At 44.7% G+C, this 60,948-nt stretch overlaps 2 protein-coding genes and 1 pseudogene across 2 annotated transcripts; 1 reads left to right on the top strand and 2 right to left on the bottom strand.

Moving 5' to 3' along the window:
* Positions 1 to 2,162: 2,162 nt before the first annotated feature.
* On the bottom strand, positions 2,163 to 4,181 carry LOC115146838 (claudin-4-like). The gene has a single exon (XM_029688855.2). It carries the CDS (start codon positions 4,112 to 4,114, stop codon positions 3,365 to 3,367), a length of 750 nt encoding a protein of 249 aa, XP_029544715.2. The 5' UTR covers positions 4,115 to 4,181; the 3' UTR covers positions 2,163 to 3,364.
* Positions 4,182 to 19,630: 15,449 nt separating this feature from the next.
* LOC115147084 (claudin-4-like) lies at positions 19,631 to 27,212 on the bottom strand. The gene has a single exon (XM_065004922.1). It carries the CDS (start codon positions 22,850 to 22,852, stop codon positions 21,914 to 21,916), a length of 939 nt encoding a protein of 312 aa, XP_064860994.1. The 5' UTR covers positions 22,853 to 27,212; the 3' UTR covers positions 19,631 to 21,913.
* An 8,410-nt stretch (positions 27,213 to 35,622) lies between these two features.
* LOC135562549 (claudin-4-like) lies at positions 35,623 to 43,724 on the top strand (annotated as a pseudogene).
* Positions 43,725 to 60,948: the final 17,224 nt, after the last annotated feature.

Below are 60,948 nucleotides of genomic sequence, written 5' to 3'. Positions count from 1 at the left end.
AATCTTACAGTACGAACTTTACTGTAGCTTTCTTTCATGCCTGCTACATTCCTGCAGACTCGGTCATCTGAGCAATCTGATTGGCCAGTGGTAGACTTAGAGTACACTTGATTTCCTCCCCGGGCCCACCGGGGAGGCAGAGTTTGTTCCAGCAGACACGTGAAATGGCAACAGTTTGCCTATCCGGCGCGCAGGGCAGCTGCATTGGCTGCATCTACTACCAACAGCCCGAGTCTAATAAGAAAAATAAATAAAAATAGGAACACAAGGCTTTATCCTTGGGTTTTTTACAGAAATGTTTGGCGATTGACAAGTCGATCGTGATCGACGGGTTGGTGACCACTGCACTAGAATATTTCACCTTTATTTATTTCATTAATTATATATATATATATATTTATATAATATAATGGAGAGACCGTTCAGATAATTAGAGATCAATGAAAGAAAGCCATGCAAATACACTCATTTTCAGCACCAATTGGTCGATTTAAAAATACTCTGATCTTGTATATTCTTTAGGTTAGGAAAGTAATTTTGAATTATAATTTTAAAAAATGGGTTTGTAGAGCTTTTATGTACAACATATTTTGATGGATCAATTGAAGTTGCCAAATTGAATTGTTCAATCCATGAAATATTGGAAGGTGAGAAAAGTGTACAATAGTGGTTAAACAGCAGTCCTATAAATCTATCCTAATAATCTTCACTAATCATGTGATGAAAACAGTCCAGTGGTTTTAAACTGTGGGCCAGGCTCCAGGTTTAAAACAGCTAATTATGGGTTCCATAATGATTCAAATAGGCTGCATGTCCCAAATTGTTGCACAACTTCTAATACGTTAGCCTGATATGATCCACTATTGCTAGCGATCCTGAGGAACAATCAGAAGAACGAGACAGAGCAAAGAAAGGTAAACTAATGATGTAATGGAGTGATACAAAATGTAAGGAAACTAACACTAAAGTGACAGTTATAAATGTAAGGAAACTAACACTAAAGTGACAGTTATACATGTCAGGAAACTAACACTAAAGTGAGTTAACAATGTAAGGAAACTAATACTTAAGTGGCAGTTATAAATGACTGTGTAATGGCAGGTAGCCTACTGGTTAGAGCATTGGACTAGAAACCGAAAGGTTGCTAGATCGAAATCCTGAGCTGACAAGGAAAAAAATATTTAATTCTACCCATGAACAAGGCAGTTAACCCACTGTTCCTAGGCTGACATTGTAAATAAGAATTGGTTCTTAACTGACTTGCCTAGTTAAATAAAATAAAAACTGATGGTGGCTACCAATATATATTTTTATATACAGTGAAAAGTCAGGGCATATAAATAATTAAAACATTCTAGAAATCATAAACCAACTCGGCAGGTTTGGCGCTGTACTGTCATTGCTACAGAAGCCTATAGCTCGGGTCTTCAAATGTCATCCCTTCAAGTTATAAGGCCAGCATTTCATAAACTTCACTGTGGAAAAGGTGATATGTTGATATGCTTCAGTTTGCTGCCATATGACAGGTTTCACATTGGTCTCCAGTGATCACAAGGTCAAATATATCTAAAACAATTGATTTCTCATTTACCTAGCTCTCATCAATAGCTCTTATCAAAAGCTCTTAACAATAGCTCTTATCAATAGCACTTATCAATAGCTCTTATCAATTTGTAAATTACAGTGCATGTAGAATGGTGTTACCTCTATCAGAAATAAATAAAGTAGATGTCGTTCCACTTGGAACCGTCAGGTTGCTCGACCTTATTCATCGTTTCATCGCACGTAAAGGTGGTGGAATTAAGTCAAGGTCAGAATATCTGTATACACACCGCCGCCAGACCTTCATTTATTTGATCTCCACGCCAAACGAATAGCGGGTGAATGGCGTGCTATTTTCATGCTTAAGTTGTTTTTGAACCCAACTTTGAACCTAAATCTAATGACGTAGTGAAATGACTTGTTGTTGATTTCACATTGAATTCACGGTAGTTGACAACTCAACCAAATGTAAATCAAAACTAGATGTGTTGAACTGATGTCTATGCCCAGTGGGACGTTCAATTTACAAGTGCTCAACTCAAATCTAATTGTATTTATCACTTGCACCGAATACAACATGAAAGTAATACAGTGAAATGCTTACTTACAAACCCTTAACCAACAATGCAGTTCAAGAAATAGAGTTAAGAAAATATTTACTAAATATACTAAAGGAAAAAAAATGTAATTATTAAAAGAACAACAATAAAATAACAATAACGAGGCTATATACAGTGGGTACCAGTACCGAGTCAATGTGCAGGGGTACAGGTTAGTAGTGGTAATTGAGGTAATATGTACATGTAAAACAATTGTGACTATGTATAGATAATTAACAGTGAGTAGCAGCAGGGTCCATGCAAACAGTCTGGGTGGTCATTTGATTAATTGTTCAGCAGTCTTATGGCTTGGGGGTAGAAGCTGTTAAGTAGCCTTTTGGTCCTAGACTTGGCACTCCGGTACCGCTTGCTGTGCGGTAGCAGAGAGAACAGTCTGAATAGGGTAGGAATTCCCCCCTTAGATAGTACAACTGCAGGGAAAAATACCTGAGAAAGATTTTGTTTTATGGACATAGTTTAATATTTACTTGCTATTTAGTTGAATTAAAGTTATTGCATCTGATAGAAGTAAAGTGCTGAAATACTTCTCATCTTGAATATGGTGTTGATGAAATGCCATCAAAACATAAATTCAAATACATAGGGAAGATATTTATTTACAGTTTCAGAACTATCTACGTTAACTCATACACTTTAAGAAAAGCTACACATGACAATATTAACAATAACATGTACGCACGCACGCACGCACGCACACACACACACACACACACACACACACACACACACACACACACACACACACACACACACACACACACACACACACACACACACACACACAGCCAAACCAGCCCAGGACAATGTTGCAGACTGCATGGGGTTGTTTTTAAGGAATTCAGTTCCTTCTTCAGGTTTAAGTCGAGAATATACAGGTTCAGACAATATTTATGCAAAGACTTATGGGATAGAATCCTCTTGTTCTAAAGTATATTTTATACCTAGCTTCAGCTGTGGTTCACTTTCAACTGTAACTTCCGTGGACTCTTTAGTCACTGTGGTCCTCCTCTTTGCTCATCACCTTCAAATATCCTCATTATCAATCCTTCCTAATACAGCAGCATCATAGTGCCAGAATAGAGTCAATTTATACACAGCTGGATCTCAGCTACAGACAGACAGTCTCCCATGGCAGACAGACCTCGCTCTCTTCTCTTCCACTCTTGCTCTTCCATTCTTCTCTCTCTCCCTCTCTTCCTTTCTCAGACGTAGTCTTTTCCAGAGGCTGGCCCCAAGGTTTCAGAGCGAGGGGACTTGTTGTACCTGGCGGTGTAGGATCCCTCGTCCTTCTCGGGGCAGTTGAAGCAGAGCAGGCCTCCTCCAATCAACAGCAGGGCAGCTGCCCCCCAACCCATATAGAGCGCGCCCCCCAGCTCCCTCTTCTTAGCGCTTACCAGGTTCGGGTTGTAGAAGTCCTGGATGATGCTGTGGGCCGTCCAGCAAACAGGGATCAGACACAGAACCCCGGCAATGATGAACACCACCCCAGACGCCACGCCCACTTTAGCCTTGGATGCCTCGTCCTCCACGCAGTTGGTACACTTTCCCCCGGCTACAGCCAATAGGATGGCGATGATGCCGGAGAGGATGGCGATGACAGTCATGGCTCTGGCAGCCTGAAGGTCCTGGGATAAGGCCAACATGGAGTCATAGATCTTACACTGCATCTGGCCCGTGCTCTGAACCACGCAGCTCATCCAGATACCCTCCCAGATGACCTGAGAGATGATGATGTTGCTGTCAATGAAGGTGGAGACCCTCCACATGGGCATGGCGCATTCAATGATAGTCCCGATCCAGCCAATGACCCCCAGGGCCGTGCCCAGCATCTGTAACCCAGCTGACACCATATTGGATCCGGTAGGCGTTGGTTTCTCTGTTTGTCTGCGTGTCTGAGTGAAACTGTATGGCCTTTTGTCTTTGTCTGTGTCTCCTCTCTCTCTATGTGGCATAGAGGTTCTTTGTCTTCTCTCTGTGTAATCTGAATACAGTGGGTGGTCGTCTCCATGTGCTGCTCTAGGTCTGAGTCCGAATGGGGGAGGACTACCAAGAGTACAGGTACTTATAACCTCCACCTCAGGATGGAGGGAGGGAGGGAGGAGAGAAGGGGCCATGCTTGAGATCACCTAACAGCGAACCTGCTCTATTGTCTCGCTCTCTCTCTCTCTCCAAATTTCCTCCTTCCCCTCTCCTAGTTCAATCTCTTTCCTCCTCTCTCTCTCTGACAACAATAGCATGTACAACTTAATCTATAATTCAATTCCTAGAGCATCATAAGACAATATAGTCAACAGTATCCCCTGACAAAAAAAAAACACATGTCAAATTTGCAGTTTCACATGTGAAATATCTGTTTTCACATGTTGAGTTTAAATTTCACACGTGAAACCATATTTTCCCATCTATTAAATTTAGAGTTCACATGTTAACATCACATTTTGTAATGACTCTCGTGGGTTGAAGAAGGAGACCAAGGTGCATCGTGGTTTTTAATAAACTGAACACCGCAACAAAATAACAAAGTAGAAAAATGAAAGCGCACAGTTCTGTCAGGCAACAAAACAGCTAAACAGAAAATAACTCCCCACAAAACCCAAACGGAAAATCACAACTTATATATGATCCCCAATCAGAGACAACGATAGACAGCTGCCTCTGATTGGGAACTACACTCGGCAAAAACAACAAAGAAATAGAAAACATAGATTCTCCCACTCGAGTCACACCCTAACCTAACCAAACAAGGTCATGGCGTGAGACATTTTCACAAGTGAGGAGAATAACATGTTTTCACCTTACGTGAATATCTCACTTTCACATGTGGAATTGCAAGTTCACGTAAAAAAATTATTTACATGTGAAAATCAATCACATGTGAAAATCAAACTTGCAGGTTCACATGTAAGAAAACACATGATTGTTTTTCACATGTGAATTTGCAATTCCAAATGTGAAAGTGAGTTTTTCAAATGTGACAGTTTTTCACATATGAAACTGCAAATGTAATTATTTCATGTGATTGCTTTTCACATGTGAACTTGCAATTCCACGCCACTCCCACTTTAGCCAAGGATGCCTCATTTAAACACCTCGTCTAAATCTGATTTACAGTTTCACTTTCAAGAAAACTCCACATGGGGTTTATTTAATGTTATTCTCCTCACATGTGAAAAGAGGGTGGTAACATGTTGCAGTAGAAATGTTTCCACCAGTGGAATTAGGTTGACCACATCTAAAAAGCCCAAATGCAGGACAAGGGAGTGCTTTTACGGGACATTCGTGGAGCACAGTGGACAGAAAACATTTTTGGGGGGCAGGTTAGTGATCACGTTCAAATGGTGAAATAGTTCTGCTGTATGAAGGTCACTGCCTGTTAAGGGGCAGTCCTTGATACTATGTACCCATGGATTTTTTTAAAGAACGTAAGGTCAAATGTGTCATGACCTTAGTTCAACTGTTGTCAGAACTCAAAACATAAGATTGCTTTACGCCAATGTTTCTAGGGCCGCCAGAGAACATGTGGTGAGACCGCATATGCCCCAGTAGTTTTCAACCCACTTTCAAAGCAGCAGCACCGACTAGGACAGTTACTTCTCAGCGCATTTTTGCGTTCCAATTCAACATTTACCTGCTCGCAGTCTACCATTGAATTCCATTGAAGACTACAACGCAGAAAAGTTGCGCTATTTGTATTTGAGCAATATGATTTGTCGTTAATTCAAGCTCCACTATGCTCCCACGATACACCACTTCTCGAGCACAAGAGCAGAAGTTGATAGCTATGTGTATGTGAGTATCACTGTAAATGTAACAGTTTTGAAATTGTAATAAGAATGTTGTACTGCAGGAAATCAGTAGGAATGAGGATTCTTTGACAAATTCAAAGTTTGCTCACACAACAGTAAATCAGTGACTGTTAGAGAGAGAGAGAGGGGGGGGGGTTCTTTCTAGATAGTGGAGGGCTTTAAGACTTCCCAAATGTGCCTAATTTGTTTATTAATAACTTTTCATGTTCAAAATTGTGCACTCTCCTCAAACAATAACATGGTATTATTTCACTGTAATAGCTACTGTAAATTGGACAGTGCAGTTAGATTAACAAAAATTTAAGCATTCTGCCAATATCAAATATATCCTGGGAAATTGTCTTGTTACTTACAACCTCATGCTATTTACATTAACCTACGTTAGCTCAACCTCATGCTATTTACATTAGCCTACGTTAGCTCAACCTCATGCTATTTACATTAGCCTACGTTAGCTCAACCGTCCGGTGGAAGAGACACTAACACAGTCGAACACAATCTAAATTGCACCTGGGCTGGAATAATACATTGTGGCCTTTCTTTTGCATTTCAAAGATGATGGTACAAAAAAAAATCCATAAACTTCCAAGTGTTTCTTTTCAAATGGTGCCAAGAATATGCATATCCTTTCATTGGGGCCTGAGCTACAGGCAGTTAGATTTGGGTATGTTAATTTTAGGTGAAAATTGAGAGAGAGAGATTAGTATAACCTTCCAAATAAATGACTGCCTTTCTCTGCCTCTCTGTCTGTCTACACACACAGAAGGTCAGTAGAAATAGAACAGTTGTTTACTCTCTATGGGGAGGTCTGTAAAGGGCAGATCAACACACAGAGAGTCAGTGTATAGCCAAATACATTTCCTTAAACCCCATGGATCCTGCTGAGGAATATGAGACACCAACACCATGGATCCTGCTGAGGAATATGAGACACCAACACCATGGATCCTGCTGAGGAATATGAGACACCAACACCATGGATCCTGCTGAGGAATATGAGACACCAACACCATGGATCCTGCTGAGGAATATGAGACACCAACACCATGGATCCTGCTGAGGAATATGAGACACCAACACCATGGATCCTGCTGAGGAATATGAGACACCAACACCATGGATCCTGCTGAGGAATATGAGACCCAACACCATGTATCCTGCTGAGGAATATGAGACACCAACACCATGGATCCTGCTGAGGAATATGAGACACCAACACCATGGATCCTGCTGAGGAATATGAGACACAAACACCATGTATCCTGCTGAGGAATATGAGACCCAACACCATGGATCCTGCTGAGGAATATGAGACACCAACACCATGGATCCTGCTGAGGAATATGAGACACCAACACCATGGATCCTTCTGAGGAATATGAGACACCAACACCATGGATCCTGCTGAGGAATATGAGACCCAACACCATGGATCCTGCTGAGGAATATGAGACACCAACACCATGGATCCTGATGAGGAATATGAGACCCAACACCATGGATCCTGCTGAGGAATATGAGACCCAACACTAACTATACTGAACAAAAATATAAACGCAACCTGTAAAGTGTTTCCCTTTTGCCAAGACAATCCCAAAAACCTGACAGGTGTGGCATATCAAGGAGATAATTAAACAGCATGATCATTACACAGGTGCACCTTGTGCTGGGGGACAATAAAAGGCCACTCTAAAATGTGCAATTTTGTCACACAATGACACAGATGTCTCAAGTTGTGAAGGCACTTGCAATTGGACGGCAGGAACGTCGACCAGCGCCGTTTACAGAGAATTTAATGTTAATTTCTCTACAATAATTCTCCTCTAACTTCGTTTTAGAGAATTTGGTAGTACGTCCAACCGGCCTCACAAACGCAGACCACGTGTAACCACGCCAGACCAGGACCTCCACATCTTCACCTGCGGGATCGTCAGAGGGGGGAGGGCAAGGGTGCTGAGGAGTATTTATGTCTGTAATAAAGCACTTTTTGGGGAAAGACTCATTCTGATTGGCTGGGCCTGGCTATGCCCTCCCAGGCACCCCTTGGCTGATATCCTTATATAAACTGTAACTGAGCAAGATATTTGAAATTGTTGCATTTTGCTTTTATATTTTTGTTCAGTATATTTCATAAGATCCCTGGGTGACCCGACTGTAAAAAAAAAGGTGCTTAGAGAAACTTACTAACTTACTAATTTCTACTGAAATTGACTTCACTAACCAAACCAGAACAAAAGTCATTCCTCACTACTCAGACACAGACACTAACGAGGAACTAGGTGGAAATGAGGAGCCTGAGGAGATCAACCCAATGTTAGAACTACCATCAAATATGAGGAAGAGGTCATAGTTATGTCTGCAGCTGTGACCAAATGGGGGGGGGGGGGGGGGGCAGACCAAGTTATTTTGCCCTAGTTATATATGAATGAAGCAGAAGTGAAGTTGACATTTTATGGTAAATATGTCAGACTGGTGTCTGCATTCGATAAGAGATGTCAGGTGTAAACTAGACCTAGGGTTTGCAGGACAGACACGAAGAGGAAGTGAAGGGTATGAAAACAAGAAGTAACTGGCATGCAGCTGTCCAGGGGCCCTTACCGACTGTTTCTGACTGTTGTTTTTACCCAAATGTGTTGGCCAAAGCTTTATAGGGCATTTATATATTTCATAATTGCCTGAAAAAAAATATTTAAACATAAAACAAAGATGTATTTTAATTGTGTGATGTTAATAATAATTATATCAGTTAATTTACAGGTGAAATGTCAGTTTTGGAGTGTAGGGATTCCCCTCGAAGACATTTTGAAATGGGCTCCCCAATCTCTAAATCCACCCAGCTTACATGGGTGATGATAGAATCTTATATTTGACCCACTAACATCTGGTTATAAACTCAGACAATCTACCTACTACTTACACCATGATAAGACCTTGGCCCTGTCCAGAAACAACCCCGGGGTGGGAAGAAGAACGAGGTTCCACCAAATGAAGTTAGGAGACAGCACAAGAGTTGCAATTTAATAAGAGTTGCATTTTATTGTAAATAATAATGGAAAAGCAGTTTACCTATAAAAACATCCCACTTCAACCCCAGGCCTTAGACAGCATGCCTACATCTCTCTCTCAAGTGGGAGTCTATTCTGTGCATCACTGAGTCACCACATGGCAATACTTTTTGTATGGCCATTTTGAGTAAGTCTTACTGATTCAAAGAACAACATCAGTCCTGAAAAGCACCAGTGTGGATGTAGGCTTTTATTCCAGCCAGGCAGTAACACACCTGATTCAACTGATTTCTAAGTGTAGCTATTATATATCATCATATTCCTTATGACTATACTGCATGTATTGCTTACAACCTATTGCTTACAGTGGTAGAATGGCTAAGATAAATTCAGGTTGTGTAAGACATGACTTAGGGAATCAGAGTCAGTTTTCAACTCAGGTTTTTGTTTCATGAAGCAGCAACAGCAGCAGAGTATAGTTCCTCCTATCAGAAGCAGTGAAGCAGCCCATCTGTTAAATTCAGCTGAGAACGTAAGGTTATTACTCCGCAGGAAGTTCTCAGGGTCCGAGTTTTGTGTCAAGTCAAGGACAACCAAGAAGATCAAGATCAGGTGGATGAGACCGGCCAGGATGAATAGAATAATGGAGAAGTAGGTGATGATCTGAACCAGATTGACCTCTCTGTACTGTGGAAAGTCCATCACTCCCGATGTAAACAAAGCACAGGGCACTATAGAGACAATCCATCCTATGACTCCCATAGTGATGCCCATGATCTCCATGCCCTTCAACATGCTGGCTCCCTGCGAGCGTCTCAAGTGTGAGTGTGAAACAAATCATTTTAAGGTTCGATCCATGGACTGAAATGAACTATACAATAGAATAATGACAACCGTTTCATAAAAATGGTTGAAATAATTATACACTATGATATATGTTTCAGTCAGAAGGTCCCAGTGACTGACTGTAGGCTTGTGGTTAACGTGGTGAACATAAACAGGAAATGCACAGCAGCAACCAGGAAACACTTTGCTGTCAGATATGTTTTTAATTTGAACATCTTTAACAGGATTAAACAATCAACCTCTGATTCAATTCTTCTTAAATTCAACCCATTTTAAAGAAGCATAAAGAGAAGTGTCAATACTGGTATATGACATCAGAGAGGAAACAGTGAGAATATGTCCCTTCATTGCATTCTCCTCAGGAACTCCCAGTCTAAATTAACTGAATATTTGAACACAATATGTCATAAACTCCTCTTTGACGTGTTAAAGACAAGGTGGAACAATGACAATGTTGCTTTCACACCTATCTGGTCCTTTCCGACTTTTTAACATTGAACAGAAAGGATAGAGGCCGTTTTATCATAGAATTACATATAGAATCACAATTATATTCTCTCCATTGTTTTCATTAAAAGAAAGTACAGCCTCTCTGTTAAAGCAGTAGCAGCAGCAGCTGCACCAGACTATGATCCCAACACAACATGACATAAACTCCTATATGACCTGTTGAAGACAGAGCTGTTAGCGGGAGGTTGATTGAGTCGTCGTTGAGTCTGACTGGTTCCTCTTGTATATGCAGCAGCAGAGTATAGTTCCTCCTATCAGGAGCATGGAGGCGGACCACCTACAGACTTCAGCTAAAATAACCAGGTCATGCTGGGTAAACAGGACGAATGGGTAGTGAGCTGCAGGATACCAGCCAGGATGAAGAATGTTCCAACGATGAACCTGGCCTTGACCCTGTTACTCTTGATGCAGTTACAGCACCTGGTCCCAAAGATGGAGCCCATCACTCCTAGAGCTCCCAGGATGGTGGAGATGGAGGTGATCAGAACCTTCCAAATGTTCCTATATTGGGGTTCCGGATAATAACTGAATGAGAGCAATATAGAGAGAGCACAGGGTGCTAGGGAGACTATCCATCCAAAGATTCCCATCATCCATCCAAACACTCCCACAGTGACGCCCAGTATGACCCCTCCAATCAGGAGCAGGGCAGCCGCCACCCAGCCGAAGTACAGCGAGGCCCCCATCTCAGGCTTTCCTTCGATCCGCATGCGGAAGTCGATGATGATAAATCTACCTGGCCGACCACTCCAACAGCCATTACGACCAGGTCCACCTCTGCACGTCAGATATCACAACTTTTACAAGGACCCTAAAGGACGTCACCCTCAACCGTCGCCCCAGCACCTCACAATGGATCCCCGCCCAGACTAGCTAGACACCCTCTCAGACCTGCAAGACCCCCTCCCGAAGGACCTGCCCTGAGAGAATCCACGCCAAAAGGACACCAAGACCACAGCATTACCAGCCACACTCCAACCAGCTAAGACCACCCCAAGCAAACCCTGGCCACACCATATATAGGCCCCCCATATCAGACCTATCAAATCAAATTTATTTATATAGCCCTTCGTACATCAGCTGATATCTCAAAGTGCTGTACAGAAACCCAGCCTAAAACCCCAAACAGCAAGCAATGCAGGTGTAGAAGCACGGTGGCTAGGAAAAACTCCCTAGAAAGGCCAACACCTAGGAAGAAACCTAGAGAGGAACCAGGCTATGTGGGGTGGCCAGTCCTCTTCTGGCTGTGCCGGGTGGAGATTATAACAGAACATGGCCAAGATGTTCAAATGACCTATGCCCCTTCTGCCCACCCCATGCCCCCTGCCTCGGCGGCAAGGATCTCAACATGACAGCAGGACATATGCTCAGGCCGTGAAAAAAGCAACAGGCCCAACCCCTGCTATTACACCCGCCCAAAGCCCATCCTGCGACCCCTTAGGTCGCAGGATGTATCAGATGCTCAACATGTTCTGCTCACACCTACTGTGATGGTCCAGGCCTATACCACACAAAAACAACACTAGACACTATGGAACACAAAGCTTTTACTATCTCATCCTGGAATATACAAGGTCTGAGGTCATCTGCCTTTGGCCTAGAGGAACCAGGAACCAGGAACCCAGACCTCATCAAATAAATTGGAAATACAGACAAAAGAAACATGGTACAACATGGTAATACAGACAACATGGTAATACAGACAACATGGTAATACAGACAACATGGTAATACAGACAACATGGTAATACAGACAAAAGAATCATGGTACAAAGGAGACAGACCCACTGGTTGCCCTCTAGGTTGCAGAGGGCTGGTAGTCCCATCCACTCGATTAACATTTGTTAAAACAGGAACTAAAGACTACCAGAAGCCACTGGATTCTCCAATTACACTGAATTAACTACAGGACAAATTCAAACCCTCAATCCCCAAAACACCTGTGGTGTTGATGGTATCCTAAATGAAAGGATAAAATATACAGAGCACAAATTATAATTGGCTATACTTAAACTCATTCACATCATCCTCAGCTCTGGCATCTTCCCCAATATTTGTAACCAAGGGCTGATCACCCCAATCCACAAAAGTGGAGAAAAATTTGACCCCAATAAGTATGCAGGATACGAGTCAACAGCAACCTTGGGAAAAACCTCTGTCATCTTTAATGGGTTGGCAGGTAGCCTAGTGGTTAGAGCGGTGGGCCAGCAACCGGAAGGTCAGCGCAATACCCTGCGCTGACAAAGTAAAAAAAAAGAAGTTCTTCCCTTGAACAAGGCAATTGACCCCTGGTAGGCTGTCATTGTAAATAAGAGTTTGTTCTTAACTGGCCTAGTTAAATGAAGTAGAAAAATGACAGCAGACATAACAGTACATTTCCTCAGTGAAAACAATGTACTGAGCAAATGTCAAATGACCATATGACAGAACACGTATAAACCATGCACACCCTAATTGACAAACCAAAGGCAAAGCCTTCTCAAGCTTAGTTGATTTCAAAAATGTTTTTGACTCAGTTTGGCATGAGGGTCTGCTATTCAAATGGATGGAAAGTGATGTTGGGTTAAAAACACAGGACATTATAAAATCCATGTACAAACAACAAGTATGTGGTTAAAATGAACAAAAACACACACATTTCTTTCCACATGGTTGGAGGTTGAGACATTGATGTAGCTTAAGCCCCACCCTCTTCAACATATATATCAACGAATTGGTGAGGGCAGTATAACAGTCTGCAGCACCTGGCCTCACCCTACTAGAATCTGAAGTCAAATGTCTACAGTTTGCTGATAATCTGGTGCTTCTGTCCACAGGAGGGCCTACAGCAGCACCTAGATCTTATGCACAGATTCTGTCAAACCTGGGCCCTGACAGTAAATCTCTGTGAGACAAAAAAAGTGTGTTCCAAAAAAGGTCTAGTTGCAGGACTACAAATATAAAATCCATCTAGACACCGTTGCCTTAGAGCACACAAAAACATTATACTTACCTCGGCCTAAATATCAGCGCCACGTGTTACTTCCAGGTCTACTGACCTGGTCAGTAGTAATGACATGGAGAGAGTTCAGTAATGACTCAGTTTACAGCAGAATCCAGTAGACACAGGGACATGGAGAGAGTTCAGTAATGACTCAGTTCACAGCAGCATCCAGTAGACACAGGGACATGGAGAGAGTTCAGTAATGACTCAGTTCACAGCAGCATCCAGTAGACACAGGGACATGGAGAGACTTCAGTAATGACTCAGTTCACAGCAGCATCCAGTATACACAGGGACCTGGAGAGAGTTCAGTAATGACTCAGTTCACAGCAGCATCCAGTAGAAGAGTTCATATTCTTCTTGAAGGAATGGCTCTCAAATTTCATGCACACATTTGTTTACATCCCTGTTAGTGAGCATGTCTCATTTGCCAAGACAATTCAAAAAACCTAACAGGTGTGGCATATCAAGGAGCTAATTAAACAACATGATCCTTACAAAGGCCACTCTAAAATGTGCAGTTGTCACAGATGTCTCAAGTTGAGGGAGGGTGCAATTAGCATGCTAACTGCAAGAATGTTCACCAGAGCTGTTTCCAGAGAACTGAATGGTCATTTCTCTACCCCTGCCCAGTCATGTGAAATCCATAGATTAGGACCTCATGAATGTATTTAAATTGACTGATATCCTTATATGAACTGTCATTCAGAAAAATATTTGAAATGGTTGCGTTTCTATCTGTTCAGTATATTTCATAAGATCCCTGGGTGACCCTACTGTAATAAAGGTCCCTGGGTGACCCTACTGTAATAAAGGTCCCTGGGTGACCCTACTGTAAAAAAAGGTCCCTGGGTGACCCTACTGTAAAAAAGGTCCCTGGGTGACCCTACTGTAAAAAAGGTCCCTGGGTGACCCTACTGTAAAAAAGGTGCTCTAGAAAAATAAAACACTTCATGTCGTTCGTCCCTGACTATTTCATTTCTACTGAAATTGGCTTTACTAACAAAAGCAGAGCAAAACTGTCCTTGTCATTCCTCACTACTCAGACACCAAATAGGAACTAGGTAGAAATGGGGAGCCTGGGGAGATCAACCCAACGTCAGAATTACCATCAAATATGAGGAAGAGGTCATAGGTATGTCTGCAAATGTGGACAAAAACAGTTAGGTTTAAATCTAAATAAGTTGGTATAAACAGAGATGAATTTATTTTGCCCTTTCACAGGAAACCAGCATTCTAAGTGAATGAAGCAGAAGTTGACATATGGTAAATCATTCAGGCTGGTGTCTGCATTCGATAAGAGATGTAAGGTGTAAACTACGCCTAGGGAAGCATGACAGACACAAAGAGGAAATGAAGGGTGTGAAAACAACAAGTTTTTTTGCACGCAGTTGTCAAGCAGTGTAACAGCTGTTGGAAGGAGAGGACCAGGGTGCAGCGTGGTACGTGTTCATGATATCTATTAACTGAACACTGAAATAACAAAAATAACAAAGAGAATGAACAAAATCCGAAACAATCCTGTCAGGTGCAGAAAGACAAAACAGAAAACAACTACCCACAAAACCCATGTGGGAAAAGCTACCTAAGCATGGGTTCTCAATCAGAGACAATGATAGACAGCTGCCTCTGATTGAGAACCACACCCGGCCAAACAAAGAAATACAAAACATAGAAAATGAACATAGAATGGCCACCCTAGTCACACCCTGGCCTAACCAAAATATAGAATAAAAGCCTCTATGGCTAGGGAGTGACAGTCTGGCAGCGCCGGACAGGACGGCGACTCTGGCAGCGCCGGACAGGACGGCGACTCTGGCAGCGCCGGACAGGACTCACCAGGCTGTGGAGACCTACTGGAGGCCTGGTCCATGGAGGAGGCACAGGATAAACCGGGCTGTGGGGGAGCACTGGAGATCTGGTGTGTAGCCTTGGCACCACTCTTCCAGGCTGAATGCCCACTCTAGCCCGGCACGTGCAGGGAGCTGGAACAGGCCGCACTGGGTCCTCCTGGCGAACTGGGGAAACCGTGCCTAGAGCCGGCACAGGACTCACCGGGCTGTGGAGACGCACTGGAGGTCTGGAGCGCCAAGCTGGCACAAGACGTGCAGGGCTGGGGAGGCACACAGGAGGCCTGGTGCGTGGGGCTGGCACAGTCTTCACCAGATGGCTAGCATGCACCTCTGGACGAGTATGGAGAGCTGACTCAGGTGACATCAAATCGAGGACACGCTCCGTCGGGTAGATGTCGTGCCTCATGCACCAACACAGCAACTCTCTCATTACTCTCTCCTCCAATCTCCCCATCAACTCCTTCACTGTCTCTGCTTCGCTCACCTCCAATTTCACCCCGACTGGCTCTGGTTCCATCCTCGGTTCCTTACGGTAAGCACGGGGAGTTGGCTCAGGTCTGAATCCTGACTCTGCCACACTCCCCGTGTGCCCCACCCGGGGGGCTGCCTCTCGTGTCTGCTTCGTTGCCGTGACACCTGGTAGCGAAGTTGTTCCTCCCTCGTTACTTCAGCCTGTTTCCATGGCAGGGTCTTGTCCCCTGCCATCACCTCCTCCCATGTCCACGATGTCCTCCATTCTGTCTTCTCCCGGGCTCAGGATCCCTGCTCCTCCTGGCCACGCTGCTTGGTCCTTTGGTGGTGGGTAGTTCTGTAACGGCTGTTTGAAGAAGAGGACCAAGGTGCAGCGTGGTACGTGTTCATTAATAAAACTGAACACTAGAACAAAAAAATAACAAAGCGGCACAAACGAAACAGTTCTGTCTGGTGCAGGCACACAAAACAGAAAATAACTACCTACAAAATACAGTTGGGAAAAGGCTACCTAAGTATGGTTCTGATTGAGAACCACACCCGGCCAAACACACAGAAATAGAAAACATAGAACACAAAACATAGAATGCCCACCCCAACTCATGCCCTAAGCGAACCAACATAGAGACATAAAAAGGATCTCTAAGCTCAGGGCGTGACAAGTAGCCCTTACCGACTGATTCCGACTGTTGTTTTAATCAAAATGTCTTACCAAAATCTTTATAGGGTGTTAACATTTCATAATTGCTCGAAATAAAATAAAATAAAAACGCACATGAGAGACGTATTTCAAATTATGGGCCGATGACTATTATAGCAGTTCATTTACAGGGGAAATGTCTGTTTTGGAGTGTAGGGAATACCCTCGAAGGCATTTTAAAATGGGCTCCCCAATTGCTAAATCCACCCCAGGATACATGGGTGATGATAGAATCTAACATTTGACCCACTAACATCTGGTTGTCAACTCAAATAACCTGTGTACTACTTACACCATGATAAGACATTGGCCCTGTCCAGAAACAACCCCGGGGTGGGAAGAAGAACGAGGTTCCACCAAATGAAGTTAGGAGACAGCACAAGAGTTGCAATTTAATAAGAGTTGCATTTTATTGTAAATAATAATGGAAAAGCAGTTTACCTATAAAAACATCCCACTTCAACCCCAGGCCTTAGACAGCATGCCTACATCTCTCTCTCAAGTGGGAGTCTATTCTGTGCATCACTGAGTCACCACATGGCAATACTTTTTGTATGGCCATTTTGAGTAAGTCTTACTGATTCAAAGAACAACATCAGTCCTGAAAAGCACCCGTGTGGATGTAGGCTTTTATTCCAGCCATGCAGTAACACACCTGATTCAACTGATTTCTAAGTGTAGCTATTATATATCATCATATTCCTTATGACTATACTGCATGTATTGCTTACAACCTATTGCTTACAGTGGTAGAATGGCTAAGATAAATTCAGGTTGTGTAAGACATGACTTAGGGAATCAGAGTCAGTTTTCAACTCAGGTTTTTGTTTCATGAAGCAGCAACAGCAGCAGAGTATAGTTCCTCCTATCAGAAGCAGTGAAGCAGCCCATCTGTTAAATTCAGCTGAGAACGTAAGGTTATTACTCCGTAGGAAGTTCTCAGGGTCCGAGTTTTGTGTCAAGTCAAGGACAACCAAGAAGATCAAGATCAGGTGGATGAGACCGGCCAGGATGAAGAATATTCCTCCAAAGATAATCACTTCAGCTATAGACTTATTCATATTCCTCTGGGTACAGTTGGTGCACTTTGTTCCTGAGATGGAGAATATCATCCCTAGCAACCCTAGAATAATGGAGAAGTAGGTGATGATCTGAACCAGACTGACCTCTCTGTACTGTGGAAAGTCCATCACTCCAATGTAAACAAAGCACAGGGCACTATAGAGACAATCCATCCTATGACTCCCATAGTGATTCCCATGATCTCCATGCCCTTCAACATGCTGGCTCCCTGCGAGCGTCTCTCTCTCCTACACCTGCACTTCCTGGAAGAACGAGGATGTGACTCAGCAAAGTGAATCCAGAACAGTGGAGATCTTATACTTCCAGAGAAGATCCTGGATTCTACAGGCCTACAGCTTCAGTCTTTGCAACTTTAGTTCAACAACAGCAGATTGTTTAATGTTCTTTTGTCACAGACGATTGTTGCAGAGTTCTTCTGTGAGTCTAGAGAGGCCGGCCAATCAGAAGCCCTCTAAGGGGTGCTTGGCATAATCTGCTGCCATGGAAACACAACCTGTACAGATGTGGTGAAGTCTGTGGTTGTTAGTTTCTAGTCGAGCCTGTTTCTACCCCAGCTGTTTTATTGTTGCCCTGGCAGAACTATGCAATATGGCAATATTGCACAAGATCCCCTGAAATCTTTTGAAGACTATGAAGTTTAATTCAATTCTGTGCATTTATATCGAAAAAACACTGGTCTATGGTAACACAATATCAAATAAGATACTAGTGATGGAATTTAAAGGAGTTGTTAATTTGGGAATGTCTCTCTTAAAGTAGCAGCAGCACCTGCACCATACTATGGTCCCACCACAATGTGACATAACTCCTCTATGACCCTCAGGTTGACTGAGTCATTGTTGAGTCTGGCTGGTTCCTCTTGAAGATGCAGAAGCATAGTATAGTCCCTCCTATCAGGAGCATGGAGGCAGACCACCTACTGAATTCAGCCAAGTAACCTAAAACACCCAAAATGATCCAGCAGGTATGGGATATTCTGTATCATGTAATGGTACACAAAGAAGAGAGTGGAGAGCTGGAGGATACCAGCCAGGATAAAGAATGTTCCACTGATAAACTTGACTTTGATCCTGGTCCTTTTACTCTTGATGCAGTTACAGCACCTGGTCCCAAAGATGGACCTCATCACTCCTAGAGTTCCCAGGATGTAGGAGAAGAAGGTGATCGTGATCAGAGCCCATATGACCCCACTGGTGGGTCCATAAGAAACTATTAAATAGACAACACAGGGCACTTGGGAGACCATCCATCCAAAGGCTCCCAGAAACATGGCTCAATCTCACTAGGTGGGCAGGAGCTGCACAGTACGACCCCCATAACCAGGAGCAGGGCCGCTGCCTCCCAGCAGATGTAGAGCGAGACCCCCAACTCCCCCAAATGGTGCTGGCCGTCCAGGAGACAGGAGCGAGCACCAGGATTACAGCCAGGATGAAGATCATTCTGGAAATGATCATTGCTTTTTGTTATTTATGTAATTGGTGCACTTGGCCCTGACTATGGAGACTCCCAAAACACAGACGATGATGGCGATGATGGTCATGGCTCAGTCAGCCTGCAGGTTCTGGGTTAAGGCCAGCATGGAGTTGTAGACCTTACACTGCATCAGGTCCCAGGTCAGGTCCCTGGTCCCAGGTCCCAGGTTACATGAGAGGTGACAATGTTGTAAGGCCTACTACACCTGTTGTATTCAGCACATGTGACAAATGACATTTTTAATTGATTTGAAGGTAGCCAGACTGCACACTGGCTCAATTAAATTCCATCACTAGTATATTATATGATCTTATGTTAACATAACCCAGTGTTTTGCAATATAAATGCACAGAACTGAATTAAGCTTCATAGTCTTCAAAAAGTCTTAGGGGATCTTGTGCAATATTGCCATATTGCTAACTTCTGCAAAGGAAACAACGTATCCGTTCAGATGTGGGGCGGTATGTGGTTGACACTTAGCAGAGATGCTAGTGGCATTCAGTTAGATTTAAACTACATGCTGAAAAACCCTTGAGTGTGAAAGAAATAATTTAAGTTTCGATCCATGGACTGAAATGAACTATACAATAGACTAAATTGACGAATGATAACAGTTTCATAAACATGGTTGAAATAATTACACACTATGATTTTGTTCAGAAGGTCCCTGTAACTGACTGTAGGTGTGTGATTAACGTGGTTAACATGAACAGGAAATGCACAGCAGCAACCAGGAAACACTTTGCTATCAGATACGTTTTTAATTTGAACATCTTTAACAGGATTAAACAATCAACCTCTGATTCAATTCATCTCCACTTAAATTCATCCCATTTTAAAGAAGCATAAAGAGAAGTGTCAATACTGGTATATGACATCAGAGAGGAAACAGTCAGAATATGTCCCTTCATTGCAGAGTCTCATCAGTAACTTCTCATCAGGGTCTAAATTAACTGAATATTTGATCACAATATGTCATAAACTCCTCTTTGACCTGTTAAAGACAAGGTGGAACAATAACTATGTTGCTTTAACACCTGTCTGGTCCCTTACAATATTATAACATTGAACACAGTGGAGGCTCTTCAGATTAGGAAGGGGAGGACCATCCTCCTCAGTGAAATGTCATAAAAATGGAAATAGTGAAACATTAAGAAAGTTATCCTTTTTAGATACAGCTGTTTAAATATATTTATATGTCACCAAATCATTTATTAAAAAATACACTGTTTTGCAATGAAGGTCTACAGTAATTTCATCTGCTCTGTCTGGGGTAGCACCATGGTGTATCCGGAGGACAGCTAGCTTCCATCCTCCTCTGGCTACATTGACTTCAGTACAAAACCTAGGAGGCTCGTAGGCCTCACACGGTTCCATAGACATAAATGGTCATTATGACCACTTCCGGAGGAATTCATCCATTCAATCAAAAACTTTTGCTGTGTGAATAGACATGTTTTCCATCCAATCATAGAATTAGTATCAGAGAATGAACCTTGTGAGTTGTATTGGGATTGTGCCACAGAGCATTATGGGGGTTCTGTGTTGAGAGTCTTGGTGACATTGTTGGATAGAGATTAAGAGTGAAAAGTGATAGTCGAGCATTTATTACATATTATTCAATTCAAAAGATTTTTTTCAATTTACAGGAGAGAGGAAGTATATTATAAAATAATTTTCTTGGTTTTATAACTTATAACTTATAACTATTTTTGTGTCCAGTTTGTGAAATGTATTAAAATTTGCCTTGTTAACTTCAATAGCTAGCTAGCTACCAGCACGAGTGTGCAGTTTTCTCCGCCAGAATGGTCAACTCTGGTCGAAAGGTGAGTACAGAGACCCGAAGAACATTGATCGTTCAGCAGGCAGCATGTAAATGCCCACATCAGGCTCAAACTTCTGAGAAAAACCTACATCGATCAAGACGAAGGTCTGTGTATTCAGACTGTGCGACACATCGAGAAAGTAACAGGGATGTTCTCAAGCAGTGTCACGTTCGTCGTATTGATGAGACAAAGGCGCAGCGTGATATGAAGACATACTTCCTTTAATAAAGAAAGAACACTAAATAACAACACGAATATAAACCGAGTGCTGACAGGAAACTACACATAGACAATAACCCACAAAACCAACATGTAAAATGGCAACCTAAATAGGATCCCCAATCAGAGACAACGATAAACAGCTGCCTCTGATTGGGAACCAATTCAGGCCACCATAGACCTATATTTACCTAGACAAACCAAAACCCCATAGATGTACAAAAACCCTAGACAAAAACACATACAGTGCCTTGCGAAAGTATTCGGCCCCCTTGAACTTTGCGACCTTTTGCCACATTTCAGGCTTCAAACATAAAGATATAAAACTGTATCTTTTTGTGAAGAATCAACAACAAGTGGGACACACTTGAGTTTTCCTGGTTAGGTTAACAGATAAGGGAAAAGTCCAGGCCCCAGAAGGTAAAAATTGCCCCCCTGCTCTTGGACCTATGGTGCCACCAGTCTACTTGCAGTTGTCAGTTATCATCAGGTATGCGGAGTAGAGGTCTACCGATTAATCGGATGGGCCAATTAATTAGGGCCGATTTCAAGTTTTCATAACAATCAGTAATCAGCATTTTTGAACTTCGATTATGGCCGATTACATTGCACCCCACAAGGAGACTGCGTGGCAGGCTGACCACCTGTTACGCGAGTGCAGCAAGTAGCCAAGGTGAGTTGCTAGCAAGCATTACATTTATCTTATAAAAAACAATCAATCTTCACATAATCACTAGTTAACTACACATGGTTGATGATATTACTAGTTTAACTAGCTTGTCCTGCATTGCAAATAATCAATGCGGTGCCTGTTAATTTATCATCGAATCACAGCCTACTTCGCCAAACTGGTGATGATTTAACAAGCGCATTCACGTTGCACCAATGTACCTAACCATAAACATCAATGCCTTTCTTAAAATCAATACACAAGTATATATTTTAAACCTGCATATTTAGTTAAAATAAATTAATGTTAGCAGGCAATATTAACTAGGGAAATTGTGTCTCTAAACAGGACGAATGGGTTGAGCTGCAGGTGGACATCCGTTCTTAAGTAATGGTCAACCAAAAACACAGTGGTGAGCTGCAGGATACCAGCCAGGATGAAGAATGTTCCAACGATGAACCTGGCCTTGACCCTGTTACTCTTGATGCAGTTACAGCACCTGGTCCCAAAGATGGAGCCCATCACTCCTAGAGCTCCCAGGATGGAGGAGATGGAGGTTGTCATCAGAACCATCCATATGTCCCTATAGGGGGGCTCAGGAGAAAAACTGAATGGGAGCAATATAGAGAGAGCACAGGGCACTAGGGAGACTATCCATCCAAAGATTCCCATCATCCACCCAAACACTCCCACAGTGATGCCCAGTATGACCCCTCCAATCAGGAGCAGGGCAGCCGCCACCCAGCCGAAGTACAGCGAGGCCCCCAGCTCAGGCTTTCCTTCGATCCACATGGGGAAGTCGATGATGATAAATATTGCTACCAAGGAAACAGTGATGAGGATAAGACTTCCGGCACCAATGAAAAGTATTCCAGCAATAATTATCAACTTGGCCTGAGATGTTTTGTCTTTGATGCAGTTGGTGCACTTGGCTCCGACCATGAAGAATATGGCCCCCAGAACCCCCAGGATGATGGCACTGAGGATCATGGCTCTGGCAGGCTGCAGAAAGTGGTGCAAATACCTCATGGAGTTGAACACCTCACACTGTGTCTTTCCCGTGCTTTGGGTCACACAGCTCATCCACAGGCCGTACAAGACCACCTCTGTGTTGGCAACATTAGCCTGTATGATGGTTGTCACTATCCCGGTAGGGAGAGTACAGACCGCGATGGTTGGTATTAATCCTATGACTCCCAGGGCGATGCCCACGACCTCCACCATTTCTATGATATCCATGCCCATCAAAATGCTGTCTCCTTGACTTCGTCTCGCTCAGCAGATTTGTTCACTCTGAAGCTCGTTGCTGAGGTCTTATGTAAGATTGGAGAGCTGAGCCATTCAGAAGACCTCTATAACTGCTCAATGTTGTGATGTCACTTAAATATGTTGTCATGGAAACATAAATCCTATTAACACAGATGTGGGGCAGGATGTGGTTTCGACCCAAATGTGTTAAAAACTCTGATAAGTTAAAACTCATCAAACAGCATTGTGTAACAATGTGGAATGTTGAGATCCAACCTACAATAAACCAATAATTACCAAATAGGGATAATTATAATATAATAACTATCCAAAAATGTTGTAGGGAAGTGATGAAAATTGAAAATTCTCATTTTGAGTTGGGCTAAAGATATAGTAAAACCTGTTTTAGTCTTCCCTCAACCCAATCCTAACCTTAACCATTAGTGGGGAAAATGCTAAACTGACCCAAGATCAGCACTCAAGACGTGCTCCTCCAAACTATTCAGTCCTTCTGTAATGCCATATCTACGGCAGATGTTTTTGAGAATGTGTCTCGCACATAGGCCACAATACAACTGACAGGAGCCTAGTATTTTGTACAGAAGTGTAAATGTTATGTGTAAAGACCTGTAGGCCCACGTGAGCACCAGTGCCATGGAACAAGAGATGACATTTATTAAATTTAGCTTGTGACCCCATCCTATTTAGAAATATTATTTTGGTTTTAAAAATCAGATTGCTTATTTTTCATTTCATTTGATTAAACACCAAGCATAGCCGCCACTCCCATCAATGAAAGCTTTTTTTGTCCTGCCCAATGCAGTCACATAATGTACCATTGTGTTAGATTTGTTAAAATAGAACCCTAGGATATGTGAAGTCCTTTGAGGTGAAGAGTAGTGCTTTACAAATGCAGATGTTTGTCTTATGGTTTAGCAAAAATTACGAATAAAATCTCCTGCAAAGACAGATGAACAGAGAGCAGAAAGGGGTAGTTATAGACAGGGTAAAAGACAGGGGAGTAACAGACAGGAGAGTAACAGACAGGAGAGTAACAGACAGAAGAGTAACAGACAGAGGAGTAACAGACAGGGGATTAATTGACAGGAGAGTAACAGACAGAGGAGTAACAGACAGAGGAGTAACAGGCAGGAATTGACAGGAGAGTAACAGACAGAGGAGTAACAGACAGAGGAGTAACAGACAGAGGAGTAACAGACAGGAGAGTTACAGACAGAGGAATAACAGACAGGGGAGTTACAGACAGAGCAGTTCTAGGGATTACCTTTTTACTGATGAACCAAACTGAACCCAAAGGCACACAGTGTGTATGTGATCACATGATCACCATGATACCTGCACATGGACTCAGCACTGGTACCCTGTGTAAATAGCCACGTTATCATTGTGTATTTATTCCTCGTGTTATTATTTTTCAATTTTTCTACTAAACCATTTCTCTCCGCATTGTTGTTTGTGAAGCATGTGACAAATAATATTGTACTTGATTTGACTGTGCTGGATGACACGCCCTGTATCTACATTCCAAATGGCACCCTATTCCCTACATAGTGCACTCCATCCAGAGCCTTGGTCGAAAGTAGTGCACTATATAGGAAATAGGGTAGCATTTGGTACACAGCTACAGCATCTCTCTTCTCTTCACTATCTGTCTGCATTCCAGCCATGCTGTAAAACAGGTTCCACACACATCATATTTACACAGTCCAGAGATGAGGAAAGAACAGTTCACTGTTGTTATAGAGGGTTAACAGAAGTGTCTTACATGTCTGCAGTCATGGATATATAGCTTTGTTATATGTTCTTAAAATACAAATATAAATGTTTTTAAAAACACTGAATTATGTTGCTGGTTCAATTCTAAACACTAAGTTAATTGAAGTACGAAGGCAGCAAATTTGAAAAAGAACAGCAATTATATTGGAATATGGTTGAAATGTAATGGAGTGTGGAGGGCTGCATGTCGTCAGGGAAGAAGAGGGAGGTACAGCACCTGTGTACACCTGAACCAGTATGACCTGTTCCTTGAACTTCATCTGTGTGGGTTTATATGTTCATTCACATTTCTAAACAGATGAAAGGATTCAAACAGCACCAATACTTACTTAGTCATTTACCACCTGACAACAGACGGATTGGTGAACGAAACCGCTGCAGGGGTTGTTTTTCAAATGTATTTCATTTTTAAAAATTTAACCAGCTAGGCTAGCTGAGAACACCTTTATTTAACCAGGTAGGCTAGCTGAGAACACCTTTATTTAACCAGGTAGGCTAGCTGAGAACACCTTTATTTAACCAGGTAGGCTAGCTGAGAACACCTTTATTTAACCAGGTAGGCTAGCTGAGAACACCTTTATTTAACCAGGTAGGCTAGCTGAGAACACCTTTATTTAACCAGGTAGGCTACCTGAGAACGAGTTCTCATATACAACTGCGACCTGGCCAAGAGAAAGCGAAGCAGTGCGACACAAAACACAACACAGAGTTAATAGAAAATATAATGTCTATATACAGTGTGTGCAAATGGCGTGAGGAGGTAAGGCAATAAATAGGCCATAGTAGGTTTAAAGATATTAGGCCTTCTTCACCACACTGTCTGTGTGGGTGGACTTTTTTAGATTGTCAGTGATGTGTACGCCGAGGAACTTGAAGCTTTTCACCTTCTCCACTGCAGTCCCATCGATGTGGATGGGGGCATGCTCCCTCTGCTGTCTCCTGAAGTCCACAATCAGCTCCTTCGTTTTGTTGACGTTGAGTGAGAGGTTGTTTTCCTGACACCACACTGAGTTCCCTCACTTCCTCCCTGTAGGCTGTGTTGTCATTGTTGGTATTCAGGCCAACTACTGTTGTGTTGTCTGCAAAGTTGATGATTGAGTTGGAGGTGTGCATGGCTACACAGTCATGGGTGAACAGGAAGTACAGGAGTGGGCTGAGCACGGGGCCCCTGTGTTGAGGATCACCATAATAGAGGTGTTGTTTCCTATCTTCACCACCTGGGGGCAGCCCATCAGGAAGTCCAGTACCCAGTTGCACAGGGCGGGGTTCAGAACCAGGGCCCCGAGCTTAATGATGAGCTTTGAGGGTACTATGGTGTTTTAGGCTGAGCTGTAGTCAATGAACAGCATTCTTACATAGTTATTCCTCTTGTCCAGATTGAGTAGGGCAGTGTGCAGTGTGCAGTGTGCAGTGCGATGGTGATTGCGTCGTCTGTGGATCTATTTGGGCGGTATGCAAATTGAAGTGGGTCTATGCTGTCAGGTAAGATAGAGGTCATATGATCTTCATGATGACAGAAGTGAGTGCTACGGGATGATGGTCATTTAGTTCAATTAGCTTTGCTTCCTTGGGTACAGGAACAATGGTGGAAATCATGAAGAAAGTGGGGACAGCAGAATGGGATAAGGAGAGATTGAATATGTCCGTAAACACTCCAGCTAGTTGGCCTGCGCATGCCCTGAGGATGCGGCCATGCGAGGGTTAACATGCTTAAATGTCTTACTCACGTTGGCCACGGACAACGAGAGCCCACAGTCCTCGGGAGCAGGCTACGTTGGTGGCACTGTGTTATCTTCAAAGCTGGTGAAGAAGGTTTAGCTTGTCCGAGAACAAGACGTCGGTGTCTGCGACGTGGCTGGTTTTCCCTTTGTAATCCGTGATTGTCTGTAGTCCCTGCCACGTAAGTCTTGTGTCTGAGCTGTTGAATTGCGACACCACTTTGTCTCTGTACTGACGTTTGCCTGTTTGATTGCCTTACAGACGACATAAATGCAATGTTTGTATTCAACCTTATTCCCAGTCACCTTGCCGTGGTTAAATGCAGTGGTTTTGCTTTCAGTTTTGCGCGAATGCTGCCATTTATCCATAGTTTTCTGTTTGGGTAGGTTTTCATAGTCACAGTGTGCACAACATCCACTATACACTTCCTGATGAACTCAGTCACTGTGTCCGTGTATATGTTAATGCTATTCACCGAGGCTGAACCAGACTGGCCTCTGTACTGTGGAAAGTCCATCACTCCCGATGTAAACAAAGCACAGGGCACTATGGAGACAATCCATCCATCTCCATGCCCATCAAGATGATGGCTCCTTGGGTGCATCTCTCTCTACTGCACCTGCATTTCCTGGAAGAACGAGGATGTGACTTAACAAAGAGATTCCAGAACAGTGGAGATGTTATACTTCCAGAGAAGATCCTGGATTCTACAGGCCTAGAGCTTCAGTCTTTGCAACTTTAGTTCAACAACAGCAGATTGTTCAACGTTCTTTTGTCACAGACGATTGTTGCAGAGTTCTTCTGTGAGACTAGAGAGGCCGGCCAGTCAGAAGCAAGCTAAGGGGTGCTTGACGTCATCTGCTGCCATGGAAACACAATCTGTACAGATGTGGTGAAATCTGTGGTTGTTAGTTTCTAGAGGACTAGTGAGTTTCTAGTCCAGCCTATTTCTACCCCAACTGTTTTGTTGCTGACCTGGCAGTTGTAAGCATTATGGCAATGTTGCATATGCTGACTTATGACTTTTTTAAGACTATGAAGCTCATTTCAATTCTGTGCACTTATGTTGAGAAACACTGGGCTATGGCAACATGATATCGTAAAAAGATACTAGTGATGGAATTTAAGTGTGTTAAGTTGGGAATGTCTTTCTTAAAGCAGTAGCAGCAGCACCTGCACCATACTATGGTCCCACCACAATGTGACATAACTCCTCTATGACCTGTTGAAGACAGGGCTGTTAGCGGGAGGTTGATTGAGTCGTCGTTGAGTCTGGCTGGTTCCTCTTGAAGATGCAGCAGCAGAGTATAGTCCCTCCTATCAGGAGCATGGAGGAGGACCACCTACTGAATTCAGCCAAGTAACCCAAAACACCCAAAATGATCCAGCAGGTATGGGATATTCTGTATCATGTAATGGTCAACCAAGAAGAGAGTGGAGAGCTGGAGGATACCAGCCAGGATAAAGAATGTTCCACTGATAAACTTGACTTTGATCCTGGGCCTTTTACTCTTAATGCAGTTACAGCACCTAGAGTTCCTAGGATGTAGGAGATGGAAGTGATCATCATAGGAGCCCATTTGACCCCACTGGGGGGGGGGGGGGGGGGTACATAAAAAACTACTATATAGACAACACAGGGCACTAGGGAGACTATCTATCCAAACGCTCCCAGAAACCTGACTTCAATATCACTAGAGGGTAGGAGCTCCACAGTATGACCCCCATTATCAGGAGCAGGGCCGCAGCCTCCCAGCAGATGTAGAGCGAGACCCCCAACTCCCCCAAATGGTGCTGGCCGTCCAGGAGACAGGAACGAGCACCAGGATTACAGCCAGGATGAAGATCATTCTGGAGATGATCATTACTTTGGCCTTGGACTTTTTGTTCTTGATACTGTTGGTGCACTTGGCACCGAATATGGATACTCCCAGTACCCAGAAGATGATGGCCATGGCTCTGACGGCGGCTGATCCTGGGTTAAGGCCAGCATGTAGTCGTAGACCTGACACTGCAACAGGTCCCAGGTCAGGTCCCAGGTTACATGACAGGTGGCGATGTTGTAAATTTGTAAGGTCTACCTGTCCACCTGTTGCATTCGGCACGTGACAAATTGAATTTGATTTGAAGGTAGCCAGTCTGCACACTGGCTCAATTAAATTCCATCACTAGTATATTTTATTATCTTATGTTACCATAACCCAGTGTTTTTCAAAATAAATGCAGAGAACTGAATTAAGCTTCATAGTCTTCAAAAAGTCTTAGGGGACCTTGTGCAATATAGCAATATTGTTAACTTTTGCCAGTGAAACAACCTATTCATTGAGATGTGGGTCAGTATGTGGTTGAGACAAACTTGAGGGAGACGCTAGTGACATTCAGTGAGATTGAAACTACATGCTGAAAAACATTTAAGTTTGAAATAAGTAATTGTAAGGTTGGATTCATGGACTGAAAGTAACTATACAATAGACTATATTTACTAATGATAACAGTTTCTTGGACATGGCTTGAAATAATTCTACATTATGATATATGGTTCAGTCAGAAGTTCCCAGTCACTGACTGTAGGCTTGTGGTTAATGTGGTGAACATAAACAGGAAATGCACAGCAGCAACCAGGAAACACTTTGCAGTCAGATATGTTTTTTATTTGAACATCTTTAACAGGGTTAAGCAATCAACCTCTGATTCAATTAATCTCCACTTAAATTCATCCCATTTTAAAGAAACATAAAGAGAAGTATTAATACAGGTATAGAACATCAGAGAGGAAACAGTCAGAAAATGTCCCTTCATTGCAGAGTCTCATCAGTAACTTCTCATCAGGGTCTAAATTAACTGAATATTTGAACACAATGTTTCATAATCTCCTCTTTGACCTGTTAAAGACAAGGTGGAACAATAACTATGTTGCTTTCACACCTATCTGGTCCTTTCCAATATTCTAACATTGAACAGATAGGATTGAGACCATTTTTCATCATAGAATTAAATATAAATTCACAATTATTGGATCCCCATTATGTTTGTAACAAGAAAGTACAGCTTCTGGCCCAGATGTTCGTGGGAGGTTAATATACAGTGGGGAGAACAAGTATTTGTTAACCTGCAAAATCGGCAGTGTTTCCTACTTACAGAGCATGTAGAGGCCTGTAATTTTTATCATAGGTACTTTTCAACTGTGAGAGATGGAATCTAAAACAAAATTCCATAAAATCACATTGTATGATTTATAAGTAATTAATTTGCATTTTATTGCATGCAATAAGTATTTGATCACCTACCAACCAGTAAGAATTCCGGCTCTCACAGACCTGTTAGTTTTTCTTTAAGAATCCCTCCTGTTCTCCACTCATTACCTGTATTAACTGCACGTGTTTGAACTCGTTACCTGTATAAAAGACACCTGTCCACACACTCAATCAAACATACTCCAACCTCTCCACAATGGACAAGACCAGACAGCTGTGTAAGGACATCAGGGATACAATTGTAGACCTGCACAAGGCTGGGATGGGCTACAGGACAATAGGCAAGCAGCTTGGTGAGAAGGCAACAACTGTTGGCACAATTATTAGAAAATGGAAGAAGTTCAAGATGACGGTCAATCACCCTCAGTCTGAGGCTCCATGCAAGATCTCACCTCGTGGGGCATCAATGATCATGAGGAAGGTAAGGGATCAGCCCAGAACTACACGGCAGGACCTGGTCAATGACCAGATTTTCAGAACGGATGGAGGGTAAAGTTGCCCCTAGTTGCTGATCTTGGGTCAGTTTAGCATTTTCCCCACTCACGCTTACAGTTAGGATTTGGTTGAGGGAAGACTCGACAATGTCTAAATCAACCTCCCGCTAACATCTCTGTCAAGAAGCTGAACTTTCTTGTTATAAAAACCATTGGGATCCGGTAATTGTGATTCTATATTTAATTCTAGGATGAAAAATGGCCTCTATCCTATCTGTTCAATGTTAGAATATTGGAAGGGACCAAATAGGTGTGAAACAACATAGTTATTGTTCCACCTTGTCTTTAAAACTTGGTTCCTGCGGGACGGTTGCGCTAACGTAGGCTAATGAGATTAGCATGAGGTTGTAAGTAACAAGAATATTTTCCAGGACATAGACATATCTGATATTGACAAAAAGCTTAAAATCTTGTTAATCTAACTGAACTGTCCAATTTACAGTAGCTATTACAGTGAAATAATTCCATGCTATTGTTTGAGGAGACTGCACAGGTTTGACCATGAAAATATATTAATAAACAAATTAGGCACATTTAGTTAATTGGATCAGTCTAGAACTTTGCACATACACTGCTGCCATCTAGTAGCCATAATGTAAATTGCACCTGGGCTGGAATAATACATTATGGCTTTTCTCTTGCATTTCAAAGATTATGTTACAAAAAAAAGCTGTACCATCTTTTACCAGATCTAATGTGTTACATTCTCCTACAGTGGCTCCTCCGTTAAGTTGCGAGCACTGCGGGACGTAGAGCTACCCACCGTCGTAGCTTCATTGCTCCAGAACACCACAAAGGGGAGTTAGAGCACTCATTATGCATTTGGTTCCCAAGGTTTTTATATGAGTGGTTCCAACGATGAATTTTGATGCGAGCCAACCTTGCCTGGTGGCGTTCTTCAAAGAAGATGGCTGACAAAACATTACAGTGAAACCAAATGTAAGTCGTTATAACGAGTCAAGCAAAACATGTAAAATTGAGAGGAATATGTTAATGTAGAGACAAACGTTTGTGCATATTTTTTCGTCAAAGTATATTTAGCAAGTATTTAGCAAGTTATGACTAATTCCCCGAGCTGACAAGGTACAAATCTGTCGTTCTGCCCCTGAACAGGCAGTTAACCCACTGTTCCTAGGCCGTCATTGAAAATAAGAATTTGTTCTTAACTGACTTGCCTAGTAAAATAAAGGTAAAAAAATAAAAAATAAATGATAATAAAAAATAAAAAAATGACGGTTCACCCAAACAGCTGATATAACCTAGAGGATTTAGGGAGAAGGGGGAGAGGGATGAAGTGAAGAAGAGAGACTGTCACGATCGTCGTAAGAAGTGGACCAAAATGCAGCGTGGTATGTGTTCATGATGATACTTTAATAATAGAATGCACTGAACACTGAAATACAAACTATACAAAACAATAAACAAATAACAACCGTGAAGCTATTAAGAGCACTGTGCTGACACAAGCAACTGACATAGACAATCACCCACAAAGTGCCCACAGAATATGGCTGCCTAAATATGGTTACCAATCAGAGACAACGATAGACAGCTGCCTCTAATTGAGAACCAATCTAGGCAACCATAGACATACACATTACCTAGAAAGGTATTAGCCCCATAAACATACAAAACCCCTAGACAAGACGAAAAACAACATACATCACCCATGTCACACTCTGACATAACCACAATAACAAGGAAAACAAAGCACACTAAGGTCAGGGTGTGACAGTACCCCCCCCCCAAAGGTGCGGACTCCCGGCCGCACACCTAAACCCATACGGTGGCGGGACGTGGACCCCACTCCACCATAGTCTTAGTCCGTTTTTGTGGCCTCCTAGGAACGGCGACCCTCCTAAAGGGCCCCACTGGACTGAGAGGCAGCTCCGGACTGAGGGGCGGATCCTGGCTGACTGGTGGCTCTGGTGGATCCTGGCTGACTGGCGGCTCTGGCGGATCCTGGCTGACTGGCGGCTCTGGCGGATCCTGGCTGACTGGCGGCTCTGGCGGATCCTGGCTGACTGGCGGCTCTGGCGGATCCTGGCTGACTGGCGGCTCTGGCGGATCCTGGCTGACTGGCTCTGGCGGATCCTGGCGGCTCTGGCGGATCCTGGCTGACTGGTGGCTCTTGCGGATCCTGGCTGACTGGCGGCTCCTGGCTGACTGGTGGCTCTGGCGGCTCCTGGCAGACTGGCGGCTCTGGCGGCTCCTGGCAGACTGGCGGCTCTGGCGGCTCCTGGCAGACTGGCGGCTCAGGACAGACGGGACACTCTGGCGGCTCAGGACAGACGGGAGACTCTGGCGGCTCAGGACAGACGGGAGACTCTGGCGGCTCAGGACAGACGGGAGACTCTGGCGGCTCAGGACAGACGGGAGACTCTGGCGGCTCAGGACAGACGGGAGACTCTGGCGGCGCTGGGCAGGAAGAAGGCTCTGGCAGCGCTGGACAGACGAGGCGCACTGTAGGCCTGACGCGTGTTGCCGGCACTGGTGGTACTGGGCCAAGGACATGCACCTCAGGGCGAGTGCAAGGAGGAGGAACAGGGAGTACTGGGCTCTGGACACACACAGGAAGCCTAGTGCGGGGGACTGCCACCGGAGGGCTGGTGCGTGGAGATGGCACCAGATAGACCGGCCCGAGAAGGCGTACTGGAGGTCTCGAGCACCGAGCCTGCCCAACCTTAACTGGTTGAATGCTCGCTGTAGCCCGCCCAGTGCGGCAAGGAGGAATCGCCCGCACTGGGCTGTGCAGGCGACCCGGGACACCATGCGTAAGGCTGGTGCCATGTATGCCGGCCCAAGGAGACGCACTGGAGACCAGATGCGTAGAGCCGGCTTCATGGCACCTGGTTCGATGCTCAACCTTGCCCGGCCGATAAGAGGAGCTGGGATGTACCGCACTGGGCTAAGCATGTGTACTGGGGACACCGTGCGCTCCACCGCATAATACGGTGTCTGACCTGACCAATACGACGCCCTCTCTCACTCCGGTAAGCACGGGAAGCTGGCGCAGGTCTCCTACCTGCCTTAGCCACACTCCCCGTGTGTCCCCCCCAAGACATTTTTGGGGCTGCCTCTCGGGCTTCCAGCCCTGCTTCCGTGCTGCCTCTTCAAACCACCGCCTCTCCGCTTTGGCTGCCTCCAGCTCCGCCTTGGGGCGGCGATATTCCCCCGGCTGCGTCCAGGGTCCATCTCCATCCAGTATCTCCTCCCAAGTCCATATGTCCTGATTGCGCTGCTCCTCCTGCCGCTGCCTGTCACCACGCTGCTTGGTCCTGTTTTGGTGGATGATTCTGTCACGATCGTCGTAAGAAGCGGACCAAAATGCAGCGTGGTATGTGTTCATGATGATACTTTAATAAAAAGAAAGCACTGAACACTGAAATACAAACTATACAAAACAATAAACGAATAACGACCGTGAAGCTATAAAGAGAACTGTGCTGACACAAGCAACTGACATAGACAATCACCCACAAAGTACCCACAGAATATGGCTGCCTAAATATGGTTACCAATCAGAGACAACGATAGACAGCTGCCTCTAATTGAGAAACAATCTAGGCAACCATAGACATACACTTTACCTAGAAAGGGCATATAGCCCCATAAACATACAAAACCCCTAGACAAGTCGAAACATAAATCACCCATGTCACACCCTGACCTAACCAAAATAACAAGGAAAACAAAGAACACTAAGGTCAGGGTGTGACAGTTATTGTGTGTGTGTGGTCTCACCTGGTGTCCACACTAAGTGGCTACAGAGTACTTTATGCTGAAAACAGACACATGAGGACAAACAATATAAGATAATGTCAATAGAAGATACTGTATGTGACGCAGACACCTATCGAAGTGTATCTGAAATATTTAAATATAGAGAGCTATGTGTCTCACCACTTGGTTATTGCAAGGCTAACCCCCAGGGAAATCATGACTTGGCAGCAACATATAGCAACAGATAGTCCAGTGAAAATGGCTGTGTTTATGTGGGGTAAATCTGAAAATTAGCAGCTGACATCTCAAATGAATGCATGTGAGACAGTTTCCATGTACAACAAGACAGGCAGAGATGGAGAAAAAGGACACAGAACAGTTTAATTACCTCTGGTTATGGACACTTTTGCCAGCAATAAAGCTTCCATGGCCTGTTCCTCAGAGAGTGAACATTTGGCAATATCTACATTTTCGAACCACTTGATCAGCACGCTCTCTGAAAGTAAAGAAAACAGATGATATTTTATTGATATGAAAACAATAACTGAGATATGAGCGTTCAATCAAAAGTAGCAGATGTCATTTTTAGGATCCGTCAACACAGCCCATTGCTGCACACCTGAGATGCCATTTTCAACACAGCCCATTGCTGCACACCTGAGATGCCATCTTCAACACAGCCCATTGCTGCACACCTGAGATGCCATCTTCAACACAGCCCATTGCTGCACACCTGAGATGCCATCTTCAACACAGCCCATTGCTGCACACCTGAGATGCCATCTTCAACACAGCCCATTGCTCCACACCTGAGATGCCATCTTCAACACAGCCCATTGCTGCACACCCGAGATGCCATCTTCAACACAGCCCATTGCTGCACACCTGAGATGCCATCTTCAATACAGCCCATTGCTGCACACCTGAGATGCCATCTTCAATACAGCCCATTGCTGCACACCTGAGATGCCATCTTCAATACAGCCCATTGCTGCACACCTGAGATGCCATCTTCAATACAGCCCATTGCTGCACACCTGAGATGCCATCTTCAACACAGCCCATTGCTGCACACCTGAGATGCCATCTTCAATACAGCCCATTGCTGCACACCTGAGATGCCATCTTCAATACAGCCCATTGCTGCACACCTGAGATGCCATCTTCAATACAGTCCATTGCTGCACACCTGAGATGCCATCTTCAATACAGCCCATTGCTGCACACCTGAGATGCCATCTTCAATACAGCCCATTGCTGCACACCTGAGATGCCATCTTCAATACTGCCCATTGCTGCACACCTGAGATGCCATCTTCAATACAGCCCATTGCTGCACACCTGAGATGCCATCTTCAACACAGCCCATTGCTGCACACCTGAGATGCGTAGGTGTCCGCTTTGACTTCCTTTGTGTCGGAAAAATGATTTTTGATTGAATATAAAAAAGGTTTTGCTCTCGACAAAAAGACACAAATGTACCTCCATGGCATATAACAATTTGCCTGTGAATAACCACACCTTCATACAAACGTGCTACTGTATACAGAATTATTGATGCACAACTGAAGATGCTGCCACATCCTGCCAGCACGCCCACAAGCGAGCCACTCAGGAGCAGAATGATGACGCATGGAAGAGGGAAAGTTGGGGAGGGGGGCTAATAGCTGAACAATAGACCATTCAACCTTTACTAAAGAATATTCTAACAGCCGAGCTAGGTGTGAACCCCCCTTCTATCACATGGGGCGGCAGGGTAGCCTAGTGACTCCGAGCTGACAAGGTACAAATCTGTCGTTCTGCCCCTGAACCCACTGTTCCTAGGCCGTCATTGAAAATAAGAATTTGTTCTTAACTGACTTGCCTAGTTAAATAGAGGTTAAAAAAATAAACATACCAGATTTGCCCTAACGACCAAGGGGTAGCTTGCTACAATGTAATAAAGTAATGACTTTTCAAATAAGTTACCTGACAATTTGTTAGCTGTCCTTACGAACCACATAGCATAATATTACAGCAGTATGTACCGGTATGTTAGCTAGCTACTTACCGTTAGTAGTTACAGCTGAAATGTACATACACTAGGTTGGAGTCATTAAAACTTGTATCTCAACCACTCCACAAATTTCTTTTTAACAAACTATAGTTTTGGCAAGTCGGTTAGGACATCTACTTTGTGCATGACACACCTAATTTTTCCAACAATTGTTTACAGACAGATTATTTCAAATCAAATCAAATATATTTATATAGCCCTTCTTACATCAGCTGATATCCCAGCCTAAAACCCCAAACAACAAGCAATGCAGATGTAGAAGCATGGTGGCTAGGAAAAACTCCCTAGAAAGGCCAAAACCTAGGAAGAAAAGTAGAGAGGAACCAGGCTTTGAGGGGTGGCCAGTCCTCTTCTGGCTGTGCCGGGTGGAGATTATAACAAAACATGGCCAAGATGTTCATAAATGACCAGCATGGTCAAATAGTAATAATCACAGTAGTTGTCGAGGGTGCAACAAGTCAGCACCTCAGGTGTAAATGTCAGTTGGCTTTTCATAGCCGATCATTGAGAGTATCTCTACCACTCCTGCTGTCTCTAGAGAGTTGAAAACAGCATGTCTGGGACAGGTAGCACGTGAACAGGATTCCATAGCTGCAGGCAGAACAGTTGAAACTGGAGCAGCAGCACGGCCAGGTGGCCTGGGGACAGCAAGGAGTTATCATGCCAGGTAGTCCTGAGGCATGGTCCTAGGGCTCTGGTCCTCCGAGAGAGAAAGAAAGAGAGAAAGAGAGAATTAGAGAGAGCATACTTAAATTCACACAGGACACCGGATAAGACAGGAGAAATACTCCAGATAAAACAGACTGACCCAAGCCCCCCGACACATAAACTACTGCAGCAGAAATACTGGAGGCTGAGACAGGAGGGGTCAGGAGACACTGTGGCCCCATTGTATTTCACTTATAATTCATTGTATCACAAGTCCAGTGGGTCAGGAGATTACATACATTAAGTTGACTGTGCCTTTAAACAGCTTGTAAAATTCCAGAAAATTATGTCATGGCTTTAGAAGCTTCTGATAGGCTAATTGACATAATTTGAGTCAATTGGAGGTATACCTGTGGATGAATTGAAGGCCTACCTTCAAACTCAATGCCTCTTTGCTTGTCATCATGGGAAAATCAAAAGAAATCAGCCAAGACCTCAGAAAAAAAATTGTTGACCTTCACAAGTCTGGTTCATCCTTGGGAGAAATTTCCAAACGCCTGAAGGTACCACGTTCACCTGTACAAACAATAGTACACAAGTATAAACATCATGGGACCAAGCAGCCGTCCTACCGCTCAGGAAGGAGATATGTTCTGTGTCCTAAAGATGAACGTACTTTGGTGCGAAAAGTACAAATAAATCCCAGAACAACAGCAAAACCTTGTGAAGAACTTGTGAAGATGCTGGAGGAAACCTGCACAAAGTATCTATATCCACAGTAAAAATGAGTCCTATATCGACATAACCTGAAATTTTAGCAAGGAAGAAGCCACTGCTCCAAAACTACCATAAAAAGCCAGACAAAGGTTTGCAACTGCACATCTGGAAAAAGATTGTACTTTTTGGAGGAATGTACTCTGGTCTGATGAAACAAAAATAGAACTGTTTGGCCATAATGATCATCGTTATGTTTGACGGAAAAAGGAGGAAGCTTGCAAGCCGAAGAACACCATCCCAACCGCGAAGCATGGGGGTGGCAGCATCATGTTGTGGGGGTGCTTTGCTGCAGGAGGGACTGGTGCACTTCAAAAAATAGATTGCATTATGTGAAATTATGTGGATATATTGAAGCAACATCTCAAAACATCAGTCAGGAAGTTAAAGTCTGGTCTCAAATGGGTCTTCCAAATGGACAATGACCCCAAGCATACTTCCAAAGTTGTGGCAAAATGGCTTAAGGACAACAAAGTCAAGGTATTGGAGTGGCCATCACAAAGACCTGACCTCAATCCCATAGAACTACAAACCTGACTCAGTTACACCAGCTCTGTCAGGAGGAATGGGCCAAAATTCATCCAACTTATTGTGGGAAGCTTGTGGAAGGCTTTGACCCAAGTTAAACCCAAGTTTGACCCAAGATAAACAATTTAAAGGCAATGCTACCAAATACTAATTGAGTGTATGTAAACTCCTGACCCACTGGGAATCTGATGAAAGAAACAGAAGCTGAATTAAATCATTCTCTCTACTATTCTGACATTTCACATTCTTAAAATAAGGTGGTGAACCTAACTGACCTAAGACAGGGAATTTGTACTAGGATTAAATGTCAGGAATTGTGAAAAACTGTGTTTAAATGTATTTGGCTAAGGTGTATGTAAACTTCCGACTTCAACTGTATACATCAAACTTGCCAGTATATTAACTATAGGCTATCTAACTACCCAACGTTTATTGACTTGATTATTCTCATCATTCTTAGCTTAGCTAAATGGTATAGTCGTTGTGCTTTCTCAATGGACATTCGGGTGCTTTCGTAAATTCACTCTGGCTATCTGTAGGCTGGACACAGAGCGAGTCAAAATTCACCAAAGGCTGAAAAATCTGCTTAAAACAAGAACGCTGGTTACTGGAACACTAGCGTGAGCCCAATGCAGATTAATGGAATCGAACGTTCGCAGAGCTTGTTTTGACTGGAGTGATGCTTAAAATTCCGTAAAAAATGTATCCCTTTTTATTTTACCATTACAATCTGTTTATCGGACGAAACTGGAATAAAACAACTTGTGTAGAAAGTAAACATCCGCACCTCGATGGTGTCATCTGTGCTTATGTCTACTTAATGAAAACATTTCTGGTCTAGTGATCGATGACAAACGAGCTCACTGCCCAGACTTACATAATTACAAAGAGGAGATTCTCCTGATTAAAATGGTGCCCGTGTAACAGTTTTGCTTCCGTCCCTCTCCTCGCCCCTACCTGGGCTCGAAACCAGGGACTCTCTGCACACAGAGACAACAGCCACCCTCGAAGCATCGTTACCCATCGCTACACAAAAGCCACGGCCTTTGTAGAGCAAGTTGAACAACTACTTCAAGGTCTCAGAGCTAGTGACGTCACCTATTGAAATGCTATTACCATGCACCCCGCTAACTAGCTAGCCATTTCACACCGGTTACACCCCGCTAACTAGCTAGCCATTTCACACCGGTTACACCCCACTAACTAGCTAGCCATTTCACACTGGTTACACCCCACTAACTAGCTAGCCATTTCACACCGGTTACACCCAACTAACTAGCTAGCCATTTCACACCAGTTACACCCTGCTAAATAGCTAGATATTTCACACCGGTTACACCCCGCTAACTAGCTAGCTATTTCACACTGGTTACACCCCGCTAACTAGCTAGCCATTTCACACCAGTTACACCCCGCTAACTAGCTAGCCATTTCACACCGGTTACACCCCGCTAACTAGCTAGCCATTTCACACCGGTTACACCCCGCTAACTAGCTGCCATTTCACACCGGTTACACCCGACTTGAAAAAAACGAAATATACGCAGTATGATATTTGGCGAAATAGACCAGCATGCCTCTCCATAGGAAAACAATGGGGGGGTTCTCAACGTTCCAAGGGCAAAAAGTATTTTGGGGCTAGCATTTGATGACAACCGAGCTAGCTGCACAGGCTTACATAATTAGAAAAAGGAGATTCTCATGATTAAAATGGTGTCCGACTTGAAAAATATCAAAATATACACATTGCAAGATATTTGACGAAATAGACAGACATGCCTATATTTCTTCCATAGGAAACAATGGGAAGACCGCAGAGTTCCAATATTATTTTTGTTGTTTACATTTTAACTATAAAACAATGTGAGCTGGTCTCATTGCCAACAATAGCGAGGCTGGCATTGTGACGTTGAACAATAAGCTGGGAATAGAATCTTTGGAAGGCAAGTATGTGCTCAATACAACTAATAGGAGCTGGCAGGGTGAAAAATGCACTAAAGTAAGGCCTGTTCTTTTGCGATTACTTCAATAATAATAAGCTGGGAAATATGGGAAATATGGTCATATTCTGAAACTGGAATCAGCATGACAGAATGATCTCCAGCCTTGTCCTTGTCAACACTCACAGCTGTGTTAACGAGAGAATCACTGACATGATGTCAGCTGGTCCTTTTGTGGCAGTGCTGAAATGCAGTGGAAATGTTTTTGGGGGATTCAGTTAATTTGCATGGCAAATAGGGACTTTGCAATTAACTGCAATTCATCTGATCACTCTTCATAACATTCTGGAGTATATGCAAATTGCCATCATACAAACTGAGGCAGCAGACTTTGTGAAAATGAATATTTGTGTCATTCTCAAAACTTTTAGCCACGACTATACAGTCAGTGTCTGGGACCTACTGACTGAAACATTCAGTAGATCAGAGTGTAGAATTATTTCAAGCCTTGTCAATGAAACAGTAATCATTAGTCTATGTAGTGTATTATATTGTTCATTTCAGTCCATGAATCCAACATTACAATTATTTATTTCACACTCAAGGGTTTTTCAGCATATAGTTTCAATCTATTGATTTACACTATGAGCTCCAGTCCCTCTATCATTGCCCCTCAGAACAGGCTTTGGTGCGTAGTGTAAAGTTGCTCCTAGTTGCTGATCACAGGTCACTTTAGCATTTTCCCCACTAATGGTTACGATTAGGAAGTATTGGGTTGAGGGAAGACTAAAACAGGTGTTATTACGTCTTAAACCCAACTCAGATTGGGAAACTTTCATTAATCTCATACCTACAACATTTTTGTATAGTTATTATATACCTATATATACCTATTTGGTCATTTGTGGTTAATTCTAGGTTGGATCTCAACATTCCATATTGTTACACAATGCTGTTTGATGAGTTTGAAACTGAGTAAAGTTTTTCACCCATTTGGGTCACAACCACATACTGCCCCACATACGCGTTAATAGGATTTATGTTCCATGACAACATATTTAAGTGACATCACCGCATCGAGTAGTTATAGAGGTCTTCTGAGTGGATCAGCTCTCCATTCTTACAGAAGACATCAGGGACAAACTTCGGAGTGAGCGAATCAGCTGAGCAAGATGCAGTCAGGGAGACAGCATTTTGATGGGCATGGATATTGTGGAAATGGTGGAGGTCGTGGATGTTGGGTGGTCCTTTCCAAGGAGTGATGTAAGTTTCCTTCAGATAGATGACACATGACTCTTGGTATTAAAGTCTTCCAGATAGATGACACAGACACAGGAATCTTGGTATTAAAGTCTTTAGTAATAAAATGCAATTGCAGACAGAGATTCACATACAGAATAGCTCAGTAGTCTAGAGTATAGATCTGTGTGGCGAAACAGGAGACAACACTCCTTATACTAGTTGGTGTGGACAACCTACTGTCAATCATACCTTAACATTGATACATTGGATTAGGTACAACGTATCTAAGATGAGAAAAACATGTCTAGACTGTGGTTTCTCACTCTGCTATTAGCCATCAACCACACCTGTGTAGTCTCAGACGCATTTGCTGCTTTCGGAACATCTCGGCCTTGTGGCTACGTGACTATCAATAGATGCAGGCAGTTCTCAGCCTGAGAAGTAAAGCAGTACATCTTCATTACCAAGTACTTTTCTATCATTGCACATTGCAAGCATACGAAGGTTACAACCTGATTACAGTAATCATGTCATTGGTATTTTTCTACATTGTCATTAACAGGTCACAGAGGAGTTTATGACAAATATTCAGTTCATTTAGACTGCGAGGAGAAATTCCTGAGGAGAATCTGCAATGAAGGGTTAAATTCTCAATGTTTCTTATGCCCATATTAAAACGTCTCTTTAAGTTTCTATAAAATGGGACAAAAAATTGATGAATTTAAGTGGAGAAAGATTTGAGTCAGTAGTTGATTTTTAACCCTGTTAAATATGTTTAAATAAAATAATTGTATCTGACTGCAAAGCGTTATCTGGTTGCTGTTGTGCATTTCCTGTTTATGTTCACTACATCACCAACAAGCCTACAGTCAGTGATCGGGACCTTCTAACTGAAACATACAGTATATCATAGTGTAGAATTATTTCAAGCCTTGTCAATGAAACAGTAATCATTAGTCTATTTAGTCCATTGTATGGTTCATTTCAGTACATCAACCCAACCTTACAATGATTTATTTCAAAATCAAGGGTTTTTCAGCATATAGTTTCAATCTATTGATGTGTACTATGAGGCCCAGCCCCTTTATCATTGCCCCTCAGAACAGGCTTCGGGGTCTAGGGGGGATGTTGCCCCTAGTTACTGATCAACAACCTGTCACGAGATTTTCCACCCCAATGATGATAATGATGATAACTAAACAATAATTTAAGCTTTGACCAATTCTCGAGGTTTGTAAGACTCTGGGTTTAATAATAATTACGCAAAGACTAAGATTCTGCAAAAGGTTAGTTGTAGTTTATCCAGAGAGCTCTGAAGTCAAACAATGCATACACAGTCATTTTATAACTCTTATCCCCACCGGCCTGGCAGTTTCTCCCCGTGCCTGTCCTCCCTAGATTAGAGGGGCCTTGGAAAGGCCCTCTGTCCTGTTATCAGTTGTCAGAGTTACAACCAGGTCATGTGTAGTTCAATTGTCCTTTGTTTTCTCAACCATCCATTTCTCACCCTTAACTTGTCTCACACATACATTATTGGATTATAGTCTTATAATTCTAATACATTTCACATCATCTTATAATTAGAATACATTTCACATAGTCTTATACGTTTCAGGGGGGAATTCTTTAGTCATTACTTTAAACATATAAATTACTTTATCACAAACTTCGGAGTGAACGAATCAGCTGAGCGAGACAGTCAGGCATTTTGATGGGCATGGATATCGTGTAAATGGGGGAGGTCGTGGGCATCGCCATGGGAGTCCTAGGATTAATACTGGCAGTCGTGATCTGTGCTCTCCCCACCTGAATAGAGACAACCTTCATAGCAACTAACTTTACCAACACAGGTGTGGTCTTGTACGGCCTGTGGATGAGCTGTGTGACCCAAGGCGTGGGAGATACACGGTGTGAGGTGTACAACTCCATTGGGTGGTATTTGCCCGATGTTCTGCAGGCCGCCAGAGCCATGATCCTCACTGCCATCATCCTGGGGGTTCTGGGGGTCGTGGTCTCCATGGTCGGTGCCAAGTGAGCCAACTGCGTCAAAGACGAAACGTCTCAGGACAAGTTGATAAATTTAGCTGAAATACAATTAATCTTGGCCGGAATTATCATCCTCATCCCTGTTTTCTTGGTAGCAATATCAATCATCGACCATTCCACGCAGATCGAAAGAAAGACACTATTGGGGGCCTCGCTGTACTTCGGCTGGGTGGCGGCCACCCTGCTCCTGATCGGAGGGTCATACTGTGCATCACTGTGGGAATCTTTGGATGTATAGTCTACCTAGTGGCCTGTTATATCTCTGTAGGGAATTATCCTGAATCCCAATATATGGACGTATGGATGGTTCTGATGACGATCACCTCCATCTCCTCCTTCCTGGGAGATCTAGGAGTGATGGGGTCCATATTTGGGACCAGGTGCTGTAACTGCATCAAGATTTACAGGACAAGGGTCAAGGCCAGGTTTATCGTTGCAATATTCTTCATCCTGGCCATTATACTGCAGCTCACCACTGAATTTGAGGTTTTCCATTACTTGATAATGGATGTCCACCTGCAGCTCACATATCTTGTCTGGTTTATCCGATACGACCTGATTGTTTTAGCTGAGTTGAGTAGCTGGTCCGCCTCCATGCTCCTGATAGGAGGGACCAGACAGGGCTACTGCATTTTCAAGAGGAACTAGCCAGACTACTAGCCTTTGGTCGCCTTTCCTTCCAGTTCTCTGCTGCCAATGACTGGAATGAACTGCAAAAATCACTGAAGCTGGAGACTCATATCTCCCTCACTAGCTTTAAGTACCAGCTGTCAGAGCAGCTCACAGATCACTGTACCTGTACGTAGCCCATCTGTAAACAGCCCATCTATCTACCTCATCCCCATGCTGTGTTTATTTATTTATCTTGCTCCTTTGCACCCCAGTATCTCTACATGCACATCATCTTCTGCACATCTACCATTCCTGTGTTTAATTGCTACATTGTCATTTCTTCGCCACCATGGCCTATTTATTGCCTTAACTCCCTCAACAGCACTGCACCCCCAACAGCAACTCGCCCAAGCCTTCCCCATTTCTCCTTCTCCCAAATCCATTCAGCTGAAGTTCTGAAAGAGCTGAAAAATCTGGATCCCTACAAATCAGCCGGGCTAGACAATCTGGACCCTTTCTTTCTAAAATTATCTGCCGAAATTGTTGCCACCCCTATTACTAGCCTGTTCAACCTCTCTTTCGTGTCATCTGAGATTCCCAAAGATTGGAAAGCAGCTGCGGTCATCCCCCTCTTCAAAGGGGGGGACACTCTTGACCCAAACTGCTACAGACCTATATCTATCCTACCATGCCTTTCTAAGGTCTTCGAAAGCCAAGTCAACAAACAGATTACCGACCATTTCGAATCTCACCATACCTTCTCTGCTATGCAATCTGGTTTCAGAGCTGGTCATGGGTGCACCTCAGCCACGCTCAAGGTCCTAAACGATATCTTAACCGCCATCGATAAGAAACATTACTGTGCAGCCGTATTCATTGATCTGGCCAAGGCTTTCGACTCTGTCAACCACCGCATCCTCATCGGCAGACTCGACAGCCTTGGTTTCTCAAATGATTGCCTCGCCTGGTTCACCAACTACTTCTCTGATAGAGTTCAGTGTGTCAAATCGGAGGGTCTGCTGTCCGGACCTCTGGCAGTCTCTATGGGGGTGCCACAGGGTTCAATTCTTGACCGACTCTCTTCTCTGTATACATCAATGAGGTCGCTCTTGCTGCTGGTGAGTCTCTGATCCACCTCTACGCAGACGACACCATTCTGTATACTTCCGGCCCTTCTTTGGACACTGTGTTAACAACCCTCCAGGCAAGCTTCAATGCCATACAACTCTCCTTCCGTGGCCTCCAATTGCTCTTAAATACAAGTAAAACTAAATGCATGCTCTTCAACCGATCGCTACCTGCACCTACCCGCCTGTCCAACATCACTACTCTGGACGGCTCTGACTTAGAATACGTGGACAACTACAAATACTTAGGTGTCTGGTTAGACTGTAAACTCTCCTTCCAGACCCATATCAAACATCTCCAATCCAAAGTTAAATCTAGAATTGGCTTCCTATTTCGCAACAAAGCATCCTTCACTCATGCTGCCAAACATACCCTTGTAAAATTGACCATCCTACCAATCCTCGACTTTGGCGATGTCATTTACAAAATAGCCTCCAATACCCTACTCAACAAATTGGATGCAGTCTATCACAGTGCTATCCGTTTTGTCACCAAAGCCCCATATACTACCCACCATTGCGACCTGTACGCTCTCGTTGGCTGGCCCTCGCTGTAACAATACAGAGGCGGATGCAAGATGCAAGCAACGATGGTTTAATGAATACAGGTTACAGCAGCAACAGGACAGACAGACTGTACTCAGACGGAATCCGACCCAGGGACTAGGGCGCATCCTCCTATGTGAGCGTGCTGAGAAACCCAGGGGAGAGTGTCCGGATGGGTAGGAAGGAGCACAGCAGATAATCCACACAAGGGCGGCGAGAGATGAGTACGGACACACGACACAACCTCAGGGAAGTAACAACGATCTGACAACAAGAAACACTGGTTACAGAACATATAAAGGGAAGATAAGTGATTCCAGCTGGCGCAGACAATCAGGCCGAGATTGGGAACCACGCCCACACAAACACGGGAGAGAGAGAGAGAGAGAGAGAGAGAAAAGGAAAAGGAGGCAGTGGATTCATGAACCGTGACAATACCCCCCCTAGGAACGCCTCTTGGCGTTCCCAGGCGAATTTACCTGTCGATTGAAATCATCGATAAGGGAGTGATCCAGAATGTCCCTAGCAGGTACCCAACTTCTCTCCTCCGGGCCGTAACCCTCCCAGTCCACCAGGTACTGGAATCCGCGTCCCCTCCTTCTAGAGTCCAAAATACGATTGACAGAAAAGGTGGGTTCCCCATCAACAAGTCGTGGCGGCGGGGGAACCGGGACCGGTGGGTTAATGCGTGCCTGAAACACAGGTTTTATTTTAGACACATGAAAGGTAGGATGAATTCTCCTATACGCCGGAGGAAGCTGAGCCGGACCGCCACCGGACTAATGATCCTGGTGACTTTGAACGGGCCGATAAATTTGGGGGCAAGCTTGTTCGAAACGGATCGGAGTGGAATGTTCTTAGTAGAAAGCCACACTCTTTGGCCAACGACGTATACCGGAGGCTTCGACCGGTGGCGATCGGCCTTAGTCTTGGTGCGCGCCCCCACCCGGAGAAGAGTCTCACGGGCTCTGCTCCATGCGCGACGGCACCTCTGGATGAAAGCGTGAGCGGAGGGAACAGACACCTCGGACTCCGTACTGGGAAAGATAGGTGGCTGGTAACCTAAACTACACTCAAACGGAGAGACACCCGTGGCTGCCACTGGCAACGAATTGTGAGCGTACTCAACCATAGAGAGTTGTTGACTCCAGGAAGAGGGATTCTTAGAAACCAAACATCGCAACACTCTCTCCAAATCTTGGTTGGCCCTCTCCGCTTGACCGTTGCTCTGGGGATGAAACCCTGAAGACAGGCTGACACTCGCTCCCAGTAACCTACAAAACTCTTGCCAAAACTTGGACACAAATTGGGGCCCCCTGTCAGAAACTACGTCCATCGGCAGACCATGTAAGCGAAAGACGTGATCCACGACAGTTACCGCTGTCTCCTTGGCAGATGGTAATTTAGGCAAGGGAATAAAATGAGCCGCCTTCGAGAACCGGTCCACCACGGTCAAAACAACAGTCTTGCCCTGGGAGGGCGGGAGGGCGGTAACAAAATCTAGCGCGATGTGGGACCAGGGTCTCGAAGGGACCGACAGCGGTTGGAGTAACCCATCTGGGGTCGATTAGAAGTCTTCCCAGTGGCACAAACCGAGCAAGCCAAGACAAAACTGTGAATGTCACGAGCCATCAGTGGCCACCAAAAGCGTTGCTTAACCAAAAAGCTAGTGCGACTGACTCCTGGATGACACGCTACGTTGGAGCAATGCCCCCACCGAATAACATCGGACCGACACCCCTCCGGCACAAACAACCGATTAGGCGGGCAACCGGGCGGAGGCGTTACCCCTTCTAAGGCCGTTTTGACCCTCGATTCAACCTCCCATGTGAGTGTGGAGACCACTAGGGTCCCGGGTAGGATGCACTCGGGAGTGGATGGGCGTTCGGAATGGTCAAAAATGCGAGAAAGGGAATCGGGTTTGACATTCTTGGAACCCGGGCGATACGAGAGAGAGAAGTCAAAACGTCCGAAAAGAGTGCCCACCGCGCCTGCCTGGAGTTGAGTCGCTTGGCGGTTCTGATATATTCCAAATTTTTGTGATCGGTCCAAACTATAAAAGGTACCCCGAACCCTCTAACCAATGGCGCCACTCCTCCAGTGCTAACTTCACTGCCAACAACTCTCTGTTGCCAATGTCGTAGTTGCGTTCCGCAGGTGATAACCGATGGGAAAGGAACGCGCAAGGGTGCATCTTGTCGTCAGAAGAGGAACGTTGGGAAAGTACCGCACCTACCCCCACCTCTGAAGCGTCCACCTCCACCACGAACTGACGCGAGGGATCGGGAGCTATGAGGATGGGAGCCGAAACAAAGCGGCTCTTGAGTTTGACGAATGCAGCCTCGGCTGTATCGGACCACCTGAACGTCACTCTGGGGGAGGTTAAGGCGGTAAGAGGAGCGACTATCTGGCTAAAGTTGCGAACGAAACGCCGGTAGAAATTGGCGAATCCCAGAAACCTCTGTAGGGCCTTACGGGAATCTGGGCTTGGCCAATCCACCACAGCCTTAACCTTGTCAGGATCCATGCGAATACCTTCAGTCGAGACGATGTAACCTAGGAATGGAACGGATTGTGCATGAAAAATGCATTTCTCCGCCTTGACAAAAAGTCCATTCTCCAACAACCTCTGAAGCACTCGTCTGACGTGCTGAACGTGTTCCTGGAGAGAAGAAGAAAAAATCAGTATGTCATCCAGGTAAACATATATGAACTGATCAATCATATCTCTCAGCACGTCATTTACAAGTGCCTGGAAAACCGCTGGGGAGTTGGATAGCCCAAAAGGCATGACCAAATATTCGAAGTGCCCTCTGGGGGTGTTAAACGCGGTCTTCCATTCGTCCCCCCCCCTTATGCGAACCAAATGATATGCATTACGTAAATCCAACTTAGTGAACACGGATGCTCCCTGTAACCTTTCAAAGGCTGAGGACATCAACGGTAGGGGATAGGTATTTTTCACTGTGATGTTATTCAACCCACGGTAATCAATGCAAGGACGCAGAGATCCGTCCTTCTTCTCCACAAAGAAGAACCCCGCCCCCGCTGGAGAAGAGGAAGGACGAATGAATCCAGATGCCAGAGAACCAGAGATGTATCTCTCCATAGCCTCCCTCTCAGGAACAGAGAGTGAATATAACTTTCCTTTAGGCGGAGACTCACCTGGCAAAAATTCTATTGCACAGTCATAGGGACGATGCGGAGGAAGAGAAGCAGCACGGGACTTACTGAACACCTCCTTCAGGTCGAGGTATTCAACGGGCACGTTAGACAAATCCACCGCCTCCTCTAGAAACACAGAATCAGACACAGACGAACAAGCAGACACTAAACAGGACTCAAGACATTTGTTACTCCACATGGATATAGAATTATGACCCCAGTCAACTCTGGGGTTGTGTTGGGTGAGCCAAGGGTGGCCGAGAACTAATGGTGCAAGGGGTGAGTCCATGAGTAGAAATGATAGTGTCTCAGTGTGATTGCCAGAAGTGATGAGTGTGATAGGTTCAGTGGTGTGAGAAATGTTGGGTAGTTCTTGACCATTGAGAGCGTTGACGGATATCTTGTGCGTGAGTGAGGTGATAGGAATCTGGAGTTTGTGAGCGAGCTTGAAGTCCATGAAATTACCCTCTGCTCCTGAGTCCAGTAAGGCTTGGGTGTCGTGCGTGTGGTTGGCCCATCTTAGTCTTACCGGGAGGAGAGTAGATGATGAGGTCTTCTCTGTGGTGACACCACCCGATAGTAGCCTCATTCTTACTACCGGGCCTAATCTTTTACCGGGCAGGAGTGGATAAAGTGGCCCGCTCTACCACAGTAGAGACAGAGTCCTTGGGATCTCCGCCTCTCCCTCTCTTCCCGGGAGAGGCGAGCTCTCCCAGCTGCATGGGTTCGTGAGCGGAGGTTGAACTGGCCGTGTTCCCGCCGCTGGCATGCCAGCCCTCCGTGTCGTTATACGGTCTGTTAGGGCATGCTCGGCGGCCAACACGACTCAGACGAGCGTCGACCCTCAAGGCTAGTTCCACTAGTCCATTTAAACTCCTGGGAAGGTCCAGAACATAAATCTCCTTCTGGATCCGGTCCTCCAGCCCATGCAGGAACATGTCCCACTGCGCCTCCTCGTTCCACTGACACTCTGCGGCCAGAGTGCGGAATTGGATGGAGTATTCCGATACTGAACGGTCTCCTTGGCGAAGGTCAGCGAGTAGTCTGGCCGCCTCCCTACCCGCCACGGCCCGATCGAAGACCCTTCTCATCTCCTCGGAGAGTGTCTGGAAAGAGGTGCAGCATGGGTCCTGGTTCGCCCACACCGCCGTTCCCCAAAGAGCCGCGTTGCCTGATAGCAGTGTGAGTACGAATGCTACCTTAGACTGTTCACGGTTGAAGGTCCGTGGCTGCAACGAGAAATGCATGGAACATCTCGTAAGAAAAGCTCTGCAATAGTCAGGATCACCTGAATAACCCTCTGGTGTCGGTAGCCGTGGCTCTAGCTGGGAATCCGGCTCTGGCGGGGCGGGTTGAACTGCCGGTGTAGGTGGCGCAGCGAGACCCCTCAGATGTTGTAATTGTTGGGTCAGCTGGGATACCTGCGTCGCAATGGCTTGTACTTCCCGACCTGTGCTGGAGATGTTCTCCTCTTGTTGATCCATTCTCGTGATACTACGGGAAATGAATTCGGTCAGACTCGTTGAACTCGCTGCATCCATGGTCTGGTCAGATCGTTCTGTAACAATACAGAGGCGGATGCAAGATGCAAGCAACGATGGTTTAATGAATACAGGTTACAGCAGCAACAGGACAGACAGACTGTACTCAGACGGAATCCGACCCAGGGACTAGGGCGCATCCTCCTATGTGAGCGTGCTTAGAAACCCAGGGGAGAGTGTCCGGATGGGTAGGAAGGAGCACAGCAGATAATCCACACAAGGGCGGCGAGAGATGAGTACGGACACACGACACAACCTCAGGGAAGTAACAACGATCTGACAACAAGAAACACTGGTTACAGAACATATAAAGGGAAGATAAGTGATTCCAGCTGGCGCAGACAATCAGGCCGAGATTGGGAACCACGCCCACACAAACACGGGAGAGAGAGAGAGAGAGAGAGAGAGAAAAGGAAAAGGAGGCAGTGGATTCATGAACCGTGACACTCGCTTCATACTCGTCGCCAAACCCACTGGCTCCATGTCATCTACAAGACCCTGCTAGGTAAAGTCCCCCCTTATCTCAGCTCGCTGGTCACCATAGCATCTCCCACCTGTAGCACACGCTCCAGCAGGTATATCTCTCTAGTCACCCCCAAAACCAATTCTTTCTTTGGCCGCCTCTCCTTCCAGTTCTCTGCTGCCAATGACTGGAACGAACTACAAAAATCTCTTAAATTGGAAACACTTATCTCCCTCACTAGCTTTAAGCACCAACTGTCAGAGCATCTTACAGATTACTGCACCTGTACATAGCCCACCTATAATTTAGCCCAAACAACTACCTCTTTCCCAACTGTATTTAATTAATTTATTTATTTTGCTCCTTTGCACCCCATTATTTTTATTTCTACTTTGCACATTCTTCCATTGCAAAACTACCATTCCAGTGTTTTACTTGCTATATTGTATTTACTTTGCCACCATGGCCTTTTTTGCCTTTACCTCCCTTCTCACCTAATTTGCTCACATTGTATATAGACTTGTTTTTTTTACTGTATTATTGACTGTATGTTTGTTTTACTCCATGTGTAACTCTGTGTCGTTGTATGTGTCGAACTGCTTTGCTTTATCTTGGCCAGGTCGCAGCTGCAAATGAGAACTTGTTCTCAACTAGCCCACCTGGTTAAAAAAAGGTGAAATAAAAAAATAACAACAAAAACAGAATGAGGTCAATGTCCTTCCAGGATACCCGGGCCAGGTCGATTAGAAAGGCCTGCTCGCTGAAGTGTTTTAGGGAGCGTTTGACAGTGATGAGCGGTGGTCGGTTGACCGCAGATCATTACGGATGCAGGCAATGAGGCAGTGATCGCTGAGATCCTGGTTGAAGAAAGCAGAGGTGTATTTGGAGGGCAGGTTGGTAATATCTATGAGGTGTCCGTGTTTACGGATTTGGGGTTGTACCTGGTAGGTTCATTGATAATTTGAAAGAGATTGAGGGCATCAAGCTTAGATTGTAGGACGGCCGGGGTGTTCAGCATGTCCCAGTTTAGGTCACCTAACAGCACGAGCTCAGAAGAAAGATAGGGGGCAATCAATTCACATATGGTATCCAGGGCACAGCTGGGGGCAGAGGGTGGTCTGTAGCAAGCGGCAATGGTGAGAGACTTGTTTCTGGAAAGGTGGATTTTTAAAAGTAGGAGCTCAAATTGTTTGGGCACAGACCTGGATAGTAAGACAGAACTCTGCAGGCTATCTCTGCAGTAGATTGCAACTCCGCCCCCTTTGGCAGTTCTATCTTGTCGGAAAATGGAAATTTCTGGGTTTTTGGTGGTCTTCCTAAGCCAGGATTCAGACACAGCTAGGACATCTGGGTTGACAGAGTGTGCTAAGGCAACGAATAAAACAAACTTAGGGAGGAGGCTTCATATGTTAACATGCATGAAACCAAGGCTTTTACGGTTACATAAGTCAACAAATGAGAGCGCCTGGGGAATGGGAGTGAAGCTAGGCACTGCAGGGTCTGGATTAACCTCCACATCACCAGAGGAACAGAATAGGAGTAGGATAAGGGTCTGCTAAAGGCAATAAGAACTGGTTGTCTAGTACGTTTGGAACAGAGAGTAAAAGGAGCAGGTTTCTGGGCACAGAAAAATAGATTCAAGGCATAATGTACAGACAAAGGTATGGTAGTATTAGAATACATTAGAGGTAAACCCATGCACTGAGTGACGATGAGAGATATAATGTCCCTAGAAACAATTTAAACCAGGTGAGGTCACTGCATGTGTGGGAGGTGGAACTAAAGGGTTAACTAAGGCGTATTGCGCAGGGCTAGAGGCCCTATAGTGAAATAAGGCAATAATTACTAACCAAGACAGAAATGGACAAGGCATATTGACATTAGGGAGAGGCATGCGTAGCCGAGTGATCATAGCGGTACAGTGAGTGGCTCGGGCCGGAGACACGGCGATTCAGGTAGCTAGCGGGCCGGGGCAAGCAAGCTAGCAGAAGGGCCTTAGAGGGACGTCGCGATGGAAAAAGTCTGTTGTAGCCCCCTCGTGCTGTTACATCTGCAGACCAGTCGTCGTGGATCAGCAGGGCTGTGTGTGGTAGAAGGGTCCAAGCCAATTGGCAGAATAGGTATAGTGGCCAAAGAATTTGTCCGATGGGCCTCTTAAGATAACAGTCTGATATGCTCTAGACAGCTAGCGGGCCGCGGCTGGCAGGCTAGCAGATGGGCATTAAGGGGACGTCACGATGAAGGAGCCAGTTGATAAACCCCCTCGGGCGAATTACGTCGGTAGTCCAGTCGTGATGGGTCGGTGGGGTCCAGGCCGATTGGCAAAATAGGTATTGTAACCCAAGGAGTGGCTGATGGACCTCTTCGGCTAGCTGGGAGATAGCAAGGCTAGCGAGGCTAGCTCCAGGACAATTGGTTCTTGCTTCTGGACAGAGACGTTAGACAGGAGTGGCCACTCAGATAGCAGCTAACTAGCTGCGATGATCCAGGTGAAAAGGTTCAGAGCTTGCGGTAGGAATCTGGAGATATGGAGAAAAATAAATCCAATTTGCTCTGGGTTGAGTGCAGACTGGCGAGAGTTGTCCGGGCTAATAGTAGCTGATGACCGCTAGCAGATGGGCATTCAGGGGACGTCGCGATGAAGGAGCCAGTTGATAAACCCCCTCGGGCGAATTACGTCGGTAGTCCAGTCGTGATGGGTCGGTGGAGTCCAGGCCGATTGGCAAAATAGATATTGTAACCCAAGGAGTGGCTGATGGACCTCTTCGGCTAGCTGGGAGATAGCAAGGCTAGCGAGGCTAGCTCCAGGACAATTGGTTCTTGCTTCTGGACAGAGACGTTAGACAGGAGTGGCCACTCAGATAGCAGCTAACTAGCTGCGATGATCCAGGTGAAAAGATTCAGAGCTTGCGGTAGGAATCTGGAGATATGGAGAAAAATAAATCCAATTTGCTCTGGGTTGAGTGCAGACTGGCGAGAGTTGTCCGGGCTAATAGTAGCTGATGACCGCTAGCAGTGGCTAGCTGGCTACTAGCTAGTTAGCTGGATAGCTTCTGTTGGGGTTCCGGTTCAGAAGTAAAGAAATAGCAGATCCATACCACATTGGTTGGGGCGGATTGCAGGAGAGTATGTTGAAGTTGAGGTTCAGAAAAATATAAATAAATATATTTATATATTTAAGATCTAAAAATATATATACATGGGACACGACAAGACGAGAACAAAAAGACGTCTGACTGCTACACCATCTTGGATCAATTTTAAAGAAACATAAAGAGAAGTATCAATAGGACGTCAGAGAGGAAACAGTCAGAAAATGTCCCTTCACTGCATTCTCCTCAGGAACTTCTCCTCCCAGTCTAAATTAACTGAATATTTGAACACAATATGTCATAAACTCCCCTTTGACATGTTAAAGACAAGATGGAACAATAACTATGTTGCTTTCACACCTATCTGGGCCCTTACAATAGTATAACATTGAACAGAAAGGATGGAGACCATTTTTCATCATAGAATCATACAATTATTGGATTCCTATAGTTTTTGTAACAAGAAAGTAGTTTTTGTCGAGGCTAGCTACTTCCTCTTCAAGGTGCTGCAGCAGAGTATGGTCCCTCCTATCAGGAGCATGGAGGCAGACCATCTTTTGAATTCAGCAGAAAATACAAAACCTTCCACATGTATTCAGGAAAATGATGCTTCAAGTAATAGGTCAAGAAGACAGTGGTAAACTGCAGGTTTACATCCCGGATGAAGAATATTCCAGTGATAAACCTGGATTTGACCCTGGTCCTGTTACTCTTGATGCAGGTACAACACTTGGACCCAAAGTTTGATACTTCTCTTTTATGTTTCTATAAAATGGGATGAATTTAACAAGACATGTGTGGTGTTTTAATGACTCCAACCTAAGTGAATGTAAACTTCTGACTTCAATTGGTGAGTAAGACATTTAAACGTGTTAACCCTCGCAAGGCTGCAGGCCCAGACGGCATCCCCAGCCGCGCCCTCAGAGCATGCGCAGACCAGCTGGCCGGTGTGTTTACGGACATATTCAATCAATCCCTATACCAGTCTGCTGTTCCCACATGCTTCAAGAGGGCCACCATTGTTCCTGTTCCCAAGAAAGCTAAGGTAACTGAGCTAAACGACTACCGCCCCGTAGCACTCACTTCCGTCATCATGAAGTGCTTTGAGAGACTAGTCAAGGACCATATCACCTCCACCCTACCTGACACCCTAGACCCACTCCAATTTGCTTACCGCCCAAATAGGTCCACAGACGATGCAATCTCAACCACACTGCACACTGCCCTAACCCACCTGGACAAGAGGAATACCTATGTGAGAATGCTGTTCATCGACTACAGCTCGGCATTCAACACCATAGTACCCTCCAAGCTCGTCATCAAGCTCGAGACCCTGGGTCTCGACCCCGCCCTGTGCAACTGGGTACTGGACTTCCTGACGGGCCGCCCCAGGTGGTGAGGGTAGGCAACAACATCTCCTCCCCGCTGATCCTCAACACGGGGCCCCACAAGGGTGCGTTCTGAGCCCTCTCCTGTACTCCCTGTTCACCCACGACTGCGTGGCCACGCACGCCTCCAACTCAATCATCAAGTTTGCGGACGACACAACAGTGGTAGGCTTGATTACCAACAACGACGAGACGGCCTACAGGGAGGAGGTGAGGGCCCTCGGAGTGTGGTGTCAGGAAAATAACCTCACACTCAACGTCAACAAAACTAAGGAGATGATTGTGGACTTCAGGAAACAGCAGAGGGAACACCCCCCTATCCACATCGATGGATCAGTAGTGGAGAGGGTAGCAAGTTTTAAGTTCCTCGGCATACACATCACAGACAAACTGAATTGGTCCACTCACACTGACAGCGTCATGAAGAAGGCGCAGCAGCGCCTCTTCAACCTCAGGAGGCTGAAGAAATTCGGCTTGTCACCAAAAGCACTCACAAACTTCTACAGATGCACAATCGAGAGCATCCTGGCGGGCTGTATCACCGCCTGGTACGGCAACTGCTCCGCCCTCAACCGTAAGGCTCTCCAGAGGGTAGTGAGGTCTGCACAACGCATCACCGGGGGCAAACTACCTGCCCTCCAGGACACCTACACCACCCGATGTTACAGGAAGGCCATAAAGATCATCAAGGACATCAACCACCCGAACCACTGCCTGTTCACCCCGCTATCATCCAGAAGGCGAGGTCAGTACAGGTGCATCAAAGCTGGGACCGAGAGACTGAAAAACAGCTTCTATCTCAAGGCCATCAGACTGTTAAACAGCCACCACTAACATTGAGTGGCTGCTGCCAACACACTGTCATTGACACTGACCCAACTCCAGCCACTTTAATAATGGGAATTGATGGGAAATGATGTAAATATATCACTAGCCACTTTAAACAATGCTACCTTATATAATGTTACTTACCCTACATTATTCATCTCATATGCATACGTATATACTGTACTCTAGATCATCGACTGCATCCTTATGTCACTAGCCACTTTAACTATGCCACTTTGTTTACTTTGTCTACATACTCATCTCATATGTATATACTGTACTTGATACCATCTACTGTATGCTGCTCTGTACCATCACTCATTCATATATCCTTATGTACATATTCCTTATCCCCTTACACTGTGTATAAGACAGTAGTTTTGGAATTGTTAGTTAGATTACTTGTTGGTTATCACTGCATTGTCGGAACTAGAAGCACAAGCATTTCGCTACACTCGCATTAACATCTGCTAACCATGTGTATGTGACAAATAACATTTGATTTGATTTGGGATTTGATTTGATTTATATCAACAAATTGGTGAGGGCACTAGAACAGTCTGCTTTACCTGGCCTCACCCTACTCGAATCTGAAGTCAAATGTCTACTGTTTGCTGATGATCTGGTGCCTACAGCAGCACCTAGATCTTCTGCACAGATTCTGTCAGACCTGGGCTCTGACAGTAAATCTCAGTGAGACAAAGAAATAGTGTTCCAGAAAAGGTCTAGTTGCCAGGACCACAAATATAAAATCTATCAAGACACCGTTCGTTGCCCTAGAGCACACAACATTTTTTACATTCCTTGGCCTAAACATCAGCGCCACATGTTACTTCCACAAAGCGGTGACTTGGCCTTCTTTGCTATCAAAAAGGAACATCAAATTAAACATTCCAATTACGATCTGGCTAAAAATACTTGAATCAGTTGTAGAACACATGCCCTTTCTGTTTCTGAGGCCTTGGGTCCACTCACCAACCAATAATTCACAAAATGGGACAAACACTAAATTGAGACTGCATGCAGAATTATGCAAAAATATTCTTTGTGTACAACGTAGAATGCCAAATAATGCATGCAGAGCAGAATTAGGCCGATACCAGCTAATTATCAAAATCCAGAAAAGAGCCGTTAAATTCTAAAACCACCTTAAAGGAAGCAATTCCCAAACTTCCATAACAAAGCCATCACGTATAGAGAGATAAACCTGGAGAAGAGCCCCCTAAGCAAGCTAATCCTGTTCAAAAACACAGACACCACAGATCCCTAGGACAGTAACATAATTATACCCAACCAAATCATGGGAAAACAAAAAGATATTTCCTTTACACACTGAAAATAATTTACAAAACAACAAAGCAAACAGAAAGTACACAGTGTCAGATTACTAGGCCTCTGTGACCAAAATGAAGGAAATCTTTGACTCTGTAGCGACTCAGTGAGCATAGCCTTGCTATTGAGAAAGGTGTTGGCTCTCAAGAGAAGGCAGGCTATGTGCACACTGCCCACAAAATGAGGTGGAAACTGAGCTGCATTTCCTAACATGCTAAATCTATGACCGTATTAGAGACACATATTTCCATCAGATTACACAGACCCACAAAGAATTAGAAAATAAATCAAATTTTGATAAACTCACATGTCTATTTGGTGAAAAACCACAGTATGCAGTCACAGAAGGAAGATTTGTGACCTGTTGCCACAAGAACAGGGCAACTAGTGAAGAACAAACACCAATGTAAAAACAACCTATATGTATGTTTATTTATTTCGCATTTTGTACTTTAACTATTTGCGCATCATCACAACTCTGCATATAGACACAATATGACATTTATTATTTTTAAACTTTTGTGAGTGTAATGTTTACTCTTCATTTTTTATTGTTCATTTCACTTTTGTTTATTATCCATTTCACTTGCTTTGGTAATTTAAACATATATTTCCCATGCCAATAAAGCCCTTAAATTGAAATTAAATTGGAGGGAGAGGGAGGGAGGGAGGGAAAGAGAGAGAGAGAGGAACAAATATGTGAAGAGAATGGAATAGAGAGAGAGAAGAGTGAGAGGGATACATATGTGAAGAGAATGGAAGAGAGAGAGAGAGAAGAGTGAGAGGGATACATATGTGAAGAGAATGGAAGAGAGAGAGAGAAGAGTGAGAGAGAAGAGTGAGAGGGATACATATGTGAAGAGAATGGAATAGAGAGAGAGAGAAGAGTGAGAGGGATACATATGTGAAGAGAATGGAAGAGAGAGAGAGAGAGAGAGATACATATGTGAAGAGAATGGAATAGAGAGAGAGAAGAGTGAGAGGGATACATATGTGAAGAGAATGGAAGAGAGAGAGAGAGAGAGAGAGAGAAGAGTGAGAGGGATACATATGTGAAGAGAATGGAATAGAGAGAGAGAGAGAGAGTGAAAATGACAAGTATGTGGAGAGAATGGAATAGAGAGAGAAGAGGCATACTTGGAGAATAATCACTCTTCAATGTCCCATGTCTTTCTGTGTGTGTTCTTAGGCCAAACTGTGGTGTGAGCGTACCAAGTAATTAGGCGTCACTCTAAAGCGGGAAGGTGGAATAAACGAGTCAGGAAAAAGGTTTTTCTGATTGAACACGGTTCTCTATTGAAAGTATTTTGTTAACAAAAACATTCAAACATAATCAATGAAAAATCTTCCAAGGAAAAACACACATCTTCTTCTCCAGATGAAACAAGAACACAATAGGATAATCTTTAAACTACAACAAACATAAATCACGGTTTTGTCACCGTCTTAGTGGTTCTTTCAGCACAGCTTCTCTCTCTCGGTGGCCATCTTCCAGAGATAGTTTCCCCCCCCTCTCTTCTGGTTCCATTCTCTCTTTTATAGGGGAAAGAGAGTATCTCATTAGTACCGTCAGCTGTGCTTAATTGACTCTGGTTACCTTGTCTCCCAGGCTCTGTTGGGCAACTATCCATGAGCCCAGCCTGCCCTCTAGTGGTCCGTCCACATACCTTCCCCCCCAGGACCGAACCGGAGGGTCGGGCTCCAGACGCACCGTCTTGGTCGCGTCGGGACAGCGCGTCTGCATTCCCGTTCCTCGATCCGGCCCTGTGGATGACATGGAAAGAGAATGGTTGTAAAGACAAAAACCATCTGGCTATTCTGTTGTTATTGTTTCTCTTACCAGCCATCCACGTGAGGGGCGCATGGTCAGTAACTAATGCAAACCTCCGACCCAGTAGGTAGTACCGGAGATAATCGAGGGCCCACTTGATGGCTAAGGCCTCTTTCTCTACGGTCGCTAGTACGGCCCCGAGCACTGTATCCGAGGCATCGACCTGCACAATGAACTCTTGTGAGAAGTCCGGAGCCTGTAGAACGGGATCAGAACACAGGCCATCTTTTAACAATTGAAAGGCCTCTTCCGTCTCGTCTTTCCACTCTACCTGGTTTGGCAGGTTTTTCCTGATGAGGTTTGTGAGGGGGTTGGCAATGGTTGCATATCCCGGGATAAAACGGCGATAATATCCTGTTATCCCTAAGAAGGCCCGAACGTCTCGCTTGGTCCGGGGTCGAGGCCAGTCACGAATTGCCCTGGTCTTCTCTGCCTGTGGGCGTATTTTCCCATTCCCCACGGTGTACCCCAGGTATTCCGCTTCGGACAAACCCAGGCAGCATTTATTTGGATTGGCTGTCAACCCTGTGGCTTCCAAACTCACGAGCACCGCCCGTAATCGCAGGAGGTGACTATCCCAGTCCTCGCTGTGGATGACCACATCGTCTATGTACGCCGCTGCATACTCTTGATGGGGCCGTAGAATGGCATCCATGAGGCGTTGGAAGGTTGCAGCGGCACCGTGCAGTCCGAAGGGCATCCTCACATACTGGAAAAGCCCCTCTGGAGTGGCGAAGGCAGTCTTTGGGCGATCCTCCGGAGCCACCGGCACTTGCCAATATCCCTTCGTCAAATCCAGGGTAGTGATGAACTTGGCCTTTCCTAAGCGCTCCAAGAGTTCATCCACGCGGGGCATGGGATACGCATCGAATGTAGAGATGGCATTCACGCCCCTAAAGTCGTTGCAGAGTCTCATACTACCATCGGATTTGGGGACCAGGACTATGGGACTGGACCACTCACTCGTCGAGGGCTCGATCACGCCCATCCTCAACATCTCCTCACCTCTTTCTTAGCGATGACTCTGCGAGCCTCAGGAATCCTGTAAGGGCGGATATGCACCTTCTTGCCGGGTTCAGTGTGGATATGGTGGAACAGGACATCTGTTTGTCCTGGGAATGGAGAGAATATTCGACCGAAGTTCATAATCAGCTTGTCTAGCTGTCTTGACTGCTCCGGTAGGAGAGTTTGGCCACGGCGCACCTGTGGTAGAGCCTCCTCTTTTCCTTTGCCCTCCAGGGCCATCAAAGCCACCTCCTCCTCTCGTCCATGGTATGTCTTCAGCAGGTTTATGTGATAGATTTGGACCTTCTTCCTCCTGTCAGGTTGCTTGATGAGGTAATTGACCGGTGAGACCCTTTTCATTACCTCGTAGGGCCCCCTCCACTGCGCCAGCAAGCGATGTTCGGCCGTGGGCACAAGCACCATCACTTTCTCTCCCACGGTGAACTCACGGGGGTCGCAGACTTATCATAGGCCCGGCCTTGGGTCCTTTGGGCCTTCTCCATATGCTCCTTGACTATGGGCCACACTGCTGACAGGCGGTCTCTCATCAGGGTAACGTGTTCTATTGTGGATCGAAAGGGGCATGGTTGGGTCTCCCAGGTCTCCTTGGCTAAGTCGAGGATTCCTCGACAGGGTCTGCCATAGAGCAATTCAAACGGAGAGAATCCAGTGGATGCCTGGGGTACTTCTCGCAGGGCAAACATTAAGTGTGGGAGAAGCATGTCCCAGTTTTTCCTGTCTCGGGACACCACCCTTCTCAACATGCTTTTTATCGTTTTGTTCAAGCGTTCACACAACCCGTCTGTTTGAGGGTGGAATATGCTTGTACGTATCTGTTGAACCTGATATAACCGACACAAGTCCTTCATCAACCGGGACATGAACGGGGTTCCTTGATCAGTCAAGATAGTCTTGGGGAGGCCCACACGAGAGAACATCAGG

The sequence above is a fragment of the Oncorhynchus nerka genome, linkage group LG19 (assembly GCF_034236695.1).
Source record: "Oncorhynchus nerka isolate Pitt River linkage group LG19, Oner_Uvic_2.0, whole genome shotgun sequence".
NCBI lineage: Eukaryota > Metazoa > Chordata > Actinopteri > Salmoniformes > Salmonidae > Oncorhynchus > Oncorhynchus nerka.
This window is presented reverse-complemented; position numbering and strand designations above follow the sequence as displayed.

Excerpts from the sequence above, each read along its gene's own strand:
- LOC115146838 (XM_029688855.2), bottom strand. The coding sequence starts at position 4,114 with ATGCCACATAGAGAGAGAGGAGACACAGACAAAGACAAAAGGCCATAC.
- LOC115147084 (XM_065004922.1), bottom strand. The coding sequence starts at position 22,852 with ATGGGCATGGATATCATAGAAATGGTGGAGGTCGTGGGCATCGCCCTG.